The sequence below is a fragment of the Odontesthes bonariensis genome, chromosome 12 (genome assembly GCF_027942865.1).
Source record: "Odontesthes bonariensis isolate fOdoBon6 chromosome 12, fOdoBon6.hap1, whole genome shotgun sequence".
NCBI lineage: Eukaryota > Metazoa > Chordata > Actinopteri > Atheriniformes > Atherinopsidae > Odontesthes > Odontesthes bonariensis.
In genome coordinates, this window is record NC_134517.1 from 6372572 (window position 1) to 6433610 (window position 61039).

General features: G+C 40.6%; 2 protein-coding genes across 6 annotated transcripts in view; one reads left to right on the top strand and one right to left on the bottom strand.

The window, feature by feature from the left end:
- The window catches only part of LOC142396356 (signal transducer and activator of transcription 1-like), a 25642-nt gene extending 2399 nt beyond the window's left edge, over positions 1-23243 (top strand). The window contains exons 3-24 of one of the 3 annotated variants that reach the window (XM_075478983.1): positions 1163-1307; positions 1397-1492; positions 1624-1701; positions 1785-1863; positions 1940-2022; positions 5321-5472; positions 5584-5745; positions 5839-5931; positions 7619-7678; positions 7830-7859; positions 7944-8034; positions 9649-9690; positions 11943-12026; positions 12183-12284; positions 12398-12533; positions 18944-18984; positions 20657-20733; positions 21379-21518; positions 21825-22001; positions 22263-22326; positions 22453-22511; positions 22752-22825. In XM_075478983.1, the coding sequence (XP_075335098.1) occupies positions 1163-1307; positions 1397-1492; positions 1624-1701; positions 1785-1863; positions 1940-2022; positions 5321-5472; positions 5584-5745; positions 5839-5931; positions 7619-7678; positions 7830-7859; positions 7944-8034; positions 9649-9690; positions 11943-12026; positions 12183-12284; positions 12398-12533; positions 18944-18984; positions 20657-20733; positions 21379-21518; positions 21825-22001; positions 22263-22326; positions 22453-22511; positions 22752-22756 (1996 nt within the window). In that variant the 3' untranslated portion in view covers positions 22757-22825. Of the gene's footprint in view, positions 1-1162; positions 1308-1396; positions 1493-1623; positions 1702-1784; positions 1864-1939; positions 2023-5320; positions 5473-5583; positions 5746-5838; positions 5932-7618; positions 7679-7829; positions 7860-7943; positions 8035-9648; positions 9691-11942; positions 12027-12182; positions 12285-12397; positions 12534-18943; positions 18985-20656; positions 20734-21378; positions 21519-21824; positions 22002-22262; positions 22327-22452; positions 22517-22751 lie in introns of all 3 variants that reach the window. The other 2 variants (XM_075478980.1, XM_075478982.1) reach the window with 2 other exon arrangements.
- A 4777-nt stretch (positions 23244-28020) lies between these two features.
- On the bottom strand, positions 28021-60421 carry LOC142396357 (glutaminase kidney isoform, mitochondrial-like). 3 transcript variants are annotated; one of them, XM_075478984.1, is made up of 18 exons: positions 59975-60421; positions 54692-54788; positions 54357-54478; positions 53842-53971; positions 51092-51171; positions 50183-50346; positions 47568-47626; positions 43694-43726; positions 43204-43262; positions 42835-42901; positions 41141-41191; positions 40779-40955; positions 39990-40121; positions 39395-39487; positions 31575-31636; positions 29180-29256; positions 29007-29070; positions 28021-28888 (listed from the first exon to the last, which is right to left on the bottom strand). In XM_075478984.1, exons 1-18 carry the CDS (start codon positions 60283-60285, stop codon positions 28741-28743), a joined length of 1926 nt encoding a protein of 641 aa, XP_075335099.1. In that variant the 5' UTR covers positions 60286-60421; the 3' UTR covers positions 28021-28740. The 3 variants fall into 3 exon arrangements, with proteins under 3 accessions (XP_075335099.1, XP_075335101.1, XP_075335100.1); XM_075478985.1 differs by lacking the exons at positions 28021-28888; positions 29007-29070; positions 29180-29256; positions 31575-31636 and adding an exon at positions 34411-38852 and having other exon boundaries at positions 59975-60420; XM_075478986.1 differs by lacking the exons at positions 47568-47626; positions 50183-50346; positions 51092-51171; ... (2 more) ...; positions 54692-54788; positions 59975-60421 and adding an exon at positions 44673-47434.
- Between the last annotated feature and the right edge of the window lie 618 nt (positions 60422-61039).

Consider the following 61039-nt stretch of genomic DNA (forward strand, 5'->3'; position numbering starts at 1 on the left):
TGTGTCACAGTCGTATCCAGGCAAGATTGCCCTTGCCAGAGATCCCTGAGCAATGCAACCAAACTGGTTAATCCACTGTTTTTTTTCCCCTCCAGAAGGCACTCCGTGATCTCTCTTCTGTGCTCTGCCACACGCTCAAAGTTTAGAGTTCGTGCTCAGTTCTGTCAACAGGCTCGCTCAACTCGGCACAGCATTTTAAATGTGTCACAAAACCAACCAATCACAGGGTTGATATTATTGTAATAATATTTTGTCTGTGCTCAGAATGACACACTACTTCCTCAGGAATATGGCACAATTTTAAGTACCATAGCTAGTTCCCACTCCCACGATTTGAGCTTGGCCCTGCTGGGATTCTATGAAAACAAGCCTGATTTACTTGAAAATATCACAACAAAATCCATCTATCCATCCATCCATCCCAATGAACCAGCTCCAAGAGGAACAGAGCAATCAGTACACTTTTGCATCACATGTCAAAATGTCTGTTGTGGAAAAAGGTATATCATGTGTCTGACTAACTACACACTTTCCATCTACCATAAAAGCCTTTCCAATATGTAACCTTAGCACTTGATGCTTACTACAAAGGGCATATTGAGCATTACACTGTACTCATACAAAGGCATATTTGTTAATGGTACAGGGCCAAAATCACTTCAGTGTTAGCTATAACCATCACTTTATTACAGATTAAATATTGGCTTGCTGTCCTACTCGTCACCCACAAGGATTGTCTCTTGCATCAATGGAAGCAATGGGGGCAGGTTTTCTTGTTCTTGTTTTTCCATCAGTATGTGAGTCTTTGAGCAGATATACTTGCATTTGTTGTTGCAACAGTTGTTAATGTAGGCCAGTATGGACACAAATGTTTAAATTTTAGCATATGTCATACACCTCTTACCAGATATTTTTTTACCAGGTCAGTGTTTTGCAACACCTGATCTCAGGGGACACTGAACTCTCTCTTCTTTAGATTTCTGTTAAGTTAGGATGTATTTCAATGGACCTTGTTTTATTCCTCTAATATATCCCCTACTATGTTGCATCCTTTGGCTGCCAATTATAATGTCTAATAATAAGCTATAAAAAAATCTCAGTATCAATTGCAAACAGATGAAACCCTGATTTTAAGTGTACATTTTCTCGTCCTTTGTGTTAGGGATTACACAGCTGTGGATGAAAACAGAGCAAGGACTTGTTTCCACGCTCTCCTGGAGTATTTGGAAGAACAGTGGAACCGTTCGGTCCAGCATAGTAATATCTTGCAGGGACCAGATTTCCAAGGGATGAAAGACTACTTGATCGTAGGTCAAAAAATATGAAGATGAAAATTTAAATTTGTATTAATTTGATTTCTTCTTTTCACTTTAAGTCAACATGTGTATTTTTTTAGGAACATTTTCAAGATGAGCCAGTGAAATTGGCCATACTTCTTTCTAAATCTCTAAAGGAAGAAAAGAAAATCCTATCTTCAGTTACTGTTACACAGGTGAGGGTACTGATAAAATAATATTTATGAATAGCAAAATGTACTTTGAACGGTTATTGTTAGTGTAGCTGTTTGTAGCCAAACATACCTAACTGTTAAATTTGTGAAAGAAATGTCTTTCCTTTCACCAGAGTTTCAGCAATCCAGGCATGCAACTAATGTGGAGAGAGCTGGACAACAAAGTCACTGAACTTAAATGCCAACTTTTGGTAAATTCCCTATATCTTTTTAGCCATCCTTACAAAAAGATATCTCATTGTTTCTTAATTTGTGAACTACGATTCTTATGCAGGAATTAAAGAAGGAAGTGAAGACACTGGAGGGTCTGAATGAAAAGCTTGACTATGTACAGATGACCTGGCAAAGCATGGGTATGACAGGAAACAGCTAGAGTGTTTGGTGTGAGCTCCTCCTTTTTGTTTGACAAATATGCCTCATTTGTTATAGTGGAAAAGAACGTTGAGCTGACCTCGTCTGTGGTGGAAGAGGAGTGCGTTAAGCGGGCATTCATCATCACAAAAACAAAGCAGGTACTTTTGACCCATGTTAGATATGGAACACAGACTGATAAGTCATGTCCAGCAAGGGGATGTTGTTCTGAACAATTGAGATGAAAATTCTGACCCCAATTCCATAAAAGTTTAGAAGTTGTGTAAGATTTAAATAGAAACAGAATGGAATGATTTCAAATCACCCAAAGCAATATATCATTCGTGGTAGGACATAAAACATGTATCAAATGTAGAAAGTGAGATATTTGACTATTTTCTGAAAAATATAAGCTCATTGTGGTGCAAAGATTGGTTAGACTGTCTTTCAAAAAGGTTGGGACAGGTTAACAAAAGGCTGGAGAAGTATATGGTACTAGAAAGAAACAACTTGAGGAACACGTTGCAACTCCTTACATTAATATACAATGGTTCAGTAACGTGATTTGGTATAAAAAGCTCAAAAAAATTGCATCTCCAAATTATAGAGTAGTTTCAGAATAATGCTACTCAACTTAAATGTGAAGAATTTGAATGTTTCACCATTCAGAGTATGTAGTGCCATCAAAAGATTCCAAGAATCTGGAAACCTCTTGTGCACAAGGGACCTGGCTGACAATTAATTTTGGGTGTCCGTGATACCTGGGCCCTCAGACTGCACTGCATTATAAACAGGCATGATTCTGTCATGAAAATCATTGCATGGGCTAAGAAACTCAGGATATACCGATCAGGTTTTTTTGCCTCCGAGTCATTTGATTTTGAGTATCTGCCGATACCGAGTCCCTATCCAATACTTCTACAGTACATTAAAAAAATGAAGAACAGCGAAGAAACAGATCCAGGATTTCCCTGATTTTTTTTTATTTTATTCACCTTATTTTATCATTTAACACTTATAAACAGAGCACTTCTGTGAGGTAGCTTGAACAAAAAAAGTAATCGAGTAATAAACAAAGTCTTCACATTGTAGTTTAGTGCAACAATGTCTAATATAAAACGAGCAGCAGCTCAACTTGAAATACCTGGCAGGCATGTAAACAAATAAGCAAATAAAAGTGCCACAGTGTTATAAAGTAAGGCCAGTAATGTGCTTTTCGGAACTGCACTCCTAATTCTTACTCTCCTCCTCTGGCTTCACAGAAGGAAATGTACGTTTTTCTTGATGGAAACCAACATCTCTACCTTGTCAGATTTAAGCCTGTTCCTGTTCTCATCAAGGATGTTAGCGATGTCCTTGCCACCTCTTGAAATCCCAAGTTTGCATATCTCACAGTTTGCAATCGCAACGTTTTTGTCATCCACTTTAAAATACCTCCACACCGCAGACATTCGCGCCCCCAGCTTCAAGCTGCTGCCGCGTTCTGCTTCGCTTTACTGCACGCAGCAAAGTGACATCATGCCACATGTGTTGTTTCTGTGTGGAGCTGTAAATAGTAAATAGTAAGCTGTTATTTTTTCCCATTTGTTTTGAAATATTATAGTTCTGATTAAAAAAAATAAATAATGAGAATAAATATACATATATAGATAGGCTATATATCCGATCCCTGATCGGGATGAAACGTCCGATTCGATCGAGTCTGAAACCCCGTGATCGGCCCCAATTTCCGATCACATCGGGACATCCCTACAAGAAAGACTTCCAGAAATCATTATCTGATACATTCTGATACGATGTGCCATCTACAATTGCAGGTTAAAGCTCTATCTGCAAAGAAGAAACTATGTGTGAACATGATCCAGAAACACTGCTGTCTTCTTTGGTCCAAAGCTAATTTAAAATGGACTGAGACAAAGTAGAAAACTTTGAACTTCTTTTTGGAATCATGGATGCTGCATCCTCCAGACTAAAAATGTGAGGGACCATCCATCTTGTTACCAGTTAAAAAGCCTGCATCTCTGATGGTGCAGTGGTGCATTAGTGCCTATGTAACTGACAGTTTGCACTGAAAGGTATATACAGGTTTTAAAATAGCATATGCTTTCATCCAGACAATGCCTTTTTCAGGAATGCCATTGTATGTTTCAGTAACCCCAGTCAATGATGCATACTGCATCTATTACAACAGCATGACTTCATAGTAGAAGAGTCTGGACTGATCTGTCTACTGTTCTGACAAACATTTGGTGCATCTTGAAATGCAAAACACAGCAAAAAAAAGATCCATGCTTGTAGAGCAAGTAGAATCCTTTATCAGACAAGAATGGGATGACATTTCTCTCTCAGCGGTCCACCAAAAGGTCGTCTAAGTGTCCAGGCATTAACAGATTGTTGTTAGAAAGGTTTTTTTGGATGTGATGCTGCCATCAAACTCTGATACATTAACACTCTGGAGTCTAAATCCCGTCGGCGGGCTTTTTTACACATCTCCAAAAACACATCTGTAACTCTGTGAGTTTTTGTCATTCAAACATATAAGTGACACCATTAAAAACCTTGAAACTTCTAGTTTTCAAATATATATATATTAAAATAAATTATATAGGTGACCCTTTTTAAAGAGAGTCAACAGAAATGGATTTTCTGTAGTCTCAGACTGCAGCAGCCTCCTAGGCCACACCTATCGCTATTCACATGTAAAGAACCAGGTGATTGAGTGGCTATTCACAGGTGAGAACACGCCCCATTCAGCCAGCATGTGGGGGAAGGCAGCAATGTCCTGCCAGTGACAGACATTTATCACATGGAGAATGACAGGGGGGTGGGGGAATCAGGGGTGTTACACACCCATCTAATTTGTATTCAACTCTCAGAGACAATGCCTGGAGTCACAATTACTTTCTTACAGTTTGTGTGAAAACAAAAAAACATTTCTGACTGCACTTTTTACTTTTATGCAGCCAACACTTTTGTTTACAAGGTTCAACCTTCAAAAGTCTTGGCTAGATACATTTATAGTGTGTTTTCTTGCACTGTTTGAAGACCTCTAAAACTTGTTTTTTTGTACAGTTGTGTTTCCCCTCAATTTAAATAAAACTTGTTTGTATTACATTCACTTCACTCTCATATTGTTTTTTGTTAGGCATTTCAGAATACAACCATATGTGTCACTTTTGCATAGATGTTTACAGTTAGTTGAAATACTTGAAAATGTCAAGGTGGTGACAACTGCCTCAAAGTCTCTGAAAAGGCCTTAGACTCCAGGGGGTTAAAACATGTTCTATGTTTTCTATGTTATATTAAAGAATAAAACATTGGTTTATGAGATTTGAAAATCATAGCAATTTGTTTTTATCTACATTTTACACAACGTCCAAATCTTTTGAGATCGGGGTTTGTAATCTTTAAAAGCTTAATCAGTTTAATTGATCTACCTTTTTGATGGTGATCTTGCAGAATGTGCTGCAGCAGCTGGTGAACATTTCAAATAAGGCAGCCCAAATTGTGGCGACTCTCACTGATGTGGAGCTCCCTGAGTGGAAGCGCAGACAGCAGTTGGCCTGTATTGGAAGTCCCATGGACACTTGTCTGGAGCACCTGCAGAAGTGGTGAGAATGGATTAGTACCATCCCGGCTTTTATCTTTCATATCAAGAAAAGTTGTGTGTCCCAGACTTTATGCTGTGTACTGTGACATGTGGGCTTATGCTCTATATGCAGGTTTACAACTGTTGCTGAGGTGCTTTATGGAGTACGTGAACAGCTGCAGAAAATGCAAGATCAGAACAACAAATACAACGCTGCTGAAACCTCCAGCCTTACTGCTTCAATTGATGAAATTGAGAGATTGGTCCTGTCTTTGATCACAAAACTTCTCTCAAGGTGAGATATGGCATCAAGGCGCTGTGTTATATTTAGCAAACACGTTAATATGCGCTAAATGTTGACATGCGCTGTGGTGCTCATCCTTTTCAGTGCCTTGGTGGTTGAGAAACAACCCATCATTCAAAATTTACCACATCGACCTCTAATACTGAAGACTGGGGTTCGCTTCAAAGTGACAGTGAGGTGAGGCTGCGCTTAAAGCAAAGTTCAGAAAGAAATAACTCACAACTGACACAGAAGTTTGTTCCACGCAGTCGTTGCTTCAGTAACAGCTGCTAAATATACTGCCAGAGTTTCAACTACTATGACCGGGATTTTTGATTTTTGTTGTTTTTCTTCCCTTATGTTTCTGGCATATTGGAAAGATGATAATACCAGCATTCATTGGGCTCAAAGCCTGAAAGAGTGATTCAGGTTACATGTGATATCCTTTTCACACATGGATTGGCCACCATAGAATCTGAACCTTAAACCCATTGGGATTATTTTAGATATCTTTACACAGCTATCAGACCCATCAATCCATTATCATTACGAGGTCCTGACAAAAAACTATTGCAGCATTGGATGGAAATAAATGTTTTGACATTACGCAACTTTATTGAAACTATGCCGTGATGAATGGGTGCCATAATTAGAGCTTAACTCATTGGCTGCCAGCCATTTTCAGTTCAGAGATACCCATACTGCCAAGTGTTTTACAGTATTTTGACTGATTTTCCAAGACCCACAGAAAAGTGTGTCTTATGACTATGTACACACCGAAATTACCAAACGAAAGAGTAGACTCTCTTCTTTCATCAGGAAAAAAGTTTGTTTCTACCATTTTCAGTCCTTTAGTAATAGACAGTAGAACATAGGTTGGTTTCACCAAAAACAGCTGTTTGACCCAAAAAACGGAGAAAACACGCTTCTTCTTTTTTTGTGCAAAGTGGCACTGCTGCCACCTTGCGGGTAATTTTGCCAGTATATTCTCTGTTTCGTGTTTACAAGCCTAAGATTTAGTGACAAACTCCGCTAGATTGTCCCCCAGCCCGCTCCGTTAAAAAAACGCAATTGACGTCTATAGACGTCTTTGGCAGTCAGCGTCAATGGCACCGAAAGAGTTAAGGTGGTCAAACAAAATATGAATGTGACTTTATTATTGACCAGGCATTGTGTCAGCTAGATGCTAGCAGGCTCGACCAAAGTATAGATGGCAGACAGTGAAAAGGGAAATCCTGAATGTTTTAGTTTTTTTTTTTTTTTTACATTCTTTGTTAACCCAGACTTTCTGATCAGTCTGTTGGCATTTTCGAAGGAAGGATGCATTTCACACATCATTTCATTCGTCCTTCATGCATCGATCATCTGCTGCTTATTTCAGTCGAGGGCTGTTGAGATTGTGAAAATTCAATGTAGAAAAACGCAACACTATTTCTACAACAACAAACAAGAAAAGGAATTGGGGTAAAAAAAGAGAGAACTTCTATTCACCTACATTTGTAAATAAACATTTATTTTTCTTCTCAATGCACTTTCAGTGCCTGCCTTTTTTCATTTGTACTGTAACTGTTGCAAGCCTCCTAAACTTAACCCTTAAACATAGAAATAAATGCATTGAAGTACATGGAAATCACTCTTTTTTTGACAAAATCAAAGTCAAATTAATTCAAGAGATTGAATATTTTTGGTGATGAATATTAATAGACTTGTCTAGTTCTCTAATTATTTCTTTAGTAATAATAGCAGCAGTGTAATAACAGCAGTGTAAAATGAACTAAAGAGTAGAATCTTTTCAGGCTCTAACCATAAACTCCAACTGAGCTCTAACTAAGCGGTTTAATTTGTTCTTTATGCTATAGCTCAGTGTCTGTTTTTCTCTTCTCAGATTCTTAGCAAACCTTCCTAATTTCAAGGGCCTGCTCAAAGTCAAACCTGTATTTGACAAGTAAGTTGACGAATAACTAACCTGAATGTGTGACATATTTACCACAAAAAGGTTTTTCTTTTTTCAAATTCTGATTTTATTTGTTATGGCTTTTATTATAAAAAGCTTTTGTTTGACAAACATTTTTTTGTTTTTTTCCCCTCAAAATAAGGGATATTGAAGAAGCCATTGCGGCCAATGGGTAGGTAAACAGTGAACACCCATGTTAACTAATGAATTGCTTATTTTCAATGAACAAAGGACAATAACATGACTTCTGTTGCAGGTTTCGTCTGTTTGAGTTCACCAGGGAATACAGTAAGGTGTTTGACGAGGACACACCAGGTGGAGGGTTGACAGCAGAATTTGGTAACATGGTATGAAACTCCCAATAACCAAATAATTACTTTAGACATGGGCAAGAATTACAGAGGTCCGTTTCACGAAGCAGGTTTAGTGAAAACTCTGAGTTGATTAACCCTGAAATGAGGGAAACTCTGAGTTTTCCGTTTCACAAAGGGAGGTAACTCAACCCCAAGAAAGATGGGCAACTCTATCCTGTTTCACAAAGAGAGGTAACTTAACCTCTCGGTCAGTTACAGTAGTAACAGACTCTCTGAACCTAACCTGGTCGGGACCAGGTTTTATTCAAGAAACCTCGAGTTTCTTTCTGTCTCCGCCCTCTTTCATCCACACGCCATTTGATTTCCTCATTCATTCAGTCAGCAGAGTGAGTTCTTCTACTTCTAGAAGTCCATTAGGTACAGTAGGAGGCGACTTTTTTCACCAACATGGCATGTCCTCTTGACAATGATCCCGTGGATGAAGGTGCAGCATTATTGCGCAGATAATTAAATATTCGTCGGGAGATGGTTATCAGACCGCGCATAGATGTTTTTGCATTTACAGACAATTATCTTTTTGAGCGGCAACATCAGAATTTTGTTGGGACAAAAGAAAAAAAAGACAAATAAATATTTGAATGAATAGGCTTAAAAAAGATATATATATGCCTATTATATTTTATAAAGGCACTCGTGTCTTGGGGGTGGACTCCCTCCAGGGATTCCCTCAGACACTGGCCTTCCGTTAGAGGTGGTGGTGCTGGGCACCACCTGTTTTACGGGCATCTGCCTTCTTTCTGTTGGCTCAGTAGAAGTCTGTGTTAGTTTAAAGAGGCTTAATTATTTAAAATAATATGATATAGATGAGAAGACATAGTTTATGTGTGTGAAAACAGCATTATGTTGGGGATAAAATAACTGCACAGTCAAATAGCCACTTAATATTTACTTTACAGTGTAAAACATGATCAAAATGAGGTACCTCCAGGCCGAGGTCTCACCTGTTTGAACAATGTTTTTATATTTCATCTTAAACTGATGCCAAGTGCGCTTCTCCCCCGCGGGATTGCACCTAAATGAAATAAATGAATGGGTTACCATTCAAGCAGTTTTCCCCTGTAATATTATTGTGATTGCAAAGGACTACACTTAAACTTACACTTTTGCTGCTGCAGCGGTGCACTTATTTTTAAAAACGTATTGAAACTCGCCGTATGAGCGCATTAAGATTTCCAATTCGAGGTTGGTGAAAAACGTAGCCCCTCCTCTTCCCCGTTGCCATGGTGACTCGTCGAATCGGGGCTCCATTGATGCTGGCTTTTTAAAGTTGTGGCGCACACGCAAAACTCAAGGTGAATCTACTCAGAGTTGATTAAGCTCACTCAAATCAGCGTTTCTGGAACCGAAAACTCAGAGTTTTCTATCTCAGAGTAGATCAACTCAGAGGTCAGGAATAGTTCAAGAGTATGTTGAACCTGCTTTGTGAAACGGACCCCAGGACAGCAAACCCCTGTTGTTTTGATCACATCACTCACTTGATATACAGCTTTACTTTTTGTGAATAGCACGTGCGCACTTGCGTTCCTTAATTTCACCCCAACAAATGTAGCAGTATTTAATGACTATTTCTTACAACTTTTTTTTCAGTCACTCAAGGAAAGAAAAGCAAAAACTAAAGGGTCGTTAGAGGTAAGAAGAAAACAGTTATTTGAAATTAAATGATTTGTTTGATGGGCTTTTTTTGTCAGCTAGTCTGACTAAAATCTAAAATTCAAGCTGGAAGCACTGCCCCTCGTGCTACAAAAGCTGTTGCTCTGACCTAGGAGCTAAATCAACTGCAAGTGCCAGCAGATCCTTTGGTGCTGGCACTCTTAAAAAAAAAAAACTTTCTTGCAATGTAAGAAGCATGTAAATCCTTTAAATTAGAAAAAAGGAAAAGCGGTAAAAAGGATTGCGAGTCCATGGAGCCTTGGAACATCCTAAAGCCATACTGCAAATGCTTTGATTCTGACTTTTTGGAAGTTTGTCTGTGGGAGTGAAATGCTGGTATTTTTGTGATTAAAAGACATTTTTACAGTTTTTCTAGCAAGTTTTAGTTTCGTGGCTGTTGAGTGGCAGATGCTCTCATGAAGTCAGGTTCATCGTCCCCAGCAAACAGCTGACATTGTTGAGTATTTAGTTATCAGAGAGCCACACATTTTTCTACTGAAGCTCGTTTTGTTTTTGATTGTTGAAAGGCCCATGTGTGATCATGATATCTGAATAATTCTGTCATGTTGGCTGGAAGTTTTCTGACCCACATGCAGAATCACTCGGAGAACCAGCAGATTTAAATGTTTTATTTACAATGATAAACAGGAATCCAGAAAACAGGACAATGTTTACAGCGGTGAAGTAACAACCAGCCTTCCGATTAGTCTGAGGGAGGGAAGCAGATTGATTAGAAGTGTGTAGTTAGATTTAGCAGACAACTGATTGAATACGCTTACATTGAATTTGAAGGGGGGAAACATGGACCGGGTAAAGGATTTAATGCGGTAGGTCTGCAGATAGTTCCCTTGGTGATCCAGGAAGGGTGAGGGTGAGAGCGAGATCCCGGAGGATAGGGTTTGCAGGAGGCATCGCGCTGGAGAGTGGACAGGTAGGTGAAGGAGATTGAGGACAGCTGTACACGAGTTAGGCCTTTCCAGGAGGATCGAGGACGAACTGGGCTCTCTGGTCATCTGGAAGCAAAAACAGGATCCACATGAAAAAGTTCACAAGAAGGCAGATTCTTATTTAAATACTTAGTTCACGTTCAGGCTGGAAGTACCATCAGGGTTAATCATCCAGCGACAAGAGGTGATCCTTCTTCTCCTTATAAGCACCAGCCAACTTGTTGTCAGATGGGCCCCAGGTGTGCAACAACTGGCCAACTCTCCAGCAAAGATCCTCTCTGCAGCCGGAACACTCACTCTCACACAAAACACAAACACTAAATCCTAACAAATTCAGGTTTGTAGTAATATTAACTTGAGCTATTGTAAGGAACAATATATGATGTGGACATGGAACAATGACATCTACCTGTTGAAAAGTAAAAGTTAATGAATGCTATGTGAACATGGGGTTTTATAATGCTAACCCTGCCTCATGACCATAGCCGCATTCGCACTGTAGGAACCTTTGGCAGTTCCTATAACCTTTTCAGGAACGGGGCCGTTTTTTCCCCGCATTCGCACATACAGGAACGAGGGACCACGGCCCTCAGTTCCTATAACCATTTTAGCTCCTTCTCCGAGGCTGGGTTTTTTCTGGGTTCTATAGGAACACATCTGACGTAGGTGTTTGGTGGTTGGTAGCTACGCCCCTTGTCATGTTGTCATGGCTGAAATGTTTACTCATATGACACGGACACAACCGGCACGTGTTTAATGAGTTAAACGTTGTTTCCTTTGTCTGCGGTGCTCTGCTCCTTTTCCTTCATGAAACGAAGAAGTATCGCCTGCGCTCGATCCTGACTCTCTGTGTGCTCTTCCAGCCTCGATGTTAGACGCCCGATGTGATCGTCCATGATTAATATCACCATCATGCAGACCATGAACACGGTGGCCTCCCCGCTCTCCATATTAGCTTCTTTGTGGTGTTTTTTTCTTCTCTCCTTACTTTTCATGGGTTTTCTTTTGTTTTTGAATGTGGTGCTAAAGTAACACGTCACTGTTGCAAACGGTTGTGTGCCATCAGTCTCTATCAGGTCCCGACTCATGTGCGAATGCAAACTGAAACAGTTCCCCTGGAGAAGGGCAGTTATCAGAACGAAATTCGAGGAGGACCGTTCTTAGAACTGCTCTGTCCGAATGCGGCTCAAGTTAGGTTTTATCAGTTCCTGACTTCCAACAGACATGAAGACTCCCATGTTAAGGTTTTGTCCCACCTCTGAATGCTTTCTCTTCTTTTATTAGAGTTATTTGGGAGTCACCGAAGAACTCCACATCATACGTTTTGTCACAGTGTTGCAGTATGCTGGACAAACATTGAACATTGAGGTGAGTGACACTCAAGCCACTGGCATTTTATTGCCAAAGTCAGTAAAAAGTGCAAAAGAAAAATTTAGTTGCTGCTAAACTTAAAATGTTGGTTTAGGTTAGAGAAGAAATGTGACCAGACAGTTTAGTCACTGGTCTCCTCTGTTGTTGATGTAGGCCAGCTCCCTGCCTGTGGTCATCGTTTCCAGTACCAATCAGGTGTCCAGTGCCTGGGCCTCCATCATGTGGTGGAACACGTTTTCAACAAACGAATCGATGGTAAAGCCACCTTCCTCTTTACAGCAAATGACTGTCAACTGCTAATATTGATCTGAATTGCACCAGTCATCCTTCAGAACAAACTCTTAAAGATTGTGTGACTTGTCCTGCAGAACCTGTCGCTGTTTTCCGACCCTCCTCCACTCACCTGGCAGCAGCTGTCCCAGGCCCTGAGCTGGCAGTTTTTGTCCATTGGCCAACGAGCGCTTGATGAAGACCAGCTCTCCATGCTGAGAGACAAACTTGTAGGTGAGTATTTCACTACGTCTTCTACAGACATTTTGGAAGTACAATTCATTTCAAGATTAGAGTATTAGATGAGAAGATTGTTACAACTTTTACGGCTACCTGGAGGTAAACTGCTAGATACTGTTGCTAGCATATCTAGCATGAAGTAAGAAATGATAGTTCTTAGTTTACAAGAGTGGAAACAAACTAAGCTGCGGAGTAATGTGAAGGTGTGGAAAGAAAGATCCAAATGCAGACTCAGATAATACAGATTACTAAGCATTTAAATTTCCCAACAAAAAGCACTGCAAGCCAGAAAAATCCAGCGTTCAAAGTGTGAGTCCAAATCGTAACAAAAATACAACATAAAACTGGCTAGAAACAAACCAGGAACTGACCAAGAGTGCAGAAAACAAGGGTTTTTCTTACAATGTTGAGTAGCAATCAACATATGGGATATAAATAAGGAGCAGTCAACTATTGGAATACAGGTTTGGACAAACGGGAAGTAAGTCTTAGAAATAAAAAAATCAAATAAAAAACAACAACAGGAGGTAAGGTTTTAGTGCTCCCTGTAGTCGTGGGCCGGGAGCCCTCTCAGTGTGGTCGGGCCCCAAGGGTGGCTTTTTCCTTGCCTTAGGTCTCGGTGCCCGGCCATGTCTCTGTCTAATAGGTGCAGTGGGTTTGAGCTTGTGTGTTTGTGTGTGAGTTTGTGCGTGCGTGCGTGGGTGTGTGTGTGTGTGGCTGTATGTCTCCGTGTCTCTGGGTATTTATGGGGGCAGGAAGGGCAGGAAGGTTTATTTGTTTGTCATTGTTGTTTTTAGCCTCTGTGAGGCACTTTGTATATATATAAAATTTGATTTGATTTGATTTAGTTCTCATCAGAACTCTGGCTGCAGCATTTTGGATAAGATGGAGGTTTTTCTGTCTGTTTGGGAAAGCCCAAGCCCCATAGTAACAAATTACAGTAGTCCAATCTTGGAGCAACTAGTTTTTGTGCATCACTCTGAGACAGGATGTTCCTAATTTTGGTGATATAACGAAGGATAAAAAAGACAGTCCTAGAAATCTGTTTGATATATGAAATCAAAGGACAGACTCTAGTCAAAAATAACTCCAAGCTTCCTCACTTTAGTATTGGAAGCCAAGGAAATTTCATCTAGAGTAACTATATAGCTACAGTTTCTCCCTGAAGCGCTCAGGTCCAAAGACAACAAATTCTGTTTTTGTCTGAATTTAGGAGCTGAAAATTCAGCCATTCAGAGTCATTCAGCTCTTTATGTCTTTGAGACATGCTTGTAGTTTACCTAACTGATTGGTTTCATCTGGTTTCATAGATAAGTATAGCTGAGTACCATCTGTATACCATCAATGGTAATTTATGCCATGCTGTGTTACCTAATGAAAGTAGGTATAAAGTAAAAAGAATTGGTCCAAGCACAGAACCCTGTGGAACTCCATGACTTACTCTGGTATGCAAAGAAGATTTTTCATTTAGAACTCGGACTCTTACTCAGCCTGGCTAAAGTGCTGAAAGGAAACTTGGGATTGTTCTTATTCTCTTCTAACAATGATGAAAAATTATAGAATTAAACTATCTTTCAATTCAATTATTTTTTATTTATATAGCGCCAAATACAACAAATGTCATCTCAAGGCACTTAGATAATAAAGTCCAATTCAAGCCAATTGGAATTAAATTAATTGTAATCATAATTATTCATAAAATAATCCAATTCGTTCATATAGAGCAAATTCAAAAACAATTTCCTAGCTAAGGAAACCAACAGATTGCACTGAAAACTTTTTTTCTTTTTCGGTCCAATCTCCCGTCCTGAGCGTGCCTGAGGCGACTGTGGAGAGAAACGACTCCCTTTTAACAGGAAGAAACCTCTGGCAGAACCAGATTCAGGAAGGGTGGCCATCCACCTCGACCAGCTGGGGTTTGAGAAGACCGAAAGAGAGGGGGGAGGGGGGGAGGTTTCTGAACATGAATATATTAACCTGTGTATTATTTGAATAGCTTAGTATTGAATGTACAATAACAGAGTAGCTATGTTTATACACGGCACTAGGCCCCGTTAAAATAAAACACAATTGTATGCCATATAAGTAGTAGGGGGGTCCCTGCTCCAACTCTCCATCAGTTTGGGGGTCCCTGGCCTGAAAAACGTTGAAGACCCCTGCTCTAGATGGTATTTCATTGGCTTCTAATGAATATTAAAGTCACCCACTACAATGACTTTATCTGTACTCAGCACTAACTGGGATAAAAACTCTGAGAATTCAGACAGAAACTCAGAATAAGGGCCAGGTGGACGATACACAACAACAAACACAAGAGGTTTCTGTGATTTCCACTTTGCGTAGGAAAAACTGAGAATCAGAGATTCAAAAGAGCTCAAACTAATCTTGAGTCTGGGACTGATTAGTAACCCTGATCTGAAAATAGCTGCCACTCCTCCTCCTCTGCCTGTGGCTTGAGGAACGTGAACATTTAAACAGTCAGAGGGAGTTGATTAATTAATGCTAACATGATCCTCCTGCTGCAGCCAGGTTTCTGTAAGACAAAATATATCAATATGAAGATCACAAATCAACTCATTCACTAACAGTGACTTCGAAAGGAGAGATCTGATATTCAGCAAACCACATTTAATAGTTTGATGTTTTTGTTCAGTTAAAGTTTGTTTTAATTTTTTTTTGCACAAGAGGATTTGCTCCTTTTGTGTTAATTGATTGGGTGGGTAGCAGCAGGTGGGAAGCTGCAGAGAAGTGTGTAAGACTACAACTCTGCATCCTGGTCTGAGCCCTGGGTTGTCATGTTTTAGGGTGGCAAATAAATTCGTCCATATTTCTAGAAATGAGAGCCGCTCCTTCCAAAGTGGGATGGATGCTGTCTCTCCTCATCAGACCAGGTTTTCTCCATAAAGATTGCCAATTATCTATGTAGCCCACGTTGTTTGCTGGACACCATCTAGACTAGGGGTCCCCAACCTTTTCAGCACCAAGGACCGGTTTGGTTCTGCAATTTGTTGCCGCAGGATTGAAATCGCTAGATTTCAATTTAGCGAGTGAAATGAAAGAATTCCCAATTTCCATGTCTTTTTAAAAAAAAAAAAAAAAAAATAATAATAATTTTTTTTTTTTTCCCCCAATCTCACGGCCCGGTTTGGAATGTCTCACGGACCGGTACCGGTCCGCGACCCGGTGGTTGGGGACCCCTGATCTAGACAACCAGCGATTGTAGGACGACATGCGGCTATACATGTCATAACTGGTTAGATTTGGCAGGGGTCCCGAGAAAACTATGGAGTGAGTCCGACATTGTTTTGGCAAAACACACACCGATGCAACATTAATTTTAGTGACCTCCGATTGGCGTAACCGGCGTAACGCCGACGTGAATAACTATTTTGCCATATTTACATTTATCCTTAGCCAGCAGTTTTAAATAGGATTCTATGTCGCCCGCTCTGGCCCCTGGAATGCATTTGACTATGGCTGCTGGTGTCTCTAATGCCACGTTTCTATGGAGCTGCCAATTACCAGGGTTTTGTCCTCAGCGGGTGTGTCGCTGAGTGGGGAAAATCAGTTTGAAGCGTGGACAGGTCGATGGTGAACAACGGGCTTGACTTTAGAGCAATGCCTCTTCCTGACTGTCACCCAGCCACGTTGTAATCCTGGCTGCTCAGGTTCTGCTAGGGGGCGGCTAATTGAGCTAGCTACGCTAGGTGGCTCCACACTGGCTAAAGGGACCTGGCTCGCTATCGGTTGATTTTCAACAGTGCAGAGCCGAGCTTCCAATTCAGATAACCTCGCCTCCAAAACTACAAAAAGACTACATTTGTTACATGTACCATCATCGCTAAAGGAGGCAGAGGAGTAACTAAACATCTGACACACGGAGCAGGTGAAAGCAGGAGATGGAAGGAGAGAACTGGTAGCCATGCTACGCTAGAGAACCAGACACACCGCTAAAAAGTGAGAATAAAGATTAAAGATCTGTAGGAGTGTGTTAGAACAGAACGGTAAGCTATAGAGTTTAACTATGCAAAATTGTGTTAGTTATAGATAGAAATAAAGAGATCATCAGTAGTCCAAGCGGAGCAAGAAATTCCACAGTACACAAGCAAGGTAACAGGAAGTGATGCAATACGTCTTACCGCAAAGCAAAGTGTCACAGCAATAGTTTCCAGACTATTTGAAATTTCTCTAAGTTAGTGGAACACAGAACACAACAGTACCTCACCTCCAAGGGATGGCTCCCTAAAAAATGTTCAAATTTAGCCTGATGGGTGGACAGGTTATGAAGAAGGACTAGACAGACCAGAAAGCCTAAAGTCCAGGCAAACAGTCAAAACTGTACAGGAGAGTAGACTAGTAAAGCCGTTTGGGTGGGCAGTGAGCTTTAAGGCGGTAGCATGGTTCCGCGTCTGTCACAGCGGTGTCGCACCGTGACGTCAAAATGACGTTTCAGGCCTGGCGCTTCCCTTGAAAAGACGGCGCAGCGCGTTGTCGTGCACCAGTCGATTTTTGTAACTTGGCGGCGCCGAGCACAACGAACCGGATGGACCGATGTGAGACCAGGCTCAGTGAGGAGGTGCGTTTGTACAGGCAGCTGTACGAAACTGCAGTGAAACAGCACAGGGACCACGTAAAATCCCCAAACTGGTGCACAGAGATTGGCAGAACTTTGGGGAAAGAGGGAGAGTTCTGTAAGAATGTGTGGAAGAAGCTACGGGACAGATACCTGAAGGCAAAGAAGAGGGCAGAGACTCTGTTGATGCCGGGGGCTTCAAACCTTCACCTCTTTTAACTGAATTAAAAAATTAAAATGATCCGAAAACTGCAGCAGTATCATTAATTACAGTATTCCTGCTCTTGACAGCGGCATTGTTTTCCTCTCCACGTGGTTGTAGAGTAGAGGTAACCTTCATGTAGCAGCGCCACCTCTGTGACGGAGAAAATTGCAACTACTGGCGCGCAACGACTTGCGCCACTATATAGGGTCCTATGGCGGGCACGAACTCGTGACGTCATCAACACCGCTCGCGCGAGCAGACGCGGCAACCATGCTAGAGCCTTTAGGCAGCTGACCAGAAGGCCTTTAGCAGCAGTTGAATCTGGGAAACTGTGACTGTATTCCTCCACCTTACCCCAGGTTGAATTGCTATTAAGGGCCCAAAATTCACAATCAAGGATCAAAGTGAAAACAACAACATTTATCTCACACACACAATGATAACTTTGTAAAAATATGAATGGGATAAGTTGGTTGGGAAAGAATTAATTAATATATAAAAATTAATATACTTATGTTATGTAGGCACAGTAAAACACATACATAAACAGCACAGTTCGCACTCTGATTACTCTGATTGCTGTTATTATTATTATTATTATTATTATTATTATTATTAACAACCTTTCTCAAGTCACTATAGTGCTATGATCCTCAGCTGCATATTTGCATTGTAAATGAGTAATGGAAAGCCAATAGCTCCACACCTCAGTCAAAAGCAAAGTCATTTGAAAGGCTGTAGTTGTGTCATTTGGAACAATCGCTCTTGTGCCCTCATCTCTTGAGAGAGGTTCGGTAAGTATTTGTCCTAAAATTTGGATGAACTTCTGGGCAGGTGTGAGGCCGACAGAGGCTCCATGCAGTTGCACAACCTATGTGGCTGACTCCACTCATACCAAAAACAGCACAGAGACATTTCTTGGTTACAAACAGTGACTTCTTGGAAACCATTGTGAAAATACTGTGGTTGTTTTAAAGTGTATAAGAGGCCCATTTGTGTAGTTTCCATGCTGAGCTAAGCTAATAGCTTTTACATGTCTAAAGCCCAATTCGCACGGGATAAGTATTACCTATGGACCCCCCGTAATTCGGAATAATTGCGGAGAATGTCTGAGTTCTTAGTCCTGTGCGAATGCGCCATGTCCGTGATTTGTGGGGTAATAATTCCGCCGCGAATTACCTACTGTATTTCGGCGAAACACAGACGTCCTGTGGTAATTTAAGTCCCGTCTGAACGCACACCTGTGTGTTCAACCTATGTGTACAACCAGGTACAACGGGGCAAAACAGGAAGTTACGACAATTACGGAATATCCGCTCATGATGTCTGTGATTTCAGTAAATTACAGACTTTTGCTTGTCCCGTCCGAATGCGCCACAAAAAATTACAGAGGTGCGGGGGTAGTTGCGAATTACCAGTGATCCATAGGTAATACTTATCCCGTGCGAATTGGGCTTTAGTGAAACAAAATGAATTAATGTATGAGATGAAAGTCAGTGGTCGGGGTTTTAATGTACAGAATGCCGTTCTTGCATCCACTCCTCTCTTGATTACACCTGAGTTGTAAAGGATGATGTGTTCATTTCTCTCTTGATATATATAATGTAACGGTTGGTTTTGTCACAGATGATCCTGATGGTCTGGTGTACTGGAGGAAGTTTTCCAAGGTGAGTGCTGAGGAATGTTTTATTCTAGCTTTATACAGTTGCTTCATGTAGAATTTCTGTGTGTGAAAGTTTCCTCTTCAATTCATGCTATATGTTAGAAAGTCAATACTGAATTCATTTGAAATTAAGAAGTTAGACAGTTGAACTGTTTTTCATCTTTTTGTGATTAGGATTTTTTTTAGGCGAGTCAGAAATGCTGTCTTTATTACTATATTTAAGACGACCTGGTTGTATATTGTTCTAAATACTAAAGACATCAGTCTGTCTGGCTAACTTTATAGTCTAGCTTTACAGCTCACATCTCAGTAGCTAGCCGTTTGACCGTCATAATGGAAAAGTATGTTTCCTGGCTGCCAAAAGTTGCAGAACAACTCTTCTTCTTCTACTTCTTATTTTAGCTAGCTTAAAAAATACTTTTTTTTTTTTTTAAAGTATTTTTTTGGGCTTTTTATGCCTTTAATGATAGGACAATGTGAGAGAGACAGGAAGCAGGGGGCAGAGAGATGGGGAAGACACGCAGCAAAGGGCTGCTTGGTGCAGGAGTTGAACCGTGGCCCGCTGCAACGAGGACTGTAGCCTCTGTACATGGGGCGGCTGCTTAACCCACTACACCACCGACCGCCCCAGCTTAAAAAAATACTTAAAGGGATACATTTTATGACCAAATAAGTTGAAGAGCATCTGCTGATGTACAAGAGCTATGTGTGCACTCATAAAACTAGAGCTATTTGCTTAAAAAACAAAAACCGTGTGTGCACTTTTTCTTCAATACGAAGTGGTATTTATAAAGGATGATTGCAAGATTTTTCTTTTTTTGTTTTGTTTCACCTCTGAATTTACAGAGCTGACCACTGGTTACTTTTAATTCAGGAGTTTTTGTTCTGTTTGGGATTTGATGACACGGATATAATATTTCTCTGCATTACTCAGTGTCTTAGTTTTACAAAAGGTAAAACTGCACTTATTTTTTTATTGTTCCCTTCATTGTCATATCAATTTAGTTGTGGTGCAAACAATGTCTTGATATGCAAATTAAAAATTGTGGAGTGTCAGCATCCATTTATGACTGATAATAGGTGAGGAAATCAGGTTCACGGATATGCCTATAGTTTCACAGTGATTGAGGTTTATGTTAGAGAAGCATATGCTTTATAAAGCTTTATAAATATGGCGAACAGAAACACATTTGCTCTCAGTTTTAGTCATGAATCTACACACAGTTTTATTAATCTGACCCTTTGAGTTATCGAAGTGGATTGATTTTGTGCAGAGCCATAGATGCAGAGCCTATGACCACTGCCAGCTGTTTTTGCAGTGACCATCTTACACCTTCACAATCTTTCAGTAGAGACAGCTTGAATTAACAGATAAGCTGTTGTTACTGATGGACATGGACTATTCCTCCCCAGCTTTTATGCTCCTGCTCCTCTGATATCTGTTGCCTCATCATCAGCAGCGTATGTCCACCAATGACTTTGAATTGCCTTGTGTGCTTAGTTGAATATTGTAGGTAGCTTAGTGCACAGCTGTAAAGTGACCAAAATGTTTCATTTGTGTGCATTTTTTTTAAATTTCCCTTCTAAGCACTTTGGTTTGGTTGAAATAAATTAAGTTCTGTTTGCCTTGTTATTATACAGTTTAACATGTTGAACTTTCCTTTCATGTGTGCCAGGATGAAGGTGCCTGGATTTGGATTGATGGAGTCCTAGATTTGATCAGAAAACACTTGGTCGATCTTTGGAGGGATGGGTAAGACATCAGATCACCTCCTTAGTAGCCACGTTTCCATTCACTAGCAAAGCATGTCGTGGGCAGTCTTTTGCAAAGCAGCCAAAAAGAAATGTGAATCAGACACATTTGAAGCAGGTAAACTCGTGTTTGCAGTGTTGCCAGAAGGTGGCACTGTAAGTTAGTATGCTACTTGTAATTCAGAAGAAGTAACAGTTGTCATATTGGAAAATAAACCTCATGGAAAAACAGAATTACACCTGTGGTAGAAATCAACAAGAGGGAAATAGGTAGAGCTCATCTCTAGGAATTACTTTAATTTTTTGGAATATCTGGGAAGTCATGGGACTTTGAGTCAAGTAATCTTAATAAGGATTTACCAATTGTTTCCTTTCCACATAATGTGCATCAAGCTAAAAAACATCTCAAGCAAGCATATAATTTTTTTTGCACATTAATCATAGATTTTTTTAGTTTTGTAGTTTTCATCCACGATTTCTCATTCACTTCTTCTCAATGCAAATCAAGGACACCAACAGAAACCTGACTGTTGTTTTTCTGTTTGGTTAACATGCGACCACAATCTGAGGGCCATAATTTAGTAACATGGACATGGATTGGGTCACCGTTAACTATTCTTTGTCATTTTCTGAATATGAATTTCAGATGCATTATGGGGTTTGTAAGCAGGCAAAGAGCTAAGTTGCTGTTGCAGAGTAAACCGATCGGGACTTTTCTGATCCGCTTTAGTGAGAGCAACAAAGATGGAGCTGTCACCTTTAGTTGGGTCAACCACTCCAACGGAGGTACGTTTGTGAGCGCGTGTGTGTATTTGGACAAATTTTAACTTTCTTAGAATGCAGTTGGAACGATTTGTGGATGTAAACCTGCCTCAGCTATTTCTATTACTCAATGTAGGTATGTAATGCTAAAAGTGAGTATTTGATCTGCTCTTCCTTACTTTTACCATCAAGTGACATCTCAACAACTTGCTAAGAAACATTGATTTTCATTAATTTAGGAAATTGAAAAAATAACAAGAAAAATGTTTTTCCCTAGATTTTATTCATTAAAGGCTTAATTCCTTTTCTTTGTGTGTGGTTTCCTTTTAGAGATTCACGTGCATGCCGTGGATCCCTACACCAAGAAGGAGCTGGTGGCTTTGTCTTTGCCAGACGCTATTAACAGCTACACTCTGAGCGCTCCCGGAAGGAACAGTAATCCTCTGCAATATCTTTACCCTGACATCCCCAAAGATACTGCCTTCAGACGCTACTATAAAGTCTCTGGTATGGTCTCATCCTTGACTTTACCCTGAGAATCATCTCTTTTTTTTTTTAAGTAGATGGTATTCTTTCAGAAGCCAGCAAATATACTGTTAAGTTTTTGCCAAATACTGAGTTGATTTGACCTCTCTGCAGAAGTTGCAGGATATTCAGCTCCTCACACTTTCATACTTTGCGTTCATGTTCATTTTGCTATAATTATACAGTTTGTTGTAGTTGGTGTCTTTTTTTGTGTGATGACACTAATTTCCACTCTTTATGCAGCATCACCAGAAACTAAGACAAAGACGTCGGAATACATCAAGAGAATGCTTGCTGTTATTTCCATGTAAGTTAAAATGGTAAACAATAATGTTTTGTACCGCTGAGGTTTGATCAATATTGTAATGCTGCATAGTTTTTAAAAAAAGGTTTTGTTTTAAAATGTTTCTGATTTATTTTCTTTTTCCAACAGCAACCCTACTCCACCTCCGTTTTCACCCTTGATGGATGATGACCCTGGAATGGACACGAGTGAAGTATTGCAAATATTTTTGCTAACTTTGGCCACAAAACCAAACCAATGACCTAAAAGTTCAGAAATGCACTTTGTCAGGGTTTGTCTCTGAATGTCACCTGTTACATCACAACAATGCATTTTATCCTTTGTTAATATGAAAGGAATGCCTTAACAAGGTCACTGTTTGATTATGTTCATATTTGAAGACTTTTAGCTACAGATCGTTTAAACAAAATCTTTTTGTTGCTCTGTAGACTGACTGGTGCCAAATGATGGAGGACTTCTTTGAATTTGAATTTGACATCCTGCAGCCATCGTATCACGAGACTCCTTTTTTACATCCACCGTCACCTCTAGCCAACTACACTGACCCAGTATAGCTGGGTTACTAAGCATGTTTACGTAAACCTAGGCTCAAATGGGCCATGGTGCTTTGCACATTCTCCAAAGTCCCATCTTTTTGCATCCTCTTGTAGAAGCAGTTAAGTTTAAGTGCATATTCATACAACTGAACTCCCAAGAAAGCTGCCATTCAAATATTTCTCTTTCTTTTGTCACATAGCCAAATGCCTCAGAAACTAAATGAAAAGCCACCCATTAAGATGAAGTGCCAGCTTGTGGCCGCTTAAAGCATTTTGAGACTCTTTTTTCATGTCAATGCTGCTATGAAAATGGCCTGTTGTTTGTTAAAAATATACTTTAAAAAACTTTACTTAAATAAACTTTAAAAAGTTAAAGTTAAAGAACTGTGTTGATTGTAAGGGGAAAATTTTATCTGAAAATGTACAATATTTACAACAGATTACCCAATCAACATTAATTTTATGAAAACAAACACTTGTGTGAGAAGAGGAGCACTTGGTCCACACTGAACTATCTTTAATAATCAGGTTCTCATTAGATGCATACATTCATAGTTGACAGATGAAAAAATGCAATGACTGCAATGACCCTGAAAGGACTTGTAGTGCCCCCACAAGAGTGATGTTTTACTATTTTTCCGTTACTGCTCAGCAACCCTTACTTTAAAATGTGGTACATTTAGTTATTAAGCAGAAACTGTAATGCAAGATTATTGCCAGTGATGCGTGTTCATTCATGTATATACCTCCAAAGACTATGAAGCCTTATACTCTCTTCCATTTTCTCTAACCAACCATAGTGTTGTATTATATATCAACTACCTGCAAATTTTAAAAAATACACTCCCATCAAACACAGTTGTTCTTAAATCTCAGCATTCAAACATATCCTGAATATGGAAAGTATTGTGGTTTCTTTATGAAAAAAATAAATACAATTTGCCTCAATGAGGAACTACCATGGTTTCAAATAAACTGACTAGTGACGCAGCACCATTTTGACTTGCTGCTAACAGTGAAATTAGTATAGACCAGGGAAATATCTCCTTTTTCTGAGCGTTTAATTTTTATGTAGTGTTCATACATTGTTATTCAACCAGTGTTTGCAGGACAGATTGGGGTCAGTCTGGTCACTGACATCATCGAAGGTGAGCTTGCTTCCCTGCTCCCATCCCTGGTGTTTTTCAACAGGCAAGTGTTCGGGTGAACCTATCGTTAGTGGGTAAAATATTTTCAGGTAAATTCTATCCAGGGAGGGGGCCTGTGCCACCGGACAAGGCTTGCATGTCCCAGGAACATTTGGACCGAAGAAAAAGTTCCTACCTGCATTATTTATTGTAAGAATCTCGATTCCCTAATTTTTAACCTACTTTAAAACTACTTTTTACAGGGTCCGTCTTCCTTTGTTTGTTTTATGAAGCGCTGCATAGCTGGAAATAAAAGAAGAGTACTTTAATTTCACTATATTTTGATCACAAGAACCTCTATGATGGAAAAAACCATTGGACACCGTGTTCCTTCAACCCGGGCGTGGGTTACCGGGGCCTCCCCCTGGAGCCAGGCCCAGGGGTGGGGCCCGCCAGCGAGCGCCTGGTGGCCGGGTCTGTGCCCGTGGGGCTCGGTCGGGCACAGCCCGAAGAAACGACACGGGTCCCCCTTCCGACAGGGTCACCACCCGTGGGAGGGGCCAAGGGGGCCGGATGCATTGTGAGCTGGGTGGCAGCTGAAGGCGGAGACCTTGGCGGAGACCTTGGCGGAGACCTTGGCGGTCTGATCCTCGGCGGTCTGATCCTCGGCGGTCTGATCCTCGGCTACTGAAGCTGGCTCTTGGGACGTGGAACGTCACCTCTCTGCTGGGGAAGGAGCCTGAGCTGGTGCGCGAGGCTGAGCGGTTCCGGCTAGATATAGTCGGACTCACCTCGACGCATGGCTTGGGCTCCGGAACCAGCCTCCTCGAGAGGGGTTGGACTCTCTTCCACTCTGGAGTTGCCCGTGGTGAGAGGCGTAGAGCAGGTGTGGGCATACTTATTGCCCCCCGGCTGTGCGCCTGTACTTTGGGGTTTACCCCAGTAGACGAGAGGGTAGCCTCCCTCCGCCTTAGGGTGGGGGGACGGGTCCTGACTGTTGTTTGTGCTTATGCACCGAACGGCAGTTCAGAGTACCCACCCTTTTTGGAGTCCCTGGAGGAGGCACGGGAGAGTGCTCCTCCGGGAGACTCCCTCGTCCTGCTGGGGGACTTCAATGCTCACGTGGGAGGAAGCCGGTCAGACCTGGCAGGCCCAAACGTATTGTGAGGGTCTGTTGGGAACGGCTGGCGGAATCCCCTGTAAGGAGGAGTTTCAACTCCCACCTCCGGCAGAGCTTCAACCATGTCCCGGGGGAGGTGGGGGACATTGAGCCCGAATGGGCCATGTTCCGTGCCTCCATTGTTGAGGCGGCCGACCAGAGCTGTGGCCGTAAGGTGGTCGGTGCCTGTCGTGGCGGCAACCCCCAAACCCGCTGGTGGACACCAGTAGTGAGGGAAGCCGTGAAGCTGAAGAAGGAGTCCTGTCGGGCCTTTTTGGCCAGTGGGACTCTGGAAGCAGCTGATGGGTACCGACAGGCCAAGCGGAACGCGGCCTCGGCGGTTGCTGAGGCAAAAACTCGGGCTTGGGAGGAGTTCGGGGAGGCCATGGAGAATGATTTCCGAACGGCCTCGAGGAGTTTCTGGTCCACCATCCGGCGGCTCAGGGGGGGAAAGCGGTGCACCGTCAACACCGTGTATGGTGAGGGCGGGGCTCTGCTGACTTCAACTAGGGACGTCGTGAGTCGGTGGGGGGAATACTTCGAGGGCCTCCTCAATCCTACCTACCTAACCCTTCCGATGAGGAAGCAGAGTTGGGGAGATCGGACGTGGGGCCTCCCATTTCTGGGGCTGAGGTTGCCGAGGTGGTTAAAAAGCTCCTCGGTGGCAAGGCCCCGGGGGTGGATGAGGTCCGTCCTGAGTTCCTTATGGCTCTGGATGTTGTAGGGCTCTCTTGGTTGACACGCCTCTGCAGCATCGCGTGGACATCGGGGGCAGTGCCTCTGGACTGGCAGATCAGGGTGGTGGTCCCCCTCTTTAAAAAGGGGGACCGGAGGGTGTGTTCCAACTATAGGGGGATCACACTCCTCAGCCTCCCTGGTAAGGTCTTTTCGGGGGTACTGGAGAGGAGGATCCGCTGGATAGTCGAATCTCAGATTCAGGAGGTGCAGTGTGGTTTTCGTCCTGGCTGTGGAACAGTGGACCAGCTCTATAACCCTCGGCAGGATCCTGGAGGGTGCATGGGAGTTCACCCAACCGGTCTACATGTGTTTTGTGGACTTGGAGAAGGCGTTCGACCGTGTCCCTCTGGGACTCTTGTGTGGGGTGCTCCGGGAGTATGGAGTGCCGGACTCCTTGATATGGGCTGTTCGGTCTCTGTATGACCGGTGTCAGAGTTTGGTCCGCATTGCCGGCAGTAAGTCGGACATGTTTCCTGTGAGGGTTGGACTCCGTCAGGGCTGCCCTTTGTCACCGATTCTGTTCATAATTTTAATGGACAGAATTTCTAGGCGCAGCCAGGGTGTTGAGGGGGTCCGTTTTGGCGACCTCAGAATCGGGTCTCTGCTTTTTGCGGACGATGTGGTTCTGTTGGCGTCGTCGGACCGTGACCTTCAGCTCTCGCTGGAGCGGTTTGCAGCCGAGTGTGAAGCGGCTGGGATGAGAATCAGCACCTCCAAATCTGAGACCATGGTCTCAGAATGCTCTCTCCGGGTCGGGAATGAGATCCTTCCCCAAGTGGAGGAGTTCAAGTATCTCAGGGTCTTGTTCACGAGTGGGGGACGAATGGAGCAGGAGATTGATAGGCGGATCGGTGCGGCGTCCGCAGTGATGCGGGCTCTGCACCGGCCCGTCGTGGTGAAGAAGGAGCTCAGCCAGAAGGCGAAGCTCTCAATTTACCGGTCAATCTATGTTCCTACCTTCAACTATGGTCACGAGCTGTGGCTAGTGACCGAAAGAACGAGATCGCAAATACAAGCGGCCGAAATGAGTTTCCTCCGCAGGGTGTCTGGGCTCTCCCTTAGAGATAGGGTCATCCGGGAGGGGCTCGGAGTAGAACCGCTGCTCCTCCGCATCGAGAGGAGTCAGATGAGGTGGCTCAGGCACCTGGTTAGGATGCCTCCTGGACGCCTCCCTGGTGAGGTGTTCCGGGCCCGTCCCACTGGGAGGAGGCCCCGGGGAAGACCCAGGACACGTTGGAGAGACTATGTCTCTCGCCTGGCCTGGGAACGCCTCGGGGTCCCCCCAGAAGAGCTGGAGGAAGTGGCCGGGGACAGGGACATCTGGGTCTCTCTGCTCAAGCTGCTGCCCCCGCGACCCGATCCCCGGAGCAGCGGAAGATAATGGATGGATGGATGGATATTTTGATGAGTTCTTTTTAAATAATGTCGGGTACAACACACCCAACGTTAGTGATGGTGTTACAAAAATGTACGTAAGTGTTCTAGGAATAATGCTTCCAGTGGCAGACGCATCTCAGCGTCAGCGTTTCAGGAACTGCGTGAATCACGCTTTCATGGTTAAGTTGCAGCCAGAAAACCACCACTCACAGAGACTGATAGGAAAAAGAGAATGGTTTGTGCCAAGAAACCAGGAATTGACATTAAACCAATTGGAATTTGTACCTTGATTTGACCACTCGAATCTGAGATTTTTGGCTCCTACAGCAACGTCTTTGTTTGGCACATTTGTGTTCCCACATTAAAGCATGGAGGAGAGGGCTTTCATGGTGTGGGGTTCTTAGCCAGACTATGGGAGAATTTTTTTTCCAACTAAGAGTTGGACTGCAGTACTTAAGCTATTTCATCATATCTGGGAACACCTTCAAGAGGGGGTTTACTTCATGAATGAATATTTTCAATTCAGATTTAACTGGATTTAAAAAAAAAAAAAAGGCTTTTTTTGCTCTCAAAGACTATTATTCCTTTGATAAAAACATCATTTGAGATTTCAATTTTGGAAAATTGGCAACACCTACTCTTATAACAAAATACCAACAGAGGCCAGATCCGAATTTCACTGAATATTGTTAAAAAAAAAAAGCCCTTCTTCTCAACATTACCAGCCTTTATGTAAACTCACACACACACACCAAAAGTGTCATTGTGCAAACAAAAAGAAAACAATTTATTTAATATGCAACAAATTACACAACCTTATGTCCTTTGATATATTCCATATTTTGTAGAATCCCTGTGAAATAAATACATAGTTTTTCTGTTGCAAATGCTGTTACTAAAATACACATTCAGAATACAATCATTCTCTAACTTGAGAGGAGCTGCATAAAACCTGCTGATGCCCTTGCAACAGTCAGGAAAACAATCTGAGAACAGAGCTGGTATAAGAAGATCAAACAGACCCGAGGCTGCAGAAACACTTAAAAAAAATATACACCTTAATTTTCACACAGCTAACAATCGCACAACACCAACACAAGAAGAGTATTCCCCTAATATTACCAGGTAAAGAAGAACAAAAGCTAAACTGTGACTAAACTAATACATTTGGAGAAAATCTGTATACTAAGATGGACATATACAGTACCAACTGATAATAAATGCTGTAAACACTTGATTACAGATATTCAGCTATTGTATTGTTGCTCTAACAGTAATGTTAAGATGCTCACACCTACAACACACATAACATTTTGATAAATGCTAGCAACACAAAGCAAAGCACATCAGGTTGAACAGAACAGCTAAATAATTCATCACAGGTTTCAGAAGCCTGAGCATTGCTGTATTTTGATGAACTCAGAAAAGCACAAAGGTCCACTGCAGAAGATTAAAGGGCCTGTGGATGTGTGCAGCAGGTCTATAGCATGCTGTCAAAGCTCTTATCTGTGCTGTCCTTGTCATGAGGATCAGCAGGCGGGCTGTACTCGTCTTGGTAACGCTGCAGGATGGTGACAACATCATGGTGGCCAAATTGCACGGCTTCGTCTATCGGTGTGTTCCCCCATCTTAACAAGGAGTGAATTTTTATCAAATGGCAGAGGGGGAGAAATTAACCATAGGCTTGACTCAAAGTATGCATCAACCATACAGACGCAAGCTGTTTTTGTGATCACTCGGACTCACCTGTCTCTTGGAACTGGATTCACCTTGCAAGCCTCCAGCAGGAAGCGCACTACTTCTATATGTCCTGAAAGCAGAAGAGGAGTTACTAATACAACATTGTTTGCCAACTGTACAATTGTATGTGCAGTACGTTTCAATACCAATTTATGGGTTGATTTCAGACTGCATTTTACCTTCAGCTGCAGCCACATGGAGGGCTGTTCTGGAGTCGTAGTCTCTCTGCTCCATGTCCATGGATGAAAGAGCAAACCTACAAATGCAAAGCTTATTTAACTATGTATATAAATTCTACGGGTTTTAGGACATAATTGGTAACTGGTATAAAGACACTTTGTGGTGTTCTTCAGGGTTCTGTCTGTGCTTGGACCAGTACTTATCACTCTGTACATGCCTTCATTAGGTAATATTATTAAACAGCATTGCATAAATTTCAATTGCTGCTCAAATGTTACTCAGCTATTCTTATCCATGAAGCCAGATCAAACCAACAAGTTGGTTAGAATACAAACATACAAATAAGACATGAAGACCTGGATGACTGAGTTTTCTGCCTTAAAATTTACACATAATTGAAGTCATAGTCTTTGGACCTGTGTGCTTCAAGGAGACACTGTCTAGCTACATGGTTAATTTAAATGGCTTTATTTCAGCCTCAAGTATTATTGTGAGAAACCTTGGAGGCACCCTCTCTCCCTTTTAAATCGGGCTTAAAAACTGTCCTTTTGATAAAGCTTATAGTTAGGCATGGCTCAGGTGATCTTGAAATTTCCTTCAGTCATGCTGCTATAGGCCTAAAATGCTGGGGGACCTCCCATGATGCACTAAGCAGTTCAAACAGTTTTCTTCATTCTCCTACCTTTACTCTCCATGTACACATGACAATGTTTTTTGTCATTAACTCTTGTTTCTTTTTCCCAGCAGGTATCCCTGGCCTGATGTTATGGTGCTTGTTGACCCCTCTTTCCCATTTTCTCAACACCCAACCAGTCAAAGCAGATGGCTGCCATTATTAAGCCTGGTTCTGCAAGATCCCGTTAAAAGGACGTTTTCCTCTCCATTGTTGCCTCGTGCAGAATCAGGGTGTGGCAAAGAAAAGCTATGATATACCCTATTTCCTTAGCTAATGAACTTTTTTGTTTTCAAAAGTTGGCATTGTAAGAATTTGACTAATTTGGATTTGAGTGAATTTGATTAAAGTGAATTATAGTTGTCCCTCCACCAACACACATGACATCTGGTATGAGGTGTTTGTGCTGATATGTTGTGTTTGGTTTGCACCAAACGTGATGCTGTGCATTGTGACCAAACATCTTCACTTTGGTCTTGTTTGTCCCAAGTACATTGTTGACATCTTGCAGTCTGTTCAGATGCATAATCTGACCAGTCACCTTTTTAGTGGGTTTTTCATGACAACCTTTCCAAAAAAGCCCTGCTTGTTCGTCTTTTTCTAATTGTACTGTCGCAAACTCTAGCATTTAACATGATAACTGTATGATCTGACATGTAGCTCTCGGACATTTTGCAACTTCTTGGAACTTTGCACAGCCAGAACTGACCTGACCTTTTTTTTTCATGATAATTTAATCGAGAGCATTTGATTACCTTCTTAATTCTTATGAAAATAATAAGGGTATGTTTTTTTGCATGTTATTTTAAGTGTATTCTTACTGTTACACTCTCAATGCCCTTTGAATGACATACTTGTAAAATTTATATAGGCAAAGGAATAGAAGAGAAGAGCGGATGGCCACCAAAGTCTGGTTCTGCCAGAGGTTTCTTCCTGTTAAAAGGGAGTCGTTCCTTTTCACAGTCGCCTCAGGCATGCTCAGGAAGGGAGATTGGACTGAAGACAAGTTTCGGTGCAATTTGTTGGTTTTCTTAGCTAGGAAATTGTTTTTGAATTGGCTCTATATGAATGACTTGGATTATTTTGTAAATAATTATGATTACAATGAATTGAATTCCAATTGGCTTGAATTGGACTATAATACTTAAGTGCCTTGAGATGACATTTGTTGTATTTGGCACAATATAAATAAAACTGAATTTAATTGAATTATTTTGCTGGAAGCATGATTTACCGTTAAAACTAAAAGTATCTAGCCTAGAAATCTAGACGCCCCTAGTGACCGCAAATTGAATTTCCTCCGGGGCTGTACAGCTTTTTGCTGTACAGGTCTGGCTTGCTAGGCTAAAAAGTACCTCCTATTTGATGGTTCTCTGTAGAGTTTTTGTCCACTTGAGGTGCTGCAGAGCTGTTTTCAATGAGGATGTCCTGCTTGGACTATTACTGTAGATATTTTGTATAAAAGCAAGAAATGAAACACAGTGGTGACCTCCTGTCAGCAAGAAAATAACTGCTTTGTTGACTATACGACGTGGAAGTAAAATAAAAAAAAGTGTGCAAAAGTCTGATAAGAACAGATGTGGAAATAATTGTAAAGACAAATGTATACATGCACAGAAGCAACAGGACACATGTGTCTTCATTGATGCGTATGATAGATTTAGTGCATTGAACACTTTAGTGTGTTTACAAGAAATTACTCTTGCTGACAATCTGTTCACCTCCTGAGCGCAGATACGTCTCCTGTGTAGGCAGCAAACAGTAGATTGATGACAGACTTGACCTGTGGACAAAATCAGAGACAGTGACAGAACATTTGCAGAGAGACATCGAAGTCACATTAGACACCATGGTCAAATTCAGTAACTATTGTCACAGAGAACTAGTTAAGACAAAGCCTAATAGAACTAATGTTATGCATTTCTACCCAGCATGTGGGAAAGTTCACACATTCACTAATTATTCAGTCTATTGGTAGAAATGAAGATTTATGCATAGAGGAAATTGTTCTCATGTTAATCCAAAGAGAACGTCTGTCTACTTTGCTAACCAGAACAGACGAATGTAACGCTCAAAATGGGTGAATGTTTCATTCAGAGAGATCCCTGCTTCATTCAAGACTTACTATCTGAAAGGGAAGGAATTATTCCGTTAAACTCAACTTGAAAAGGTCTGACAAAGGAACACTGGAAGTGAGGCAGAATTTTGATATTGGTATGAGGTGCAGAGAATCTAAAAGAATATGTTACACTTTTTACAGTGTAACCTGGTAAGAGCTACAATTAAAATTTAGAGACATGCATTTTGCTTTTACAGTGAACTAAGAAAACTATCCTTCGTTATCAACAGAGCTCCTGAGAATCTTTTCTCGGCCTGTTGGCCTGTAATGATTATATTTTATAATTTTGCATAACGGTCATAATATTCTCCAATCATTGTTATATAAGCAGCTGGATAAAATCGAAAGAAATTTCATGCATCATTATGAGTTAGTTCCAATGAAGACACAACAGCATACTGTAAGCACAGCTTAGTTTTTAGCTAAAAGAAAGCGGGGAGCAGTAATTTGGAGAATGTTTTTTCTCAAACTTTCAGCACAAAGGTGGTGGTCAAAGGTGCAAACCCCACTAATACAAGAAATTACACACATCTAACCTCCCATCCACTACCTATTACATGCCATATTAGTATCATTAAAGCAATAAAAAGATTATAAAAAATAATAGGGAGATTAAATTAATGGGAAATGGGGACTCGCACATTTGAGTCCAATATTTATGACAGATAATGTGCATTTAATTCATAATAGTTGTGACAGCCCTAACAGATTAATTGATTGATTATTATTAATTGATGATCATTCTGCATCATGAGGACTTAGAAAAATTAAAAGAGGTCTTTGTTTTGTGTAAGAGATGGTATAGCTCTGAATCTAACCACCCAAACCGCTTTAGGACATTAAAGTTAACTTCCAGGCACACAGGTGTGTGTGCGTCCAAATGTAAGAAAGCAGTCTTAAACAGCCAACACTTTATCCCATGTGGCCACAGCAACAACTATCAACATGAGACAGCAGTTTGGCGTGAAGTTACTCTTTAAAGAAATGAAAATAAAGCGCTGGAGCAAAGAACAAAATTATTAGTATGACTGCTTATATAAGCAACAAATATGCTTTTCAGTTTGATCCATCATCTTAACATTAGAGATTGAGAACTGATCTCACAATAATAAACATCAGCCTCTATTTCTATCAAAGTAAATGTGGGTCAGCATGTTCAATAAACAGCCTGTAAATACTATACAGGTGTGCTAAGTTAAAAAGCCAAACACCTGAACTAGGTGGCAACAATGTAAATAATTAATGTCTCCATGGGTGAGATTATTTCATTTTCCTGAAAAAAGAAGAACATGTATGCATGCACATACAATTACAAGGCATTAGTTAACAAAGCTCACTGGATCCATTACCATAGCTACTTTGTTTCAATGGGATATACAGATACATTAAAAAGTGAACTTTTTTTCATAACGGTTTCTAACTATAGCTTTAAATAAGCTGACATTGTTGTGCTGAAAAACTGGAATAGTTTGCTGCTGATTTTAATGGAAAGCCATGTTGCAAGACTTGAGATACTGAGCACAGTAGCACATGTCCTGCATACCTTTGCAACGATATAGTGTACCCTCATTTTTCTATGTGACACTCAACTGTTATTGCATTCACCTAAAAGGCATTGATGCAGCGTTATGAAACAAACATGGAATGGTCCTTTAAAACCTGTAAAAACTCAATTTTCTCAATCCTATTCTTTGTCTGTTATTTGAATATTTGTTATCATGCAAAAGCTTCTGTCTGACATGCTGTTCTCCCCAGAGCCGAGTTGAGTAGCTGAGATGGAGTTAGAAAAGGGTGATGTAAACAATCAGGACAAGATCTGATTATAAGTGGCTGATCAATCAATCTAATGTGAAACCACACAGGATAACGAATGAAACCAAAAAAAGAGGAATGTGTGAGTGTTAAAGGAATAATTTAACTATTTGTGTTGCCACCCCCCTTTCAAGGAGGTCAAACGAGAAGACGCATGTCAAGAAAAATGCTGAAACTGCAGTGACTTGTAAAAGTGAGTCAAATTACAACATTTTTCCCTGTTTTGTTGCCTTAAAACCTGGAATTAAAACAGATTTTTGCACGGTTTGGTTGATTTGATCAGCACAACACGCCGCTCCCTTTGAAAGAACAAAACATTTTAATAGTGAAACAAGCACCAATTCAAGTTTTCAATGCAACAAAATAGAGAAAAAAAAACTAACAATCAGTTTAGCAAAACAAGGCTAAAAGGCTATACTTGATCTGCATTGCCACAAAATTTAAAGTATTCCTGCTAAAACGTTTTACTAGATGTGTCGTTATTGAACCCTCATGGCCTTCTGGCTGCTTAATAATTGAGGCCATGACATTTTTCTACAAGTACTAGAGGGGTAATCGAAATGACAGAAGTAATCTCTGTGTAAAAAATGGTTGCTAAAGAAAAGCTGTGGGCACAGACAAAGAGATGGTGGATAAGTGCTTTATTTTATTTTATTTTACACCAAAGCAACAACAAAAAAGTAAAATAGTAATGTAACACCGCTTTTACTGTAATGTCTACAAGTCCATCACAGCCAAATAAGGATTTGCTCAGAAATGTGAAAGAAAACAAGTTCATGTCTCAACATAAATCACATAATCAAGCAGACAGGACAGTTCATGGAGACTTTTCATACAGGATTACAGACGTAAAAACATTGACAGACATGAACTTGGAATTGTATAGTTTCATCTACTGCATGTTTTTAATGTATAAATAGTGTCTTTATTCAGTTACTAGTTAATTTAGTTACTTTACTAACTTTTAAGTTTGCTCTTCCACAATCAAACTTTTATTCTACACTGAATCTTTGGTGAAGAAACCGTTTTTTAAAAATACATATTGCTAATCATCTCACATTTGACCACAACATTAAGAGAACCTTACAATTCCAAGGTCACCAAGGTGTAATGGTTGTGATTATTTTTAAATGTATATGCAATTTCAGATTTCACAAAGGATAAAAATGCATGTTCAGAACAATAATCATCATAAACAAAAAACAAAAAAAAGAAAGAAAATCAAAAGAAACATTTAAAATGGAATCAAAAAGACATGAATCAACCTGTACAAAACTATGCATGCGAGATGGAAGTTGTGAATTTAAAGAAAAATTAACCCATACACGACATGAGCCATAAAAACCTGATGATTTTCATAGAAATTATGGTAAAAGATTAAAAAGCCCCACTGTCATGAATCTGATTGTAATAATCACATTTTGGGAAGTGACGGAGGTTCACTAAATCCAGCTCCCCCCCTATGAAAAGCAACAGGAGGCTTCTTCATCTTTCTGCTTTACCAAAGCAAAATGGATCACATGAGAAAATGAACGCTGATAGGTTGGAACTGAGGTTCATTCTTGGACTGGTTCAGCTTCCTATTCATTTCAGGCACTGGATGTCAGATTTTGTGCCAGTGAGGGGAACAATAAACCAGCAGCAGCAAAGAAAGAAAAACTTGACCAAATAAGACTGTTATACCTCACATTGCAGAAGGTGTGTGTGTGTGATATATATATATATATATATATATAAAAATATATAAAGTAATATGCTGACTTGCAAAAAGCTGTTTTCTTTTTTGGAGTTCTCTCCTCAAACACACATAATTTCTCTTCCTAATGCCTACAACACAGTGAGGGAATTGTGGACTTTACCTGTAACAACCAAAACTACAGAACTATGGTCAGAGTTATCCACTGAGTGTATCTGTTTAGAATGGTTGCAGATAATAAAAAATGAATTCCTATACTTAAAAAAAAAAAAAAAAGAAATTTCAGAAAGCAACAAGATCCATGTTAAAATCCAAAAGCCACATTCAACTACCCAGGAAATTACTTCGACTTCGTGCAACTTTCCTAAGTAGCATTAATAATGACCAAGGCTTTTGAATGTTTTTTGTCTAGAAACAATGCTAAGAAGAAATTGATCAACTGAAAAAACATAAATCTCAGGGTGTATTGTAACACAAAATAAGACTCTCAATGTGACAGAGCTCTGGCTCCAGCAGCCTCCCTTTGAGCTCAAGTCAAACCCACATGCCAGCTGATTAGCTTCAACAGTAACTACGGAACACGCAGGTAAAACTCCCGTCTCCGTACAGTCACAGTGAAATGATAATTAAGGCATCCACTGACATGACATTCATGTGCAAGTATTTTCCTGGAGGCGATCGTATGACTTTGGAACATCTAAAGCGTACAATCGACACACTGTTCTCCTGCGGAGGATGCAAACACACACCTAACAGCTATATACACTTGCTGCTGGTATGTACATTTAGAAATACAGTTAAATATCTATACTGTAGGAGTAGTCCTAACATACTCTAAACACTTAAAAATAATTCCAATAACACTGAAAATGTGTTGTGTGGGTGTCAAAATACACCTTTTGAGAGTTAACCAACATTTAACTTTATCCGATAGTACATTAAATTGTTACATTTAAGAGTCATTCCCACTGATCGCATGCTTTCAGAAACACTGATGACCACAGACACCACCCTTCTGCTCTTAGAGCGGAGGATGACTGGGAACTCCCTGATACTTTCTGTGCCTGCAACTTTGCCTCAGTTTAATAGTTTATAAAAAGCAGGTCATGTTCATTTTAAAGGCCTCAGAAATATCTGTTTTTTCTTCTTCTTTCTCTCAGTGATCCTGTTCTACTTGAACTTTTTTAGGCAGTTTCAACAACAGTTGAAATTAAAGAATGATGTCTTGAAAGAAACGAAGTTTACTTAAAACCTTACTACAGTGGGAAAAAAAAAGACTATCGTGTACCAGGCTTCAATTGGCTAAATTAAAATTGAACCATCTGAATCCTGATGAAGCTTAGTCAGCCAATTGAGCTTTAGTTGGCTAAATTTAAAATTAAAGCTCCAGTCGGCAGGTTTTCAAAATTCCGAGTCTAAAGTCGGAAAATGCGAACTGATACAACTTTCAGGTCCCTCCCCCAACCTCTAACAAGCTCCAAATCGCCCCCCAAACCCCTCCCCCTCTGTGGACGAGGTTGTGCACGTGAGTTCACACAAGTGTGAGCGCACACAAGTTGGGGCAGACTCACGCTCAGCAGCGTGTGCACAAGCTGTGATTGACAGGTAGGATTCCTCCACCCTAACTTGATTGGTTAAAAACAGCCGGGAGCGCTCGGGTTTTTGCAAGCATGATTACAGGCTTCAGAGGGAGCTACAGATTTCGTTATTTTTCCTAAACAGCCTATTTAATATTCTACTTCCAGAATCCCATGACAGTTCAAGCTAATACGACTAAAAAAAGTTGCCGACCGCAGCTTTAAGCCACAATTGAAGAATTTATTATTCTAGCAAACCTTGGCATGTGCCGTTTTTCTTTGCCAGTGGCCATTTTTCCTTGAGGCAATTAGTTAAATCAACAGATCTTGTTTTCTCTTTTTTGTGATCCACATTTGACATAAGTAGAGGGTAGGTTACATTCTAGATTAAGGGATGATGTTTGAACACAAGCATATTTTCGTGGACTGTGTAAACATGCGGTGATGGCTTTAGAATGCAGCCAAGATCGCCTGCTCACAGTACAGGTAGTAAAGGTTGTATTGGGACCAATCAGAGCCATGCAAGAAATGAGGGGCTCTGCTGGAGCTTGCAGCAATAAACATACATTACCACTCCCACCAACGTCACACTGAGTATGCTCAGTAAACTAGACAAACATGGCAAGACTGACAACACAAACACACACTCACAAAGCTCAACATCACAGAACGCTGCAGAAATCCTCAGATTAGTCAAAGAGTGCTGGCAGATGAATGAGAACAAACAAGTCAAGCGAGTCTCCATGGGGAAGAGCCAGCTACAGTCACCTCTCCTGTGAACAAACCTTTCTTTGCATTGCTTCATTAATCGGCTCAAGCTGTCAGACAAGTCAACTGTGACCCAAGCACAAATCTAAGTTCTGTCTGAATACATCTGGTTTTACTCAGATTTCTCTTTGCTAAAATCTTTGTCTGTTTCTCAACCTCTTCTTTCTAATCCCAAAGTTCTCATTAAAATTATTGAAACGAATGCTGACTATTAAATGCTATTCCAGCATATACACACATGCAAGATTATTTTCATTAACAGCTGCACCAAAGCACTCACAGGCATGTCAATAATATTCTCTTTTACACGCTTTCTGAAGTAATCTGAGTATGCACATCTCTATAAAGGCTTATTGACCTCGTAGCATTTGTATTTATGTGCAAATATCGCTTGAGTCTAAGTCTGAATGTATGTTTATATAGCGCTGGTCTGAATGCTGGCAGCACTGAGGCTCCACATATGCAATCACAGCCAAAGTTTTTGTTTTTGTTTTTGTCAGTTGATTGTTTTTCCCTGTTTAAAACTAATCTACAAAAAGAACAGAAAAAAATAATCTCTTCAAAAATGATAAAAAAAAAAAAAGAAAAGAAAATGCCAAAAACAAACAGCCCAACAACGAGTTTGACAGAAAGCAGAAGCACAAACTGTACATCCAGTCCTACGCACATAAAGGCAACAAGCTCATTTGGAATTCAGAGCCAAATAAACAAAAGTTCATACTATTCTTCCAGCACAAATAAAGTTTCCCAGCCCAGTAACTGCTTCAAAAGCAATAAATATTCCTCTTCATAATTTATGTATAAATACTCAAGGGTGAAGAAAGATGGTGGTGTTGTTGCGAGGGATGAGGTGAGGGTGTGGGGTCTCTTTTCCTAAGCTTCACTCGCTGACTTTGTCCATCCTATAGACTACAGTGGTGGAGCTGTCCTGGTTTGACTCAGTGGGAGACACTTTTTTCCACAGAGGGGCTTTCAGAGCTAGCTCTTGTTGGAGGCTCTCATAATCCATGGGTCCGAAGGAGAGCTGCTGTTTTAATTGACACGAATAAAAAATTAGTCTCATTCCCTCTGTTTTTGTGTGCTTGTAGCAACATCATTTAAAAAAGCCAAAAGCTATTTATTCAGTTATCTATTGGCTGTACTTGCAGTAAGGCGTAGGTTTTAGCAATTCAGCAAGTATGGTAGGTAATGAAACATACATAGAAATGAAGCAGACTGGCTTTGAATTTAGCTTAAAAAGTCCCTCATACAGCAGCTACACATTGAGCCGCAAACTAAACAATTCCAACCACTCAAAGAAAACAAAAGTTCAGTATGAGCAGAAGAAAACAAATAGGTGACAGCACACCTCTTTAGCTCTTCGTCTCAAATTGTGTGCACTTGTTTTTTTAAGCTTTTCATATACTTTACATACATTTACAGAAGTCGAGGTGTCAGCTAACAAATGATGAACAATAATGCTGTTATCTAAACTAACCTCCAGCGTTAACTGGGAAAGGGTGTGTTGCTTTGTTTGTTTGGAAACTCTTCTTTAGTCCTGAGCAGCAGAGTTGTGTTGTGCATCCTTACCCGCTGGTCTCCTCCCTCTCTGCGAGGATCATGCTTCTTAGCAAAGTGCCTCAGGTTGTCATAGTTGTGAAAGTTGAAAAGCTCCACCAGCTCCTGAAATGGAAGAGAAATGACTCATCATAAACTTCAAATGTCACTTTACTCTCGAAGTAAAAGTAAGTGAAAGGTGAAAGCCAAGACCTTTTTGTAAGAAACATATGAGCACATGAGCTCTTTCAAAAAAAAAAAAAAAAAAAAAAAAAGTTATCAGAGTCCATGTGGCAGAAGCAGCTTCTTGTTTACTGAGACTTGTACTCAGACCACCTGATGGTAATTATTAACCAACCATCACTTACTTATTAAACAGGTTCAGTCACCAGAGCTTTCAGCAACTGCCAATCATTAATGACAGTTTTTTTCCATTTGTGTGAACCAAAAAAATTATTTTACTTACAGCTTGTCATACAACAATACTTTCATGTTTTATATGAAGGAATTCCTTATATTTGATCAATATAATGAATATCATATTAAGATTAGGTATATTAAGATGACATATTTTCATCTCTTAAAAAGAAACTGTTGGATTTCTATCCCGTGTCTGGACACTACATACTGTGCAGAACTGTATTCCTCTGACAGAGTTGCCCATCTTGTCTAGTGGAGGCGACCAGCACATAATGCCCATCACGTTGGGCACGACCAGCAAGATTCCCCCTGCTACGCCAGACTTGGCTGGAAGTCCGACCTACAGAGAAAAACGCAACAGGTAAGTGTCAGTCAATCACCTGTATGCATCTACAATAGCAGCACGACAACAGCCCAATGCTGAACAAGTAAAATCAACACAGCTCCAATAGTTTTGTAATTACAATATTATCTTGCCATATTACAGCTGACAGGTCCTTAATGGAATAACCCAGTGACATTTAGCCTCAGGTTATTTAAGCTAGGATTGCAAATAATTACTAATCATTAACCTGTACTGTATAATTCATGTTGAATGAATGGCTTAGATTTTTCCCAGGATTACATCCCAGGGTTACATGTAAACCATCAGCTTAAAACAACCATGAAGTCATGACTGCAGAAACAGCTTTCAGTCCACCTGACATGAAAATGCTTTACCTTAAGGGTGCAACATACCGAAATAATTAGTTGCTGTCAGTTTTACATCTGGATCAAGGCTTGAAACCAAGCAGCTATTGGAACTATGATTCTGATACATGGCGTGACATTGTATTTATGAGTGCAAAATCCCTTTTATGCCAAGTGCAACACCTAGGTGACATCTGATGTCAAAGATGACATCTTTGTCATCTAGGTCATTTCTTCTACAAGTTGCTCTCATCTTAATCAAGCTGTTTCCTGCTTGCTTTATTGTAAGAATGTGTATTCTACTTACATGGAAAGCAAATTGTCCTGAGAAGTCATACATGCCACAAGAGTGCATGAGACTCAGGGTGTCCCTCACTGCCTCTGGGCTCAATACGCGCTCGCCCGTGATAGGGCAGATGCCGCCGTTTGCCAGGGTGGCCGCCATGACACTGGCGCTTTCGCACGTCACCTCAATCGAACACAGCTGGAGGTAGACAAAGAAAGAAAGGACAACTTGTACCATTTCTCTATGACAATTTTCAGCACAGAGAAGAGGTCTATGACATTCAAAGATATGTTCCATGTCAGAGCAAGAGCAGCAGCACGGAGACACACGACACCCTCTCATCAATGATGTATAAACATGGAAAAAATTGCAGTTACACTCACTTGGAAGTACAAGTCCAGCACAGATGTCATGTCTGTCCCCTCTGGGAAACACTAAAGACAAAAAAAAGGCAGATCAATATTTAGCAATTACTCTGTTCTGTCATTTGCATATGCAAACCTATATCAATCTGCCAGTCTCACTAGATTAGGATCTCTTTTTAAAGGAGATCCTATTCACAATCAGACAAGCACAGAGACACAACTCAGGCCAGATCACCACAAAAAAAACAACAAAAAACAAAACAAAACACACACACACACAGGTAAAGAAGCTAGTAAGTGTCCAAAGAGGTGGATGTCCTCTCTTAATCCAGCTTCATAGCAGACTTTAATTCATATATCATATAAGTATTTGGTAAACTGTAATGGAGTATCTTCAATGTCAGTCCAGTAGTCTGAGCTCTTTCTGTGAGGCAGGAGTTGAGCTGCACTGTCAAAGGCTTTTGGGTGCTCGGAAATAAATGTAGAACCTTCTTTTTTCTTTTAAATTGAGGACACAGACACTTATTGATCGTTATCGATCACTGATCAACTAGATCGTTGTTTGTGCTGAGAGCAGGGTGAAAACTAACTAAACTTAATAAAGAAAACACTATCATCGGACATTTCTTACAGTTATTGAAACTGCATTAATGAAAGACAAACATATTTAATTAAAATTGAGCTGAGACCAGCTTGGGCCTTGTCCAACCCTTCACAGATAGTTTTTATATTACAGACCTTCTTCTTTCCATTTTCATATACAGCTACCGGTAACTAAAAATGGGCATTTTAGTTGAACGTCTTCAATAGGGAAAAGATTCACAAACTATTTATAGGGTTTGTTCTCTCCTGATTTATCACACCCATATCACGTGTCAATCACAACTCTCTGCTTCATACGTGGAAAAAGGTCAGCGGCCCATGTGACAGAGCACCAATGCACCAACCAGTCAGAAGGTTAGTGGCAAGTCTTTAGGCAAGACACTGAGGACTTTTACATGACAATAGCAAAAAACAACAACTAATAACTGAACAAAAAGAGACTTAAAAAGAGCCAAAGGGTTACACACATGCTCCAGAGTTTCATCTTTTTGTAAAAACCATAAAGCGTAAGTATACAGCCAATTTCCCAATAAAGCTGCTCTCCTTCACATTTTTTCTGTTTCTTTTGTCACTAAACAGGCTAAACATGTCAGAAATTGTGTCTGAAAATCAGCTCATTAAAGGAAAAGTTTGTGGTTTTTTTTTTTGTTTTTTTTTAGATAAATCGGCGGATGCCCCCGTTCACTCCCATTATATGGATAGAAGTGGATCTCAATATCGTCCGACTTTCACCAAACTGTTATCGGTGAGTAGATGAACGGATTTTATGCCAAAAAAAAAGAAACTGTGTACATGTAGTCAAGGTCTTCTTTTCAACAACATGTCAGTTATGTACTTCTAAATGGCTTATAATATTATTTATCAAGTTTTTTTGGCCATTAATTATTTTTCAAAGTTTTAAACTTTGGTGTTGTAAAAAGCTGAATAGCAGAGACATGAACACAAACGTGAAAGCTTCATTAGTAAAGAAAATGATCATAATGCAAACCTCAGCAAGAGGCTTTAAAAAAAAAAAAATTTTAAAAAAGTTTGCCTTTTAGTGTAAAAACATTAACAGAGTCAACAGAAAACAAAGATGGCCACGCTACAGGACCATTCCAGCGTCAAACCTTTTTTTCTTTCAGGTAGTAGCCAATGGCAAAGTTTCTGTCTCCTGACTCACGCTCCGATTGGAATCTGTCACACAAAGAGTAGAGCACTCCCATTACACAGAGGAAGGAAATGTTTGCACGGGCCGTGTGTATGCATGCACTTCTGTGCTGGAATCCCAATGCCCCACCCCACCTGTGTACAGTACAACTGGAACGCTCACGGCATCATGTGATGATACTGTTACATGAGCCCCCATGCTCGCTCTGTTCCACCCCAACCTTTTCCTGGAAAATGCTTTTCATATCAGTGCTGTCATGCATCATGCAGCAAGTTATAGAAGAAAGTTGGAATTTTTAGAACAGAAACCATAATACAGAGGCACTTACGTGGCATTGCTGAAACCGACATACTCATTTCCTGCCATCTGCTTCAGAAAATTCATGACCTGGAGAGAAAGTGAAGAGTGTCAAAATGACCATCAGAAGTTCCTGATATGATGTTAAATTCTATGAACAGTGAGGGGCCTGTCAAGTGTTTTGTCAGATGTCTAGTCCCCCCCTTTTTCTTTTCCCTTTTTAATGTTGGGATGTCAACCATATTGGGCCCCGAGTGTCATGTCTGTCGCCAGAAGAAGTTAAATCAGAAGTCAAGCGACAAAAATTTTAAATCTAGTCCTCAGGAGCAAAAAGGTAGCTGTTTGACCTAAATTCTACCAGTCTGTTAACATACCCACAAGAAATACCCTGCACATTCCTGGCAGTTACAAAACCCTCACATATTCTCATCTTGCCCTATCTGATCTGATTAACCTGTTGTGATGAGGGTTTTTTTTATGGCAGAGTGTTAATGTCTTGTAATTTAATATCATATACTCACATAGTCAAATTTTTCTGCATTGCCTGCAGCTTGCTGCAGAGAGAACAAAACAAGAGGCAATTAGTAGAGTTCCATCACTGAGACATCGCAGAGGACAAGCACAGCATTATAGAAAGCTATACTGAAATGATACATGAGACTGCTGACAAGTTAAAGCTACAGAATTAGAAGATGCAAATAAGTTTTATTACAAACGAAAATGTAATCATCACATGAGCTTTAGAACAGAACAGGTTACTAAGAGAGCAATCTTTCTGGAGTTATAGGGAAATTTAGTAGACATGTGAACAAGCAGATTAGCTAGTCAAAGGAAATCATGTTACAACTAACTAAACTCACTATAACATTGGGATTCAGAACTCAAACCTGAATTACATAAACTAGAATACACCTGTTTTAGAAATACATGGCAGCCTTGACTGTACATCATTTGCCGATATGGGGATGTGGTCTGCATTATGGATTACAATTATGCATGTATGGATGTCTATATGTTTGAAGATGTACATCTAAAGTAAGTCAAAAAGTGTAATGTGACAAAACAGAGGGAAGGAGGAGGGGAAAGAAGGGGAATGGCCCTCAAAGTGTGTAGCTCAGTAGACTTCTATCGAATCACAAGCTTATGGTCGCTGTCTAGACCCACAAAGAAAACACAGCAAAAGTAAAAATGCACACATGTGCATTTTAAATGTAGCAGCTTTTGTTACGCATTCAAAATTCTTAACTATTTCAGTTTTGGATGAGTTTGGATCAGTTCATTTAACAGAAAATGTCTTGATTCATAAGAGTCCATTTTAAGGTGTTCATTAAACAGTATAGAAGAACAAAAATAAGTGGCACTGAAGAGGGTGTTAAAGAGTCACTAAATTGGCCTTTTACAGAGCCATTTGGAGGAGTAAAGAGACAGAGAGTGGGGAGGGGGAAACAGGGGATAGGGAGAGAGTGAGGAGATAGATATGGAAAAGGAAGAAAAAATTACCAACGTCATTTGACCTGCAGCAGCAGTCATTATTTCCCACAGTTCCTAAGTCTGGAAAATATGCAACATACAAAAACAACAATATGTAGCCTTCAAGCACCATGTAACAACAGTTTGGGGCATACTGCCAGGGCAATCATCCCATAGTTTTCCCACTGAGGTAACAAATCCAACTGTGCAGTCTAACCAATGGCTTGAAATTGTGTCAGTTTAAAAAGAAAAGACAAAAAGTAACACATTAAAAGACACTTACGACAATGTTGAGCTGCTGCAGACACAAACATCATTATCTTCTCAGTTAAAGTAAGTCTCTGAATCTCTACTGGCTTTGCTTTATGCACCTTAATACATAGCTAAACAGGTATGCAGTGTGATGAAAGAGCATCATGCAGAAGTGTCTTTTGTCTCTGCATCATAAATCAACCGCGTAACTGCTGAAGAACCTGTCTGACTTGACCACTGAAAGTACACGGGTATAGGTGCTATAAGGCTCCTGGGTTTTTAAGAAGGACCTCACTGTTTACGGTAACATTTAAGAGCATTTTTATTCAGTTTCTTTAAACTCAGTTTTTGATCGGTTTCAAATCCCAAGAAATCTGCCCTGATCTTTCGCAGCTTAATAGCTTAACAATCCACAGTGTGTTCCAGCCATCTGCCAACTTTGAAAGTCGGCTGTTGTTGAGTAGTGAAAAAAAAAAGTATGCAGCAGTTTTATCAGAGCGTTTTCACTCTTCCTGTTGCAGCTGAAAACACTGCTAATAAGAGCTGGGGAGTGAACCATAACAATTCCAATGGGGGCCATAAAACAAAAACAATGCGCTGCAGATGGGGGAGGGAAGAGTCCAAGGCAATTCCGTTATAGATTTGTCCCTATGTATTAAAAATTACATATAGGAGTAAATTTTTTATGAATATATTGAAAACTACTTAAAGAGTTCTTCAGCAGCTTTCCTGCAAAGATTTTGAATTCAAAGAATGCAAACTAATCCCTATTGTTTCTGATTAATAATGTGAATTTTTCATGATAAGCTTGGGTGCAGAATCTGTTCTACTTGAAACGATTTGAAATCTGTAGGGTGACAAAACACTGACATGCTAGCCAACCGCAAATCCTAGATTCAGTATTTTGGGACCGCAGATAGTTGCGGGAGCACAGGTTTAGGGAAGTTGTACCGGTGTTGCTTAGCAACACAGTAAATGGATCATTTTTAACTGTGCTTAAAACTTCACTGTTGAGATAACAACTTCAAAAAGTGTGACTTAGAGTGGCTTAGTGTGACAAGTGGTCATCTTTATCAAGTGCATCATTTCGGTTGTACTTGAAATCAACCGTTAATACATAAGCTTTGTAGCGTAGTGGCTAACCTTAGGTTCCAGTGATTGTGTGATGGCTTCAGGTCGGTTTTAAAAGAACAATCTTTAATCTTAAAAGGCAACTTTTTTTGTCAGAGAAATGCCAATGTGTCAGAATAATTTCAGTGTCAATTGAACCAATGGTATTAGGCAAAGTGTTCTCATTTTAATATTATGTGTACAGGGTGAAAATGAAATGGAAGCCCAAATTAAAAAAAAGAAGCCAATGAGATTTCAACAGATACTGACTTCTCACAACACCTAAGCTAATCTATAGATTTTTGTTGTTAGTTTACGTAAAAAACCCAATATGTCACTGAGATCAAACAGGCCACATGCCTCAGCATGTCTCTTCAGGAATGGAGGATAGATGATTTCAACATATTTTCAAAATTACTCCGAGGATCTTCCCTTTGTGCAGTGCTTCCTTTAAAATCAAAAACTACTAATGACCTCAAGTTTTTGGCGGTATAATGAAAAGAATGAGAGACTTCATTAGTCTTATAGTTTAGTTCAACATCTAATTTCTTGACACAATAACTGGACAACACAATGGTCTCATCCAGAGAAAGATACAGATGCCATCCAATAAGTGCGAAACTTTTGGAGCAATATGTTTAAAAACACAAGAAGCTCATTTAAACATTTACAAAACAAAAAAATATATACTTTTCTCTAGCTGAGACACCAACACAGCTAGTAAACAGTAAAAGTGCTGTCTCTTTCTAGTACACACATACATATTCTCAGAATAGCTATCTAATAAGTTACTGCAGGTACTAATCAAGAAAAGAGAAATAACAAAAAAAATAGCAATAAAACGCTTAAAATCCATCAACAAAGCTGGTAACTTTGCCAAGTTTGATCTCTTCTTTGTTATGGGAAAAACTATGAGCTTCACCCATATTGATTTGTTGGATGAGAGGTGATTCATGTCGGTCTTAAGATATTCAGTATGGTGATACCATACTCAGACTCCTTTCATTGACAGACTGCTGCTGGGTTGTACACACTAGCTTTCTGGACAGGTTATTTTCAGCTGATGTAATAACAGTGCGTGTGCTGAGGTGGCTAAGTGGCCCTGAGGGTGGATTAGCTTCATTAGTCTTAATCACAACATGACAAACGCCACTGGACTTGGATAGTGACCTGGAAATACTTCCAGCTGAGTCAAGAGTCATAAATATCTGCTCTGAATAGGAAGCCTGTTGTCCACTGAATGAATACTACAGAAATCAGTTTCTGACTACAACTGAAAACAAAAGGTGTTAAATCATTATCAACCCAATAATGTGAGGCTTCTTGAATGGGTTTTGTTGTGTTCAAACAACCAAAAGATTAAGAATAGGTTTCTGAAACCACAGAGAAGTCTTATCTGTTACAAACATTCACGCCAACCTTATTTATAGACTAGATAAAGCAGCTCAGCAATACCTTCCATACAAGGAATTCGTTAGCTAATGTTTCTGAGTAGGTCACAAACACACAGTGGATATTAAAAGACACATAAAATAGTGGGAAAAAATGTAGCACCGACTTTACCTTTATAAGTGAAGTACATACAATAGCTCCAGCATTCACCATAGGGTTGTGGGGTTTATCTGCCAAACAGCAAGAACTCAGTTAGCATGCTGTAGAGGATCATAGTGCACACCTTCAGTCTAAAGCTTTGTATATAGACAGATCAAACATAATGAATCAAGTACATATTGACACATTGACTAAACACATTATAGATTAAAAAGACAAAACAAAAACGACATCTCATTATACTTGGACAATGACAATAAAGGCATAGTTGTCTATCTGTTGCTGTATGTTCCCTTTAATTAAATGACAATAAAATACAAGGATAATGTATTCAGTGTATAATTTTGCATTGAAAGTTTCATGTTCAAGTGGCCACATATTAAAGAATGCGCTCGACTTAAACTAAGAAAACCTGTTTGTCTGTTCCTATGTCTGTTTTGTTGTATGAAATTAGTTCTTATCCCAATGTCCAAAACAACCTCATAGAACAATGGCACAATTAGAAATTTAGCCAAGACAAATTTGGATTTACAAATATCTGAATTTATTACAGTTGTTTCTGCCAGGCAGAATTATCATATTGGCAGTAAAACAACTAAATAAATAATAAAAACTACGATCACGCAAAATTCAAGGTGGTTTTTTAACTGTTTTGAAAACCATCGCGTTGTTTGTTTCTTTCTGACAGTGGCGACAACAACAGTAATATCGTCTCTTCCGACTTCCGGTTCACGACCCCGGGAAAAAATCTCGAGCATGCGCAATGACTGAATGTAAATGTAAATATAATAACCCATATATTCCCAGAGGTTAAAGTCATTCCTGCGGAAGAGCTCTCACCATCCTCTTCATGTGAATGTCTACGACAGCTGGCTAATATGTTTTGATGACTGCAGGTGGATAATTATCTGTGTTCACTCTGTGACAAAGTCTAAAATGATCCAGGGAAGACCTTGCAAAACAGGAAAAGCATTGATCTGAAGAGGAAACCCTTAAAGTCTTTCCTTTTTCAAACATCATGTGGCTTCAAATGAGAGAAAGCAGCTGCCTTGCATTTCCAAAGCCTCTTCTCTAAAGTGTGCTCACTTCCTGTTCGCTTTAATAGCCATTCTGAGTCATTTCCATTATTAAGGAGAAAGCTTTTCTGCCTCAAATCTTTAAAAAAGTTTGAGAACAGCACTTACATCAACCACATTTCCTAAATAGTGTTTGAATCTTCTGCAAGGATATCCCAGCGGTTATACTGTGGTATAAAGGCGGTAGCATGGTTGCCGCGTCTGTCACGGCGGTGTCGCACCGTGACGTCAAAATGACGTTTCAGGCCTGGCGCTTCCCTTGAAAAGACGGCGCAGCGCGTTGTCGTGCACCAGTCGATTTTTGTAACTTGGCGGCGCCGAGCACAACGAACCGGATGGACCGATGTGAGACCAGGCTCAGTGAGGAGGTGCGTTTGTACAGGCAGCTGTACGAAACTGCAGTGAAACAGCACAGGGACCACGTAAACTCCCCAAACTGGTGCACAGAGATTGGCAGAACTTTGGGGAAAGAGGGAGAGTTCTGTAAGAATGTGTGGAAGAAGCTACGGGACAGATACGTGAAGGCAAAGAAGAGGGCAGAGACTCTGTTGATGCCGGGGGCTTCAAACCTTCCCCTCTTTTAACTGAATTAAAAAATTAAAATGATCCGAAAACTGCAGCAGTATCATTAATTACAGTATTCCTGCTCTTGACAGTGGCATTGTTTTCTTCTCCACTTTCGTGGTTGTAGAGTAGAGGTAACCTTCACGTAGCAGCGCCACCTCTGTGACGGAGAAAATTGCAACTACTGGCGTGCAACGACTTGCGCCACTATATAGGGTCCTATGGCGGGCACGAACTCGTGACGTCATCAACGCGGCAACCATGCTAGAGCCTTTAGAGGATCAAACTCAGGATGTGACAACAAGATATCTGCAACTCAAGGACCAGCCAAGGGATTTCCTCCAAAAACTCAGTCACTACTTTCAATCTGAAAACAATTACTGTTCAATTGTTATTTTAAGTGGGAGACAGCAACTTAAATTAGTTCAACCCCAACAATGTTGCCATGCAGTTCAATCGCCCTTCTTCTTGCTCTCCTTATGCTATAGATAGAAAAGTTAATCAATGCTGATAATTGACGATATAACTCTGTGGGTACGTAGTGACAGACTGCTGCCCCAAGCATTACTGTGGTCATCGGGGAATGTAGTAGTCTGAAAAAATTATTAATGTTGCTGGGTAAAATGGCATTCACAAACCATCTACAGCTTTTCCATGGCTTACATAAACTCAGTTCCACATTTACAGACTGCATACCAACAAAAAAGTGTAGCAGTTTGTATAGCAGGGGGATGCAAATATACCCTTCAGTTCAAATTCCATTTTCAGTTAATTGATTTAAATATCAAGATTAATATGAAAAAATAATAAACATGAACTTTTTGAGCAGCTGCAAGCCAGTTAACACCACATAAATGATCCACTATCAAACACGCATTAGGTCAACACTGGATTATTTCAAGAAAGAATTGGTCATATGAGTTTATTCTTCAATCACATAAGAAGAAAAGTAAAAGTGGGAAAAAATAACTGACGCTGAAACCTCACCATCTTCATCCAGAAAGAGCTTATTAAAGCGGAGACCGCTGGGCTCCTTCCCAATGAAGCTATGCACATACTCTGTGCCATGGTCATGAACAGCAACAGCATACTTCAAAGGCTTGACACAAGACTGCAGACAGAACGGGACTTTAGTGTCTCCCACTGTGTGTCTGTAACAGAAAAAAAAAAGATAGCATATGAAAACAGAAACCAAACTGGAGGAGTTATAAAACAAGTAAGCACTCATTAATTAATAAGAATGTCATTGCAAATCCATACTTTATTGTGAGTGTTAGGGAAGATTACAGCGTTATAACAAGACTGCATTATCTTTATGACTTAATTTACACAAAAACACTGGATGGATGGAATTTTACAACAACCTATCAGAGAACAGGTTGATGAAAACACCTCATGTAATCATGACACAACACTTCCGATTATTATCTATCTGCACCAGTTAGTCATTTCTGAGTGTCTATATAGATGAAACACTAAAGCCTGTACATGATAACGCAATAGCATGCAATAAATCAAGTCAAATCGTAACCTAAAAATTTGTTTCACTACACTTTTAACCAGTGCTCCAAATATTCTGTCTGGCCCTTGACATGGAGTAGTCTAAGGATCATTAGCCTTCATATGGAAAGTCAAATTAAATACATTTCACCACCAGTTCATCAGTTATATTTGAAATGTAAAAATAACTGTCAAACATAGGTTTAAAAAAAAAAAAAGCTGTTAGAAGTCCACATTGAAATCAATGGAAGCAATTTCGTAATTATTCTACTACAATTAGTGTGACCACAGTGCAGTTACACATGAATGCTCACAGCAGAGTATCTTAGTGCCAACTTTGATATACCAAGCAAGCAATTCTTCAGTTCTTATATCCTGCTTATGACTTTGTCTCACCTCTGTCCATCAACTGTGCACAAGGAGACTGCCCATAAGTCAGGGCTGAATTTGGCAAGCTGGGGAATGTAGTCTGCAACCTGAAAGAGAGGTAAGACAGAGGGGAGAGTGTGTCAACCCAGCAGTGTTTCACCTTACACTGTTGACGTCTGCTGAGGCTCAGGCTTCAATGGAAAGCCACAGTCCACTAACAATGCACAATAAGAAGACTGACACAGCTTAAATCCTCATCTGCACCGAAAAAATAAATAAATTAATTAAAAAAAGTCCACCCTCAGACACATCCACCCTTAAGCAAAAAAAATTCCATCAACCTTTTCTCATGTGCAACTTCAAAATCTGCATTTAAAATCCTTGATGACAACATGAAAAATGAAAAAGAGCCTTTCCCGTTTTTCCTTAGTTTAGTCATTTCAGGTGCAGATGGAATGCCATGGCAAAACAGCCTCAGTATACTGGAACCGATGTCTTCTACATCAGCTGGCTATGTATGGATTAGGACTCAGCTGACTATAGGCCACCTTTGAAGAAGACATTTTGACTTGTAACAGGAGTAAAAGCACAAACTTTGATAGTAAAAGAACATTAAGACAGAGTTTACATTCCGTCAACTGCAACTTCATTCATTTTTTTTAAAATTTGATGTCCTTTCTGATATCAGAAACTAAATGTCTCTTAAATCTTCAAAAACAAAAAAAAATGTGTCAGAGGGACATAACTAAACAACAACAGGAAGGACTCTTACTTACAGATAGATCATCAAGTTATAAATCTGAATGAAATAAAAAAGCTTATTCCTTTGGCAGTTACAAACCCCTCTCTTGACCTTTTGACAGCACTCACCCCACACCTCTTCCACTGCATCACCGCCTCCGCCACCTGCTCCCAATCTGACGGCAGACACCTTTGCCTCATTTTTTACTGACAAAGTTGCAGTTTACCAAACTGCCCACATCCGAACCTTCTCTAAACATGTGTGCCACTAAAGCAGCATGCAGAAGTCCTACTGCATCATTTTCTTCATTCACTCCTCTCACTGAAAGATGTGTATCTAAACTTCTCACATGTAGCGGTCCTACTACATGCCCGCTGGACACTGTTCCGACTAATCTATTCCAGTCCATTGCTCCTTCTGTAACTGCAGCAGTCACACATGTGATTAATGCATCACTGACATCGGGCACATTTCCTACCACATTCAAGCAAGCTCGGGTAACACTGCTGCTCAAGAAACCTTCCCTCCCTGAAACTCAAGTGGAGAACTATCGGCCGGTCTCTCCCGTTTCTGTCTAATACCATTGAAAGGGCGGTCCTTAAACGGGTCACAGATTACCTCTCACAAAATAACCTCCTTGATCCAAACCCATCTGGGCCACTCCACTGAAACGGCTCTGTTGGCTGTGACAGAAGCCTTAAAAGAAGCCAGAACGACAGCTAAGTCCTCAGTTGCGTTTGACACTGTCAACCATTGTATCCTTCTGTCCATACTCTCCAGCATGGGCATCATAGGGAGAGAACAATACCTCACTGGATGGTCATTCAAAGTATCTTGGCTTGGTCACACTTCTGCAGCGCACCACGTCGCCGCAGGGGTCCCCCAAGGTTCAGTACTGGGACCTCTTCTCTTTGCCATATACACCACCTGACTGGGCCAGATCATCCGATCACATGGCTTCTCATACCAATGTTATGCTGACGATACCCAGCTCTATCTGTCATTCCCACCTGATGACCACACGGTCTCAGCACGAATCTCAGACTGTCTCTCTGGCATATTGAAATGGATGAAAGCCCATCACCTCCAACTCAACCTCTTTAAAACTGAACTGCATGTCTTTCCAGCCAAACCAAGCATACACCATAGCATCTGCATCCAAACTGAATCCCTATCTCTTGCTCCATCAAATGTCGCTTGGGTGTCATGATTGATGACCAACTAACCTTTAAAGATCATGTTGCCTCCGTTGCTCGATGATATCGCTTCGCATTGCTAAACATAAGACAGATCAGGCCACACCTAACCCAACCCAGCTCCTGGTGCAGGCCATGGTTATCTCCCACCTTGACTACTGCAACGCTTTCCTAACTGGTTTCCCAGCCTGTGCTGTGAAACCGCTACAGATGGTACAGAACGCAGCGGCATGTCTGGTCTTCAATCAGCCGAAAAGAGCACACGTCACCCCTCTATTCATTGAACTGCACTGGCTACCAATAGCCGTCCGCATCAAATTCAAGTCACTGATGTTAACCTACAAAGTCCTTAATGGAACGGCTCCAATCTACTTATATGCTCTTAGGCTTATGTCACAACTCGGTCACTCCGGTCATCAAAGTATTGTCGTCTGGCAGTGCCTACACCACGCTTAAGACAATCCAGACACTTTTCATGTGTCATTCCACGATGGTGGAATGACCTACCAAGTGCTACAAGAACCGGGTTTTTCTCTTTGCTCTTTAAACAACCAAACATTTCCGTAGCTAGCAGGAAAGAGATGGCTCAACAAACAGAATCAGAGGAAAATACATCAGTAATGTGTGAAAGTAGCAGGTAACTCTCTGCAATGGAGAACACCACAATGATACTTTTGACATGTTCAGGAATGGACCGCCCAACCACCAATACTCAGAAGACAGCTTTAGAACACAATGCACCAAACTGTCAGAATAGACTGATGATTATGAAACTATATGCAGTTAAATAATGAGTATGAAAAAAAATAAAATAAATAGTCATGGATCTACGGACACACCTGTCCTCCAGAGAGATTTTTGGCATTCTCATAAAGCTCGTCAATATGGGAGGTGAAGGACTGGAAATCGGGGATGACGAACTTCTTTCGGAAGGCCTGTGTGAGCAGGACAATGTTGCTCTGGACACACCTGATGAACAAACGACAAACAGCATGCTAAAATACAGTGACAGCATGCAACTGAAGGAAAAGTTTGTCAACCAAGTTAGCAACTCTGAAGTCTGACAAACTTCAATGGAAGTTTATAGTGGTTTTTGATGAAGAAAGATCATTGAAACACAGTGACTCCTTGATTTACAGGGCGCAATAAAGAACACAGCCTCAATTACATTTCGTTCCAGATTGACACCATAAAACACACTACCAAAAGTGAAACTAAATAATTATGTGTAATGACAAAAATGTATTGAATGCTTTGTTAAGACTGGAGTGAGTAAAGGTATTTTGGAAATGTGATAAAAATCACAACTAAGGCATGTGATGTAGATAAAAGATAGAAACATGATTAGCTTTACTTTTTAAACAGGTGCCTGTCGAGTGTAACGCCATCTGAAGTCTTCTTCAAAGTCTCTTTGAGGGTGTCCATGCACTCCTTCAGGCGGGGATCTCCAGTGCGAAGCCCTGTAGCTTTAAGTGCCTAAATTAGTACAGTAAAAGCAGAAATGTAAAAAAACTGCACATTAATACAAACAAGCTTTTCTTTTGGAACACAAAATATGTATGGGCAACAACCAAAAGTCTTGTTAAAGCAGTTCTCATTGTGATCACTGGTTTGTGATCACTTGGATAAATGTTAGAGCATGTATTACTGCAACAAAGCACCCTGCTGAACTGAATATGAAGGACTTACTGTGAGAAATTTGTGAGCAGGAATCTTCTCTTTACCCTCTGCGACTGTGTAGAAGAGCAAATCCTCCAAACTGGGAAGGATTCCTGCATTTCTTCTCCTAGGTTAGAAAATTAGAGAACAGTATTTGTAGAAGACTCAGCACTGCCAGTGCATTACTACCTGAGAGGTAATAATGCCCTTTAAAAGTACCATGGATCTTTTAGATTTAAGGTTATGTTGACAAATACAACAACAGTCTGCCAGCCAGGTTGATCTGCAGCTGCAGTGCCCTTCAGCCCTTTCTATCATAAGCCTAAGCCTATGCCCACCTGTCATGCCAATATAGACAAAAAGCTAATCTCTAGCTACTGATAGTCTTATCACATTAGTAAGGAATTCCATCCACACATTAGAAATATACAATCAAAACATGAATTGAATTATCCAAAGAGAATGTGTGTGTTTACGAGTGACAAAAGGCCTAATAATGCAAAAAGAACATCTTCAAATGCATCCCAGATGGCAGGTGGACTATCAGGTGGACAGGACAACAAAGTTTTATCGCAGTAAATAGGAAGATAATGATGCAGATAAAGCTGAACGTGCTCAAAAATGTGCCAGTCAGACCAGTCTTGATCATAACGAAGGTTATGAAAGATAGTGAAAGCTGAACTACACTATATGCACCGCAGAATGAGCCTGCATTTAAACAGCAAACAAGACATATTACTGGATGTATTGGAATGGGAATCTAAAGGGGATTTTTTAATGTGAAGAAGAACATTAAAAAAAGTGGCTCAATATAACGGATAACGTTCCAGACCTTCTTCATAACATAGTGATTAAACAACAAAGTAGCTTCAGTCAGAGATTTCTTCACCTCAGCAGCTATAAGGACCGGTAGAGAAGGTTATCAATATCCACAGCAATAGCCTTGCACACTGACTCTTTATAATAATTCTACAATGACTATTGAGAATATATCAATTATACTGCAGCAACATAATTTCTCTTTAGGGATTAATTAAGTTGTTTTTTTAAAAACTGCATGCCGTTTTATTTTATTCATGACTCACTGTTTTTTATAGCTTTTGCAACCACTGCTAAAATTGAAGTACAGAACACAAACTCGTGTATATTTACAGTACAATTCATCAACCATCACTGAGAGGTGATCTCAGAATTTAAAAACATTTAACACTGCATAAAACCATCACTGAATTAATTTTGGTGATTGGTTACTTGTTCTGTATCTAACACCCTTGTGCTAAATGTCATTGCTCACAGTTTTGAAGGCAGTGTCTGGAGTACCGTTGGACCCAACCTAAATTCCAGAAATTCTCATGTCTTTAGTGCTGCCCCAACCAATGTGGCTCTTGGATTAATAAAGCAAACACTGTGGCCTGTTCACACACTGGTCATGACACAGCAGCACAGTCTGCAGTGGAGCAAACTCGGCTCATTAGCTAAAAAGCACTCAGGCTTTCCGATACAGGTTTGACTTTTACAACATTGTTGCAAAATTTTAAAAATCCACTGACATGAAGATATGGGAAGGATCCAGCTTTGTGAAATAAAAAAAGTTCATCCTAAATGATGGCCTCATGTTGCCCATAGCAACAAAAACCTTTCACCCAATCCCCAGCAGTGACTGTGGCTAACACTGCCAATAGGTAATGATTCCATTTGAAGGAACCTTTAAAAATAGAACAACTTTTTATCTAAAGCTAAATTAAACTTAAATGCTTCCCACTACTCAGATTGAATACCTCTCACTCAGTGAAACAGTTGCCACATCAGCATTTGAAATGCTTCATCTCCTCTTTTTTCAACATATTTCCTGTTCCCTACAGAGTAAACACAGCCAAGGTAACCGCATCTGAATGTGTTGGAGATCCACTGAAATGCTGTCAGTCAAGCATACATAATTACAAGAGTGAGTTATTGACCAGGCATATGTTACTACAAAAGCTATTTCGAGCATTGAAATTAGCACCAGGATCTAAGAGTCACAAGGCAACAGGTAAACTAGCCTAAAGGCACACCAATGTGCAATATTCATTGATGAAACACCCCGACTGATGGCAGGTTTAGGACCATGCTGAGTGTAAGCTAAAGCAAAAAGTGGATCAACCATAACTGAGACCCAAACTTCTCCACCACTTCAGGTGATAACCACAGAGAAATTATTCAAGATTGTGAAAAGCTCATTCGGCACCATCAATTGCTCTTTAGTGGGTGAGGTGCGTTTGCTTTTTCTAGGGTGTGCACTTTCTGCTCTAAAATGAGAAAGGGCCACAAGTCAATGCCGTCTGCAGAAAACAGGACACAATTGGGTAATTTATGGGGCAGCAAGTCTGCCATTAAAAGGCTGACAAACAAATTTAGAACATCTTGCAGTCTGCTGGAGAAGAGCTCTGTCATCTGAGAAAATAACTGCATTAATTCTGTTGTGTTTTTCATATATTCATCTCAAGGAAATAACCTTAATTTAACATGGAAATCATTGTAATACCCATAGAGCTTATAGTGTACTTGCTTATTCAAGTGTCAATACAAACAGTATTGTGTATATACTTCTGGAATTCTTTGTGTTTCCAGATTTTTTGTGTTTCCCCGCTACGTCTTTGGGAATCCCCACCCCCGACTTCTTCAAACAAACCAGCGTGAAGCAGCGGGGGGGGGGTTATTCCCAATGACGTAGCGGGGAGTGTGCTTCGGCTGTATTTTCCGCACTGGAAACTAGTCCCAAACCGACATGAGCAAAGTAAACCGAACCTTTCGTGTAGATTTAGACAGTCATTTGCACTCGATGTGAAAGTACACCACTCACACAGTAATTAGAAGGTAAATCAAGTAAATTAATTCACGTTGGGCAAAATATTTCGAGTGGCGACGCTGGCGACGCTAGCATGTATGTATTACGCGCAACCAAGCAGTGGTCAGTGCTGTGAGATTCGGACAATGCCTGGGTCGCCAGGAAAACGCTCCCACACACTTATTTATGTCTCGGGAATGCGGGGATACACTTAATTTGGCCTGGGGGTGGCATATCCCTTTAAGCTTACAGTTTCAAAGTTCAGTTCCACTTCTTCAGTTATTAGTTTAGTAAATTCGCTGCCTATAAAGGCTAATATTTGTCTTTTAAAATATTGCTGTAAATTTGTGTAGGCATGTCCCGCAGTCTAAGTGCTGAATTCACCCAATTGAGTGACATTAAAGCGATAATGTGTGATATTTCACGGACAATGAATGTCTCCATGTCGCTCCGCCAATTTAAAACTACGGGATTTGTCATGTCATCAGCTTCGCTTTCCGTTTCCACATTGGAAACGGAAAATGTGAAGCTGATGACATGTCCTTCTACAAATCCCGTAGTTTTAAAATGGCGGAGCAACATGGAGACATTCACTGGAGTGTAACCACAGCCCTTTTACAGACAGCCGTTCCACTTCCTATTCGCCCCATTATAAAAAATTTGGCTGCAGTTCAGTTGATTTTCTCTGGGGGCGCTGGCGAGCGAGTGCAGAATGACCATTTTCCATAGGGCTGGCGCTAATAACTCAAAAAATGTCCCCGCTAGCGACTGAAACCTGAAAATATTACTGTGATTTCTGACAGCGGGATGTAGATTTATATCAAAAGTACAATAACCTGGCATTTTGCTAACGGAATCTGATGAACGCACGGCAGATTACGACCGGCTGCTTTACGGCACTCGTCCACTGTGCCAGAGTGCTAACCTGGTGCTGCTAACAACAACCAAAGCTAAACCAGAGGCTAGTCAGAGAGTATGTAAAAGGGATGTGCTGAAATCTGTAACTATTTGAGCTAACACCTCTCTGCTAGCTCAGCGCTAGGACTGACCATGCCGTAAAGTGATGCCACATGCCTGACGTCACTCGTGAGGCAATACTGACAATAAATGTGTATTTTAAAAAGATCTAGCGAGTCTAAAAAATCAAACCAAGTGCCGTTTGAAAGGATAATTTATCCTTCCTTTAGGAAAATGAAAATAAAAAAATATAAAAAATTCTATCCAAAGCAATGGCTGGATCTAATGTGGATTTCATAGTACCACCATAGAGTTCGGCGTGCTCTGCACTGCTTCGTTGGCGCCCCTAGAGTGCAGTACCACCCGGAAATAGCCGCCAGTTTTCCCTCTCCTCATAATAGAGACTCTCTGGTGTAACACTCTAATGTACATTCGTATGCTGAATATAAAGAATATAAGAACACTGCACTTTTGTGATGGAGGTAATTAATAACGATTGAGGTAATACTTGTGAATGATAAGACTCAAATTTGTTAATAGACAACGTGAAATATTACACATTATGGCTTTAAACACAACATCCACAACCCCGCGCTAAATGTCAGGTCCTGAAAGCACATGGACGGTTCAGATATTCGAAAATAAAATGTGAAATAGCAGTTACGGATCATTTACAATCAAAAATCCATAACGGCAAATATTTCACATCCTATCCAGACAGCTCACTACAAAGAGTTGTAATAGGAATACTTGAGCATACATTTTATATCCAACATTGTGGAAATCTCACCAAAACTTCCAGTGACTATGTTAGTCAGTTCTACAATTAATAGATGGCAGCTTCACTTAGTGTGCTTTCATTTGGTGTTACGAAACGCAAATAAAACATCAACGCTGCCATTAGTGATCAACCAGAAAATATAACCAAATAGGAGGCAGTTAACCATGTAGCGAGACAGCTTGCTTTAACCTGCATTACACTGTAAAGGAGAACAGGGACAACATTACAACCTGACTACTGACTACTTAAAAACTGTTGCACCACGCTTCGCGTTATCTTAACATTATCAAATGGCAAACAAAACATAAAAGCCAGCAAGGCCAGCCAAAGTCTCGTTTAATTTTAACTAACAAACTCGTGTTCGTATTTTAAAAAAGCCGTAATAATAAGATGCTGGGCAGAAAGCCACCGGAAGGCTCCAGCCTCACATGGAGCTGCTGCTGTCGGAGGTAGGCCATAACAGTAAGCTTGTAGTGTTCTTGTGTATAACTTTGAACATTTTTCTTGGCTAGAAGTCTTTTTTTTTTCTTTACTACAGACAAATGTATATATTCTAACAAGAGGATAATGGATTAGTTTGTTTCCGGAGCGCTAGTTATGACAGTGTGAACTATTGAATAGTTTCTAGCAGTTGACTATCGCTGCATCCGTTTGCGCATATATGCGTCATGACTCACCATAACCCCCAGCAGGAACATTATATCATGGAGACAGACATTCCAGTTCCTAAAAAACACCTGAAACGTACTTATCGCTGTCTTCGTTCCCGACGCTATCCTTCTTTAACTGCTCGTCCAGTTCCACGGAGGCACCTTCAGTTTTCACGCAGTAGGAGCGGAACGGAGCGGCGGAGGGCGCGGCGCGGAGCGCCGGGTGGTGCGCAGCAGCATGGAGAACCTTCAGCTGAGGAGATATAGTTTTGACATCAATCGAGATAGCACGAAAGCAGTGGTGGTGTGGGGTCGGTAACCCAGTCTTCTGTCTGTAGTAGGGAAAGGGACGCTTGAGGGTGGCTTCAAACAACTCCTTCAGGACTGTCGAAAACCTAAAATGTAACATTTCAATCCTGTCAGGCAATGGGAGAGAAATGTGTGGCTCTAAATGTGTCCTGTTGAAAGTAGTGGGTTGGCTGAGTCTACCAAGAGCAGTGAGTGTCTCAGAGGCGGTGACTCAGAGACACCGGTGTCCAAAAATAAATAGAAGCGCACGTCAACGCCCCCCGCCGCTCCCATTGGTGGAAATGGTTCCGCTTTAGCTTTTTCTTCTTGTTTGTCTTTTTGCACCAGACACACTTGGACCTACATTATCACATTGCTGCCCTCTGCTGTTTATTATTTCAGTGGCGACTGTCCAGGGTCTACCCTGCCCCTCGCCTAATGACAGCTGGGATAGGCTGCAGCCCCCATGCGACCCTGAGTTGCATTAAGCGGGTATAGAAAATGAATGGATAATATAATATAATATCATATCATATAATATCATATAATATGGCTGCACGGTCGGTGGTGTGGTGGTTAGAACCGTCGCCTCTCCCCGTGTATGCGTGGGTTCTCTCCGGGTACTCCGGCTTCCTCCCACAAAAAAAACATGCATGTTAGATTAATTGGTGTCTCTAAAATTGTCCTTAGGAGTGGATGTGAGCGTGTGTGTGGTTGTTTGTCTCGTTTGTCTCTGTGTGGCCCTGTGATGGACTGGCGGCCTGTCCAGGGTGTACCCAGCCTCTCGCCCGATGACTGCTGAGGCTCCAGCCCCCCGCGACCCGACCGACGGATTCAGCGGGTATAGAAAATGGATGGATAATAGAATAGAATAG

Excerpts from the sequence above, each read along its gene's own strand:
- LOC142396357 (XM_075478984.1), bottom strand. The coding sequence starts at position 60,285 with ATGTTACATTTTAGGTTTTCGACAGTCCTGAAGGAGTTGTTTGAAGCC. Across the intron at positions 40,956-41,140 it reads TGCTGGACTTGTACTTCCAA|CTGTGTTCGATTGAGGTGAC; the intron begins GTGAGTGTAACT and ends GTCTACCTCCAG. Across the intron at positions 29,071-29,179 it reads CCATGTGGCTGCAGCTGAAG|GACATATAGAAGTAGTGCGC; the intron begins GTAAAATGCAGT and ends TTCTGCTTTCAG.